The 60,948-nt window shown below is 39.8% G+C and overlaps 4 protein-coding genes and 2 long non-coding RNA genes across 6 annotated transcripts; all 6 read right to left on the reverse strand.

The window, feature by feature from the left end:
• Positions 1 to 27,125: 27,125 nt before the first annotated feature.
• LOC120288696 (callose synthase 3-like) lies at positions 27,126 to 28,492 on the reverse strand. The gene is made up of 3 exons (XM_039302785.1): positions 27,872 to 28,492; positions 27,626 to 27,676; positions 27,126 to 27,248 (listed from the first exon to the last, which is right to left on the reverse strand). The coding sequence occupies exons 1-3, from the start codon at positions 28,490 to 28,492 to the stop codon at positions 27,126 to 27,128; spliced, it is 795 nt and encodes a 264-aa protein (XP_039158719.1).
• Positions 28,344 to 32,791, reverse strand: LOC120288934 (callose synthase 3-like). Its single transcript, XM_039303225.1, has 10 exons — positions 32,747 to 32,791; positions 32,539 to 32,664; positions 31,515 to 31,903; positions 31,292 to 31,436; positions 30,411 to 30,530; positions 30,209 to 30,327; positions 30,036 to 30,119; positions 29,067 to 29,179; positions 28,760 to 28,989; positions 28,344 to 28,665 (listed from the first exon to the last, which is right to left on the reverse strand). The coding sequence occupies exons 3-10, from the start codon at positions 31,817 to 31,819 to the stop codon at positions 28,492 to 28,494; spliced, it is 1,290 nt and encodes a 429-aa protein (XP_039159159.1). The 5' UTR covers positions 31,820 to 31,903; positions 32,539 to 32,664; positions 32,747 to 32,791; the 3' UTR covers positions 28,344 to 28,491.
• A 915-nt stretch (positions 32,792 to 33,706) lies between these two features.
• LOC120288935 lies at positions 33,707 to 34,805 on the reverse strand. Its single transcript, XR_005546844.1, has 3 exons — positions 34,607 to 34,805; positions 34,365 to 34,515; positions 33,707 to 33,776 (listed from the first exon to the last, which is right to left on the reverse strand). It is a non-coding gene; the product is annotated as an uncharacterized LOC120288935 (long non-coding RNA).
• An 803-nt stretch (positions 34,806 to 35,608) lies between these two features.
• LOC104435454 (fibroin heavy chain-like) lies at positions 35,609 to 44,376 on the reverse strand. Its single transcript, XM_039302786.1, has 3 exons — positions 44,373 to 44,376; positions 43,346 to 43,879; positions 35,609 to 36,147 (listed from the first exon to the last, which is right to left on the reverse strand). Exons 1-3 carry the CDS (start codon positions 44,374 to 44,376, stop codon positions 35,609 to 35,611), a joined length of 1,077 nt encoding a protein of 358 aa, XP_039158720.1.
• Positions 44,377 to 45,359: 983 nt separating this feature from the next.
• Positions 45,360 to 46,380, reverse strand: LOC120288936. Its single transcript, XR_005546845.1, has 3 exons — positions 46,293 to 46,380; positions 45,569 to 45,656; positions 45,360 to 45,500 (listed from the first exon to the last, which is right to left on the reverse strand). It is a non-coding gene; the product is annotated as an uncharacterized LOC120288936 (long non-coding RNA).
• A 125-nt stretch (positions 46,381 to 46,505) lies between these two features.
• LOC104423498 (callose synthase 3) lies at positions 46,506 to 60,584 on the reverse strand. Its single transcript, XM_039302787.1, has 21 exons — positions 59,364 to 60,584; positions 56,850 to 56,950; positions 56,334 to 56,458; positions 56,151 to 56,244; positions 55,836 to 55,946; positions 55,622 to 55,738; positions 55,448 to 55,528; positions 54,272 to 54,363; positions 53,508 to 53,628; positions 52,923 to 53,054; positions 52,758 to 52,834; positions 52,608 to 52,680; positions 50,133 to 50,255; positions 49,928 to 50,045; positions 48,391 to 48,725; positions 48,233 to 48,285; positions 48,082 to 48,142; positions 47,708 to 47,789; positions 47,572 to 47,621; positions 47,387 to 47,473; positions 46,506 to 46,589 (listed from the first exon to the last, which is right to left on the reverse strand). The coding sequence occupies exons 1-21, from the start codon at positions 59,500 to 59,502 to the stop codon at positions 46,506 to 46,508; spliced, it is 2,256 nt and encodes a 751-aa protein (XP_039158721.1). The 5' UTR covers positions 59,503 to 60,584.
• Between the last annotated feature and the right edge of the window lie 364 nt (positions 60,585 to 60,948).

Here is a 60,948-nt window from a genome sequence, read left to right on the forward strand (position 1 = left end):
CACATGGCTATCATCAAGCGTATTCAAACTGTAAGACTACAAGCTGAGTATTTTCAATTTGTGGAACCTGCTTGAGGTGAAACATACTCAGACTTTACATTGAAGATAAACTTCAAACTCTAGAAACTTCTTATGATCCCATTTAGATGCAAATCAAATACTCATACTACAACAGCTAGTAACCTTGCTTGGATTTCCATCGTAAGATAATTTGATTTACTCTTATTCTCAAATATTGTTTTGCAACGAATCAATATGCAAAACATCTTAATTGATTGGCAATCAATCTGGAGACAAGTTACTTTTGAAACTTGAAGATCTCTACTCACGGAAACCAAGACTTTGGTTGTATATACGACCAAAATCATCGGAGATTCAAATTTTGTCCCTAAATGGCTACTTAATCTTTTCATACAGTTATGCTCAACGGGTAGATTAGAAGACTATTCTTTGAAGCCTTTCCAATGGGTAGATTGAAAGTGAATTAGTATAAAAGAAGACCAAGGTGCCAAGAAGATTAAGTCACAAGATCCAGAATTGAAAATTTCAAAGCAAGAGAATTTTATACTTGTCCTTCATGAGCTGAAACTGTAATTTTTGAGAGGTTGTGTTAGAGTGAGTTAGAGAGATCTATCACACACTTGAGAAGTGAACACTCAGACTCTATAACCTCTCATTAATTGATTAGTGAAATCTAGCTAGTAGATTGTCACGTGAGAAAGTGGACGTAAGCTTGCTATAAACCATAACACTATAAATTCTATATGCAATTTCCTTTATCTCTGAACTCTTGTTCACTTTTTTTTATAAACCTTTGCATACTGGTGAATATCATCATTTCACTGTTAATATTCAGACTCTACTTTTTGTGCTTTGGTGAAAATCTATATTTAGACTCAGATTTTACTTGAGCACGATCTTATTCTACTTGACCATTTTTGCTTCTACATCAAATTGTCAAGTTTCTTTTTTTTTTTCAAAATCATCCATTCACCTCTCCTCTATACTGCTAGCTACATCACTTCGTCACTGCTTTGGATGATCTAATTTGCCATGTCAAAAACTACAACCACCAAAGGCATCTATTCACTACTGGAGTTGATACTAAATGTATCTTTTAACTAGAATTAGACAAAAACAGGCATTGCACCCTTATCACTCAAAAATCTTCAGATACCTCGTAAGATTGGACATAAAATTTGTAGTGTGATCTTTTATTCAAAATTAGATTTGAGTGCATATTTCACTTTTCAGCTCATTGATACCACGAAACCTTCTCAACCATGAAACTATTAGCAATCAAATAAAAGCATAGAGAAAAAACTGCAAAGGCAGCCTCATCGCTCAAACAAACATCCACTGTAATCAGGGGGAAAAAAGAAAGAAGGAATTTACACTCGCATGAAATCCCAGCTATCTAAAGTCAAAAAGTAAGAAATATGGAAACGAGACTAGTTAAACCAAAATTTCTTCTGCAACATATCCAGTTCTTAAATCGCATTTAGCGAGCTAGCGTTCACACGGGACAGCCAAACATATGAAGAAACTCTTATATCTCCCGATACAGTTGAAAACTCACTTTCATTGCAAACTAAAGGAGGACAAGATAAAGGATCAAATCAGAAAGTGTCATTCCTTCTTGAAGATCATCAAGATGGAGCAAGCCACAGCTATTGCCAAATAATTACGTAGAAAGAATATGATCATCACTACAAATGCCGAAGCTTTGGTGACATAAACTGGCGGAGTCGACACATTGCCAAATAATTACGTAAATAGCTCCCACCAAGGTCGGGATCCTATTCCATCGACACACAAGGAAGCTTCCCCTTTACCTTCGAATGGAGAATAAGTGTCATTAGTGTAAGACATAAAAATCAAATGCAGAAATCAGGATCAATTATAGACAAACCTCCAGCCATTATTCGTATTCACATTTGTCAGAAAATCCTGAAAAAATAAAGAAATATTGGGCATACACTACTAACCCAATTCCCTCACGTACTGATGGTGTATTCCAAAATAAGAGGGTTTGTGTTAGACCTTGTAATTACCCCATTAGAATGAACGATCGTTCATTTTATATACCGTCTCCCATCAAGGCGATTACCAAATGGGCGGTTGTCACGAAAATGTACAAAATATGGAAAAACTTTATGTCGAATAACCGCCACTTTAAAGAAAAAATGTGAGTCCAAAAATGTGGGATCACAAAAATAAATAACATTCTCCCACTTGATCCCATCATTTTCATCATATGGATTATTTAACTAATTCCATGAAAAACTTTATGCTTAAAGAAAAGAAACAAAACACATGGATCATGGCAACATGTCCTCTAAGAGCGAGTAATATCTTCCATGGATCACAATGCATCTTATTTCTTTAATGTCAGCATATATGTGATAACACATATTAATGAATAAACTCTATGTTTATTCCAGAACCAAGGATAAATATTATTCTCATAAACAACAAAATGTGTACACCAAAGTTGAGAATCAACATTACAACAGAATAAAGTTTCATACAACAAAAAATCGTCCATATAATGACAAATTGCATGATGGGACCTATTCCTATACTAGTTACATAATCCTTATACTTCATTGGTGGCATGTCTTTAATTAAAGGATCGGCTATCATCAATTCAGTGCTAACGTGGTTTATGACCACTTTATTCTCCTTAACACGTTCCCTTATGGCTAAATACTTAATGTCGATATACTTACTTCGACTGCCACTTTTGGCATTTTTAGCCATAAAAATTGTAGCTGAATTGTCACAATATATTCTTAATGGCCTGGAAATAGAATCAACAATTCTATGCCTAGAATGAAACTCTTCAACCATACACCATGCAAGATAGCCTCAAAACAAGAAACGAACTCAGCCTCCATAGTGGAAGTAGCAGTCAGAGTCTGCTTCGCACTTCTCCATGACATGGCTCCGTCAACTAACATAAAAATGTATCAAGATGTTGATTTTCGTGAATCAACGCAACCCACGAAGTCCACATCCGAATAACCGACTATTTCTAGATTGTCAGTCTGTCTATACATAAGCATGTACTCTTTGGTACCTTGAATGTATCTCATCACTTTCTTTGCAACTCTCCAGTGGTCCATACCTGGATTACTCTGATATCTTCCCAACATTCACAGCAAAAGCGATGTCAGGTTGAGTGCAAACCTGAGCATACATCAAGCTTCCGACAGCAGAATCATATGAAATGTTATTCATTTGTTCCCTTTCTAGATCGTTCTTCAGGCATTGGTTCAAACTGAACCTGTCACCCTTCACAATGGGTGCTATACTTTGTGAACAATCTTTCATCCGAAATCTCTCTAGGACCTTATTGATATAGGTTTCTTGAGACAGTCCTAAAATTTCTTAAGATCTATCTCTATTGATCTTAATGCCAATGACACAAGATGCCTCACCCATATCCTTCACGTCAAAACTCTTAAAGAGAAATTGTTTCACCTCATGTAGCAACCCCTTATCATTGGTTGCAAGTAGTATATCATCCACATACAGCACAAGGAAACAAATTTTGCTCCCACTGACTTTTTGGTATATACATTGATCCTTGACATTCTCTACAAAACCGAATACAGAGATGACATCATGGAACCTTAAGTACCATTGGCGGGATGTTTGTTTTAAGTCATATATAGATTTCTTAAGCTTGCACATCAAATGCTCACATTTACTAGAGGAGAATCCTTTAGGTTGTTTCATGTAAACCTCCTCCTCTAGTTCTCCATTGAGGAACATTATTTTCACATCCATCTGATGTAATTCCATATCAAAATGGGCAACCAATGCCAGAACAATACAAATAGAATCTTTCTTAGATACAGGAAAAAAAAGTCTCCGTGTGATTGATTCCTTCCTTTTAAGTGAATCATTTGGCAACGAGTCTAGCTTTATATCTTTCAATGTTACCCAATGAATTTATTTATTTTTAGTTTTGAAGACCCATTTACAACCAATGGCATTTGCACCATCAGGTAACTCAACCAAATCCCATATTTTGTTAGATGCCATAGAGCTCATCTCTTCCTTCATGGTATTGTACCACAAAGTGGATTTATCACTGTCCATGACTTGTGAAAACGTTTCAGGATCATTCTCAGCTCCAATATTATAGTTAGACTCTTGTAAATACACAATATAATCACTAGGAGTAGCCGATTTCCTTATTCTAGTAGATTTTCTCAATGTTGCATCAACATTCTCTTGAGGAGCGTGTTGCTTAATTGGTTGTTCAACAGTTTCTAGTAATTGCTGATTAACTAGATCTACTATATCAATATCAATTGGTTGTGGAACTTCAACAATTGGTCGTTCAATAGCTGGTTGAACTGAAAGGGTATTATGAGCAACAACCAATCTTAAACTTGATATGGAAGGTTGAGTGTCTGAATGATCTTTCTTAGGAACAAAGTCCTTCGATCGATCACTTCCACTAATCAAGTCATTTTCAAGAAATTTAGCATTTCTTGATTCCACAATCCTAGTAATGTGAGATGGACAATAAAACTTATATCCCTTGGACCTTTCGGTATATCCAATGAAATACCCACTTATGGTCCTTGGGTCCAACTTCTTTTCTTGTGGATTGTAAACTCTTACTTCAGACGGGCATCCCCAAACGCGTACATGTTGCAAACTCGGTTTCCAACCCTTAAATAGCCCAAAAGGTGTTTTTGGAACAGTCTTGGTCGAAAATCGGTTTAAAATGTATACAGCCGTCTTAAGTGTTTCAGTCCACAAGGACTTAGGAAGTTTGGAGCCAATAAGCATATTCCGCACCATATCTAATAAAGTTCGGTTTCTTCTTTCTGCTACACCATTTTGGTCCGGAGAACCAGGCATAGTATACTAGGCAACTATCCCATGCTCTTGAAAATTTTTTGCAAATGGACTATGTGCTTGTCCATCTTTAGTGTATCTACCATAGAATTCTTCACCTCTATCTGTGTCACGCCCCGATCCTCAAGCGCGTGCCCATCCCTCTGTGGTCGATAAAATTTTGTGACTTTCCAGAATGAATCACCGACCCTTTCATTTTATTGCACATGCGGAAGCGAATAACAAATCCCCTAACAGTAATCATCTTGGGATAGAAAAGCAGGACAACACATTCACCAACAAACATGATTTTATAAACATACCGAGTCATGTACAAAAGCTTATACTCAAAAGATTTCAAAAGACTGACTCTCAAAAAGATGCTGTCCTATCTGACCGACGCTTCAGGTCACCTCAACTCAGCTCCAAGTTCTCCCTCTACGGTCCTGAAAATTTAAGCCCACGACGGGATGAGATATAAATCTCAGCGAGTTCACACTCTAAGCTCCGATTAGGAGGGAAATACGCCTAGAAGCGTCATAAGCACACAATCACACAATCACAGAGACTTATCTCGTCTCAGATCCTCCCTGCAAGTCAGTGCAATTCACATCATAGATATACACACCATTCATGCTCAAACAATTGGAATGCCAACAGCTTTATCTCAACAAAACAAGGAGTCTCGATTATAGAACCAAATCGTTATGACACATCCCATACCGTGCCACACAATTTTGTCTCATAATCTGGTGCATCTATCTCAATCAATCATGCGTTCCAATTGATAATTGCACCCCTCAAGGGTACGGCCGACTCCCAAGTTCGGCAGTCTACTGGCGTAGCCAGGCATCATCTCTTCCCCATTAAGCATGACTTCATCTCTCAAAGACGGCATTCCCGAAGGAGCATAGGTTCAGAATCTACTGCGACCTGCCCTAATGCATGGGTAACCCAAAAAGGGATTTAGTAACATCCGGCTTAATCGCTTGAGACAGATTCTCTTAACCAACACACGACCAATCAATCTCAGCCCAAGACACCATGCATTGCACTCAAATGCCTCAATTAAAATAGTAATCATAGCCTATTTTCTTCGTATTAAAAATACACGGTAAAATAGTCGCGTGTGAGTACACGATTAGATTGGACCCAGAAAATTCATAACCTCCAATTTAAAACCCACCATTTTATATAGTGTATAAAACCATTTTCGGTGTTAAAATCTAACACCCGGGATTTTCTGAATAAATATCGAAATTCACAAGTTTTGAAATTAAATACTTAAAATTCCAATCAGCACTCAATTTGCACAAATTAACACTCAATTGTAGAAATTAACCACACCATTGCAATTAGCACGAAATTCCGGTCCTTTGGCGATCCTGGTCTAATTTCCGGAAAATAATTAATAATTACTGGAAATTAAATAAATTACAAAATAAATAAATTAAAGTACTCAATTAAATTGACCTAAATTAACCGGGCTAAATAATCGAACTAACAATTTAATCTAACCATTCTACCTAATTCAATCTAATTACACTAATTATATAAACTAACTTATTCCTAACTAAATCCACCTAACTAATCTAATTGAACTAACTAAATAACTAACTGTATACTTAATCTAACTAAATTACCCTAAGCTTAATTAACTTAACTAATCCATCAATTAGCTAACTAATCTACCTCTAAGTGTCATTAGCCTACTAATTAGAGATTAGAACGCAACTCACCGGTTTAACGCGAAAACCGGCTCACGGCGATGGCGGCGCGACGGTGGCCGAGACTTGAGCTCACGGCGAGGCCGAGGGAAGCTCGGACCGGCTGAAATCAGCCCGAGACGGCTTAGCTAAGGCCGAGCTTCGGCTCGAGTTGGGCTGGTCTTGGCGGGGACTGCGTGAGTTGCACGGCCAAGTGGAGCAAAGGACGAGGTGAAGGGAACTCGGTTTGTTGCTTTGGATGAAAGAGGAGGCGGTCGGGGCTGCTTTGGTGGATGGAGAGGCACACAAAGGGGCTGGGCCGAACAAGGAAACGAAGGGTTGACGATCAACAAGTGAAATCGGTCGGGGAAATTTGACTCTTGGGGGAACAAAACTTAGTGGAGAGGGGCGGCTTGTTGCTGCGAGAGGGATGAAGAATTCGGTGGAAGGCGTTGGCAGAAACGGCCGAAGGAGAGACTGAAGGAGTGAGGGGTTGAACGTTGACTCGACGTGCGAAGGGGAAGAGAAACGGTGCTTCGGTAGCAGAGAGAACTCGGTGGAGCTGCAGGCGGCAGCAAAATTCGAAGGGGTCGAGCTCGTGAGTGGAAGCTGTCGCGAACGTGGCGGGGGGATGAAGAGCAACGGATGGTTGTTCGAAGGAAAATGAGAGAAGCAAAAACAAAAGGGGGTCGGGGGAGTTAAACACTCGAAGAAGATGAAGATCGGCAGGGGGCGTGCTCGAGAAGATTGGAGGGAATGGATGAGGGAGAGAGAGAGGGTAGAAAGTCAAAGAATTATCCAACCACTTAATTGCTTGTCCCCTGTTACTTTCTAGCATAATTTCCACCAATTAATCCAATTTTGATGCAAATGTTGCACCCCCATGCCTAGCTCCGAATTTGCCCAATTTGGACTTCAATTTCATCCTCAAATTCTCCTCTTGATGTCCAATTTTGATGAAGAATAAGGCCCATAAAATTTCTACAAGTTCCCATCACCAAATAGCTCGGCTTGGAAGCCCAAATTCCCTTCGACTTGGCCCATATGAATTTCCATTCGTTTTCCGAAACGTCCGAATTGATTTTAGCGCGTCCTAATCTACCAGGTAGCTTTTAGGAATTTTTAATGCAATTGACCCGTGGTCGATTATTTTCGAGCCACAACGTACATATTCGATGTGACATCCTAAATTTCTCAACCTGTTTTCTACTGAATTAATCGGGCATTTCGTTGATGCGTTTATAGAACTATTCTCAGAGCCAATCACTCTTAAGATAACTAGACTGTCTGGGTAAGTAATTAAGAAAATTTAAGGCAATAAACTTAAGAGTTCGATCAAGAATCGGCTTCTCGACCGTGCTCATCTTTAGAGGCCATTGCGGCACAGTTAAAAATCGATTTAAGATCAGAGATAGGTCTATTCGACTGAGATGTATGGCCAATCATGAGTGACTCCACTAAATTGGAAAATTCTCGTCAACCGACACTAATTTGATTTTACTGTTGTTTTGGTACCCTGTGTCCGTAATTGAATCCTCAAGATTTTTACGATAATCGAGAGTCGCCATTGAGTCGAATGGGTTAATAGTGGTTCGAAGAAAATCGACCACGGGTTATTTGCCTTAAAAAGTTATGAAAACCACCCGGTAGCTAGGTTACGCTAAAAACGTGTCAAATGGAAATTAACCGTCGATTCAAGTCCGATTTCAGAAATTGAAGATTCTGTCATGTCACAATAAATTCTAGGATCCACGACTCGGTCTCGAAGAAGATTTTCTGTCAATCGAGGCTTTTTGGGAAAAAGTCGGATTATGGCCGTTTCGTTCGGTTGAAGCCGGGGATTAATTTTGATGGTGAAATCGAGAAGCATGGGGGATTCTTGGATAATGAAATTAATCAATTTGATAATGAAAATATCAATTGATTTTTGGGAGAGTTATTTGAGAGAAAATCAAGAGGAAAATTGGATGCAAATGCAAGTGAGGATCAAGTACTCTAAGTTGAATTTTCTTTGGAAATCATAGAGCTTATTAAAAAGAAATTGGGATGAGAATTTTCTATTTTAAGAAATTCTCTTAGCTTTCTTCCCATTTCCCATTTATTTTCCCTTTTAGCCAAACACCCCTTTTCTCTTTTCTCTCTCTCTCTTCTTTCTTTCTTTCTTTTCTTTTTCTCTCTCTCTCCCCCTCTCTCCTCCCCTCCGTGCGAAGCCTCCACCGAATGCTCCCTTGCTGCCTTCCACCTTACTTCTCCATTCTTCTTTTTACTTTTTGACTAGTCAGACTTTTATCTTCTTCTTCTCTCTCATCTCTTGTTCGAACGAAGACCAAAACAGAAACAGAGGCAGCCTCGCCGAGGGAAGAAAACCGAAGAAGCTCGCCGTTGCCGCCGCGCTCCATTGCCCGCACACCACCCGCGCGTCCCGCCGCTCGTCCCTCGCGTCCTCGCCTCCGCCTCTCCCGCACCCCCTTTCAGCCGCCGTTGAAGCTCTCCTTCTCCCCCTCTCTCGTTCGTGTGAAGCCCCGGACGGAAGCGAAAATGCGCGGCCCACCGCTGCCTAGAGCCGGAGCTGCCATCATTGCCGGTCGCTCTTCCTCGCGCGCGCACGCGTGCAGCCGCGCGATCGCCTGCACTCTCCACCGTCCAGGCGTCCTCACCAAGCGACCCCAACTCCTGTTCCGCCCCTGTCCAGCTCAATTCAGCCACCACAGGCCACGATCCGACCACCTCCGGCCACCGTGGACCACCGCTCGGCCTCGCCAAGCCACTGCCTACCTTCCCGACCCTTACCGCCCCCAACGAACTCTCTTTCTCTCTGTTTTGCAGCCAACCAGCAACCCCGTCGTGTGGGTATCCAGCCGGCTCGTGGTTGGTTTTGGGCCGTTTCCAGGCCCCGAACCCGAGTCGTGCTTTGGGAAGTATCAACCCTCGCGCCGTCCCCGTCGGATTGATACGTTTTGCGCGCGTTTCCGGTGAGTAATCTCACTAATCCTTGCTTAGTGGGCTAATTATACTTAATGGTTGTTTAGATTTATTTAATTAGGTTTAGGTGGTTAGATTAGTGTTTATTAGTTAATTGTGATGCAAATTAGACAAGTTGAATGTGTATTTAGCAAGTAGACATGGTCTACTATTTATTAAGGGTAGCTCGGGATTTTTCCGACCCTTTATCAGGCTTCAATTTGGCAATTCGGGCCTAAGTTGAATTTTTGGTATTTAAATATTATTTTTGGAATTAAATTAATTATTTATTTATTTTCCGAAAATTCAACTGGGATGGCCAGTGACCGAAATATTATGCTGATGACCGTGGTGAAGTCCGTTTATTTAATCGGGCTTTATTTTGAGCTAAATTAATTTTTAATATTAATTATTTAATTTTCGAAATTAATTATTTATTTATTTATTTTTCGGAAATTAAGATTGAGATGGCCGACGACCGAAATCTCGTGCTGATTGTCATGGCACAGTCCGTTTATTTATTTGAGCTTTGATTGTGCCAAATTGATTTAATTATGGATTTTTAGGATATGTTCCTAAATTGATTATTTGGGTAAATTGAGTACGAATTAAAGTGGTGGATAATTACTTTAGAAATGGGATGAATCATCATGAAAGGTACGTGGCTCGGTGAATAGTACATCATCTCGGAGAATGCACGTGGCTCGGTGATTTGGTATATCGCTTCGGAGAATGCACGTGGCTCGATGATTAGTATGTCGCATTGGAGAATGCACGGGGCTTGATGATTAGATATGTCACCTCGGAGAATGCACATGGCTCGGTGACGAAGTATGTCGCCTTGGAGAATGCATGTGGCTCGGTGACTAGATGTATATATCACATTAGAGAATGCACATGGCTTGGTGACGAAGTATGTCGCCTTGGAGAATGCATGTGGCTCGGTGACTAGATGTATATATCTCACCTTGGAGAATGCACGTGGCTCGGTGACAAAGTATGTCGCCTCGGAGAATGCACGTGGCTCGGTGATTGGTTCTATCAGTTAGGACTAAATAGCAATAGCTTGAATGACCGGGAAATGGTCAGGCTGATATGTAATCGACTAGGTCGATTGATCATTGCTTTGATTTGATGTCATGAATTGATTGACTAATTGGAAATGACCGTGAGTGGTCTTGTTGGCATGTAATCGACTAGGTCGATTTGATCGATACTTCGATCTATGATGTGATTATTTGGGTGTTTATTTAACCTGTGCTAACATGCAAGTGGGATCTGAGGCCAATGTAAGTCCTCTGACTCGTGCTGTGCTTAGGCAACCATGTGGTGTATTGGTTTACTAATCGGGCCTTAGTGGGGTAGAACTCGCTGAGACGTAGTCTCATCCCGATTTTGGGAAAAACATTTCAGGACCCCGTTGAGGAGCTGAGGAGGAGGAATCTGAGAAGGAGAACTCTGAGGTGAAACCTGAGGAGAAGGACTTTTGGAAGAAGAAAATCATACCGAGAGGGATCTTGAGTACAATCCGGATGTACTGAGATTCCATCTTCTTTTGAGAACTCCATTTTGATGTGAATAGAGTTAGAGTAAAAAGTTGTGAATAGTTGTGAAGTACTCTGGTTTGTGTTTTGTATTAAAGTTCGGTTATAAATTTCAATATGAAAAATATGGCCCTGCTTTTCTATCCCATCGATTTATTGTCTGGGGATTTATAACTGCTTCCGCATGTGCTTAATAAATAAAAGGGTTGGCGATACATAGTCCTGGGATATCGCATTGTAAAATCGACCAAATGAGAAGGATGTGTGCGTGCCCGAGGATCGAGGCGTGACATTCGACACATTGGTGACTCTCGATTGTCGTGAAAATCTCGAGATTTCAAATTCGAACACAGAATACGAAAATGACAGAAAAATCGGTCTAGTGTTGTTCAACAGAAACTTTGCAATTAGGTGGAATCACCCACGCACTAATCACATACCTCTATCGAATCGACCTATCTCCGGTCTCTGATCGATTTTGACGGTGCCATAATGACCCTTGCAAATTAGCACGATCGAGCAGTCGATTCCTAGTCGAATTCTCAAGTCTATTGCATTTAGATTCCTTAACGGCTTCACTAGATAGGCTAGTTAACTCGTGAGTGGCCAACTTAGAGAAAAATGTTAAAGGCACGTCGATGAAAAGCTCATTTCATCACATCGAAATTAGACTCGAAAATCAGGATGTCACAATCTGATCTCACGATCTTAATTTGTTTACCACATTGTTTCTCTACTTCCGCCTTAAATACCTTAAAGGCATCTAACGCTTCATGCTTATTATAAAGCAAGTAGAGATACATGTAACATGAGTAATCATCTATGAAAGAGATGAAGTATTTCTAACCACACGAGTCCATATCCGGACTATAAATATCTGTATGTATAATTTATAATATTTATGTACTCCTCTTGGCACCTTTCTTCGTCTTGATGATCTGCTTTCTCTTTATACAATCCACACAAGTATCACAATTAGTAAAATCTAAAGTACTGGGTACTCCATCATTTATCAATCGCTTAATTCTTTCTATGGAGATATGTCCCAATCTCCGGTGCCATAACATAGAGGAATGTTCTTTTACAACACATCGTGTCATACTAGCGTTATCATGAACATGCATCACATTATAATAGAAGTTTGAATATGAAAAGTGAAAAGAGTAACCCAAAGGTACAAGTCTTGAAACTGAAATTAAATTTCTAGAGAAACTAGGAACATAAAAGGTCATTTCCAAATTCAAAACAAAGTCACTATTGAGAACTAGTCTACATGTCCCAATAGCTTCTACATGCGAACGCATCTTGTTTCCTGAATAGATGTTTTGTTTACTTCCCACTGGCTTCATGTGGTTTTGAAAACCCTACAAGGAATTCGAAATGTGGATTGTAGATGTCACACCCCAAACCCCGAGCACGCAAACATCCCACCATGGTCATGCAGATGCGAGAACCAAACTCATATACAACCAAACATACTTTCATATATATATATATATATATATATATATATATATATCCACCAGAGTTACATACACCAAAAAGGGTCAGTCTACAAAAAGATCAATCCACCAAAAAGAAGGAACGGTCCTAAGACTACTAGTCGGACTTGCTTGTTGATCCCACATCTGACTCAATAGCCTCTGGGGACACCGGGTCCTCATCCATGGCCACCAAGGGCTCCGGATCTATCACGACACCATTAAGGGTGTCCAGGTCCATAGGATATGCAGCCTCCCACTCCCCAGTCCCGACAGGAGGTGCGTCAAAACCTCGCAATGGACCCTCCCGACCCCCTTGTCGGAAGCCAATGAACCATTCCTTGAATCGGTGAGGGACCAACTCAGGTAGTCCCTCATCGACCCAAACCATGGACTCGACTGATTCTCGAGTCAAGGTGGTCCCAGGAATAGGGATATAGGTAAACTCAAAATCCATCGTCTGCGAGACCTCGTACCACACATGATGTTCCTCCATCTAGGGACCTGTAAATAATTGGCCCACAATGGGGTAAGACATTATCTCAGCAAGTTCACCCCCTAAACCCCTATTAGAAAGGAAATATACCCAAAGATGGCCTAGCCACACCATCACAACAATGAGACTCACCTTTGCCTCAATTTCCTCCCTACAGGTTAGCACAGTTCTTATTACTCAATCACACACAGTAATAAGAATTTGAAACAACCGGAACGCAGTCACTTTCATATAAACAACAACCACAGGGGTCTTGATTATAAGACCGAACCGTTATGACACGTCTCATACCATGCCACACAATTCCGTCCCATAATCTGGCGCGTCAATCAACACCCAACATGTGTTCCAATTGTCATTCACTGCCACTCAAGGGCACAGCCTACTCGCAGTTTGGTTATCTACTGACATTAATACCAGGCATCGCCTCCCCCCATGAAGCACGGCTTCGTCACTACGTCGACGGCGTTCCCAAAGGAGTATAGGCCCAGAATCAACTGCAACCCAAGCCCGTTGCGTGAGGCCTCCCATATAGGGGCAGGTCCAACTCAACAGCTCAGGACAATTCCTCTTAACCAACACACGACAATTCATACTCAGCCCAAGACACTTTGTATTTCACTCAAGGCTTCCATTAAAAATAGTAATCCTTAAAATCCAATTTCGGTGTCAAACCCGACATCCGGGATTTTTCTGAATAAAATCCATATTTTTCACAATCAACATTCAATTTGCAATATCCAACCATCAAATTAATAATCCGAATGCACAACAGCGATCGGCGCAAATTCGACAATTTATGATCCCGGAAAAATTTCCGGAAAATAATAAATAATTAAATTTATTCCGAAATTAATTAAATAATAATATTTTAATAATTTTATTATATTAAATAATTTCTAATTCATTATTTAATCAAAAATAATCAATTAAGGTCAAATCAAGATTATTCTAATCTAAAAATCTACTTAGCCTTAATTAATTATACCATAAACTAATCACAACCCTTAATCTAATCCACACCTAACTAAACTAAATTAACCACAAAATCTTACTTAACTTAAACTAAGCAAACCTAAAGCATCATTAACCCTCTAATCAAAGTTTAGATGCTAAACTCACCGAAATCGCTTTCCGATGAGCTCACGGCGAAGACAACGGAAAGGCGGTCAACAAACCTCCACGCGGCGACACTAAGCGAGGACTGGAAGGCACCCAAAACGGGCCTTGAAGATCCAGAGCTTGTTGGAAATTCCAACTACTGATCTTGGTCGGAGGAGGATGCGCCGGTGGCTGGTTGGGCGCGGAAACGGCGGGGATGGACGGCGGCAGCTTAGGCGATGATTGGCGGAGGTTCACGACGGCATTGGCGACAGTGAGCAGCTGCTGGAGGCGCCAGACAATGACTTGGACGCACGGGTTGCAAAGGACAACGGCCAGGGAGCTCGAACCAGCAGCAAACACGGGCTGGCTTGCAGTGGCTCTCCGGCGAGCTGGACGACCACCACGACGGCTCAGGCGACGGTAGAGAGGCTAAGACGCAGCCTGGACGAACGAACGACGACGCTGGATAGCGAATGGAACAACAATGGAAGGAGCAGAGCAGCGAGCAAGCGAGCGGAGCAGCGTGTGCGCGAGTGAGCGGCGACGGCGAGCGCGGACGAGCGGCGACAGCGAGGCCTCCGGTGGCGTGCGGGTGTGCGTCGAGCGAAGGGGAGGCCGATCACTAGTCTACTCAGCTTCTCTCTCTCCTCTCCAACTCCCAAGGAAGAAGATGAAGATTGAAGTGAAATCCCCACTTTTTGAGAGCCAATGAGCCACTTCCACTTGTCAACACCCCCTCCAACTTGGCCCCACCATGACCTCACGTGACATCACCTTCCAGTCACCTCCAATCTTCCCTCACAAGCTTCTAATGGGTCCAATTTGTCTCACCCACCATGGCATACGAATTTCCAATATTTGTACACCAAATTTCTTTCAATTTCATTCAATCCTCCCAATTGAGCCAAATTGAAGTCCATAAATTTATCCAATGTCACCACACTTCAATTCACATTCTTCCTCGGCCATAGAACCATCTTGGATCTCAAAAGTGCGACCAAAAGCGGACCTACCAATTTTCCCGAACCAAAATAACCATACTTTGATTTTTTCACCAAAAAACTCGGTTTGTATAAAAATCTTCTGAAGATGAGTCAACGTTCCTAAAATGATTTGTGACACGACAGGACTTCTAATTTCTAAATTCGATTTCATTTTACGGTTAATTTCATTCTAGCGCGATTCTAGTGCATCCTAATCTGCCAGGTAGCTTTTAGGAATTTTCGTGCATTTGACCTGTGGTTGATCATTTTCAAGCCACAATGTACATCTTCGACACATTGACGACTCTCGGTTGTCGTGAGAATCTCAAGGTTTCAAATACGGACATAAGGTACCAAAACAACAGAAAAATCGATCCAGTGCCGATCTACAAGAATTGTGCAATCTGGTGGAATCACCCTCACTTGATCACATGCCTTTGTTGAGTCGACCTATCTCCGATCTCTAATCGATTTTTAACTGTGCCATAATGATCCTTGTAGATTATCTCGGTCGAGAAGTTTTCCTAGTCAAATTCTCGAGTCTGATGCGTTAGAATCCCTTAACGCCTTCACCTGATAGACTAATTTTCTCGTGAGTGGCCAACTAAGAGAAAAGAACTATATACGCGTAGATGAAATGTCCGACTCATTCTATTGAAAACAGAATTGGAAAATCAAGATGTTACAGTAGACCTAGAATCAATCCACCAAGTGTTGTGACTCACATCAGCTATATTATATTCATAACAAACACAAGAGATTTGATTACATTTCTTCTTAAGCCATGCCTTAAATCTAACGCAATCCTTCCTTATATGCCTCTTCTTTTTACAAAAGAAACATTTTGATTCTTTCTTAATGTCAGCTTGGGGAAATATTTTACCTTTTCCCTTATGCTTACGATGGCCCTTATTATTTCCTTGTGTTACCAAATGAGCACTTTCTCCCAATTCCATAATCAATCTTTCTTCCTCTTGAACACCATGGTCATGAGTTCATTAATTGACCATTTATTCTTATGTGTGTTGTAAGAGATCTTGAAAGGTGCATACTGTTGCGGGAGAGTGTTCAAAGTATAATACACAAGAAAGGATTCAGATATCTCAACCTCAAGGTTCTCAAGCTGAGCCACAATATCCCTAATTTGCATGATGTGCTCACGCACACCTCTAACACTAGTGAGCTTCAATGATGAAAACTTCATAATTAGGGTCATTGTGACATCCTGATTTTTTAGTCTGATTTCAATGAGATGAAATGGGCTTTTCATCGACGTGCCTATAGCCTTTTTCTCTGAGTTGGCCACTTACGAGTTAACTAGCCTATTAGGTGAAGCCGTTAAGGAATCTAAATGCAATAACCTTGAGAATTCAATCAGGAATCGATTTCTTAATCGTGCTAATCTACAAGGATCATTACGGCACTGCCAAAATCGATCAGAGACTGGAGATAGGTCAATTCAATAGAGATATGTGATTAGTGCATGGGTGATTCCATTTAATTGCAAAATTTCTGTCGAACGGCACTAGATCGATTTTTCTGTCATTTTTGTACCCAGTGTCCGTATTTGAAATCTCAAAATTTTCACGACAATCGAGAGTCGCTAATGTGTCGAAGACGTACAATGTAGCTCGAAAATAATCAATCATGGGTCGATTGCATTAAAAATTCTTAAAAGCTACCCGGTAGATTGGGACGTGCTAAAATCACATCGATTGAAATTAACCGCGAAATTGAACTCGATTTCCGAAATTGAAAATTTATCGTGTCACAATTCATTTTAGGAACGTTGACTCACTTTTTGAAAAAATTTCGAAGATTTCGGGATTTTTTCGGAAAATCGATTCGGACGATTCGGAAAATGAACGGAAATTCGGTTTAGTTTATTTAAAGGAAATTTTGACTTCAAAGCCGGGCTATGTGCTAATGGGAACTTATAGAAATTTTGTGGAAATGTGTGGGATTTTTCTTCAACGAAAGTTGACGTTGATTTGTGAAATTTCATGAAGAAATTGAAGCCAAAATTAAGAAATTCGGATCAAGAGAGGAGGGCTGCATTTTGGCACCAAAATTGGATTATTTATGGATTTTTAAGCAAGAAAGAAATAAGGGACATTGAGATATGCTTGATGACCAAAGGGGGACCAAACATTTAATTAAATGGCTAAGCATGTGGACTTTTGGCCTCTCTCTCATCATCCAGCTTGTTGAGCAAGCCTCGGTCGATCTTCATCTTCGCATACCGCTCCTTCATCTCTCTCTTCACGGCTTCAGCTCATTCATGTTTACTTTTTCCTTCGTTTGCTCTTCGACCAAAGCCATCACCTGCAGCTCCACCACTTCTCTTCTCTGCAGCCCACACCCATCCTCCACTAAACTTTGTTTCCTGCCAAGTCTGTTGGAATTCAAGTCGACGGAAGACGACTTACCTCTTTCGATGCACGATCAAACAATTTGCCCCGGAACGAACATTGAATTTGCGAATAAATCACGAACAATATTACCTCACGTTGGTCTGAATGCAATCACGAGGAAAACGTCTGATTTCCACGGCATAAATGCAAACTGCTCTTGTAAAGAAGAAATGAAACGCCTTCTCTTTGATGGAAATGGGACAAGAAAAGGAAAACTTTCTTTTCTGTATGTACGTTCTTCCAACCTTGCCAACGGTTGTCTTCTGGAGTCTTTATATGACTTCACCACACCTCTTCAAATGGTGTCTTTCCATCGTAGCGTATCAAGGTGAAATGATACGTTCTCATCGCACCCCATCATGGACGTACTAATTCAGTACAACATCTCCCACTCAAACATGATGGGCTTGATAGCGCTCAATCAATAATATAAAGCATTCAACATTCATCAACTTTACAAAACAATTCATACTAGCAAGTAAACCGTGCGACCAGTGGGTAAACCTGCACTTGGGAGCTCAAATTATGCACCTGTTAGAGATGACATAATAGCTACAACACCAAAAAGAAATAAACAATCGATGTCTCACAGTGCCCAAGACATATTTTGTTACATCAGTCCAAGTATACCTATCCCTTAAAGGCTATACTTGACTATTATCAAAATACCATGTATTTACAATTATATCCGCAATCACATAAGGCAATATAATTGGTCGACCAGTAAATACATGCGATAGATATAAAACAACAATAGTCTTCTTTCGCACTTATGTCTCTCTCTATTTCAGAACAACTGCTTTCCTAGACACGTCCCATAAGGCCATATCTATTCATGACCGCCAATAACATGCTAAAGTAGCAACATTGATCTTTTACTTCAAGAACATAGTCAGAAGTAACATGGGGCACAAAATGAGGTAAATCATAAATTACCTTAAGGGCTCACACGATGAATAAATAGGGATAACTTTACTCGCATTCCCTTGTCGGTCGTGCAATGCATATGTAGTATGAATTATATGCTATAGTGGATTTCTCTTTCTATAAGAGCATATGTCATTTATTGAATATATCCACTATACAGATCTTAGCCTAAACATAGTCATGTGCTTCTCACTTACTCACGTTTAGCTCGAGTGCTATATCAGCTCGTTTTCTATAGCACCCAATTAAGTACTCGCATCCGGCATCTTTCGGGCATACATGATTGTGAGACTATAATATTCGGTCTTATTATAAACAAATCACAGACCTCATCTTGACTCCAATCAATGCGACATATTATCTTATGTACCAAACTTGCTCTTCAGCATTTATTTGTACATAATGTCTCATCTCAACGTGCTAATTATAGCACTTGAGATGATTGCTCGTGTGAGTGAGCCAATCATTGCCTGCTGACATACTTTTCAATAATATAAGTATATATGTGCTAGTCTCATAATGGATTTATACTTATTGATAAAATGTCAAGTCATCAATAAACAAACAAGTACAATACATATGTTCACATATACATAAACCAATGATCCTCTACAATAATACATATCACATTCTACGCAATCATAGTGATATCTTGTGGGTCAAGAATATGTCTCTAGGAATAGCCTTCGTAAATGGATCAGCAACCATTCTATTGGTTGAAATGTATTGTAGGATCACTTCTTTCTGCGTTGTTATATCTCTTATGAAGTTATTCTTTATGTCAATGTGCTTCGTCCTTCCATGATACTTGGGATCCTTTACATAGGTAATGGCTGCTTGACTATCGCAATAAACTATCACCGGTTTTGGAACCTCAGTGACAGTGGCTAAATTTTCCAAGAAATGTCTTAGCCATACTGCTTCTTGCACTACAACAGAACATGCAATAAATTATGCCTCCATCGTAGACAAGGCTGTGCATGTCTGTTTCTTGCTATTCCAAGAAATTGCACCTCTATTGAGCAAGAATGCATATCCGTAAGTCAATTTATGCTCATCGAGGTCTCTAACCCAATCAACATCTGAATAGCCCAATAGTCGTAAATCATTCCCTTGGTAACAAAGTTGATAGTCCATGGTGCCCTTCAAGTATCTTAGGATCCTCCACTGCTTTCCAGTGTGCTTGACCAGGATTTGATTGATATCGGCTCACCAATCCCATGGCATAACATATGTTGGGTTGAGTACACATCATAGCATACATCAAACTTCCGACCGCACTAGCGTAAGGAACAGTTTTCATTATTTTAATTTCTTCTAGATTCTTAGGACACATCTCAATACTTAGGCTTTCACCTTGCATGACAGGGGTATCAATGGGATTACAGTGCTGCATATTGAAGCGTTCAAAAATCTTCAATATATAAAACTCTTGTGATAAAGCAAGGAGTTTCCTTGATCGATCTCTTTCAATCTTAACTCATTCGATCTTAACTCCTAATATATAAACAGCTTCTCTCATGTCCTTCATTTCAAAATTGGAGGACAACCATTCTTTTATAGTGATAACCAAAACCTTGTCATTTCCAACCAACAGAATATCATCCATATAAAGTGATAAAATCACAAATTTATCTTTGCACCGCTTGACATATACACAGTGATCTTCTTCGATTATTGTGAAACCAAAAATTGTTATGGCTTGATGAAAACGAAGATATCACTGTCTAGATGATTGCTTAAAGCCATATATTGAGCGATGAAACTTGCAAACTTTATGCTCTTGACCTTTAGCTATGAAACATATTGGCTACTTCATATAGATTTCCTCATCTAGTTCTCCATTGAGAAATGTCGTCTTTACATCCATTTGATGTAATTCAAGGTCCAAATGTGCAATGATGGCTAGAATAAGGCATATTGAGGCAAAACTTACAACTGGTGAAAAGGTTTCCTCATAGTCTATACCCTCTTGTTGAGTATAACCTTTCGCCACAAGACAAGTCTTATACTTTTCAATGGATCCATCCTCCCTTCGCTTTAATTTTAAAGACCCATTTGTTTCCAATGGCCTTGCAATTGGATGGTAGATCAACCAAGTCCCAGACATGATTTGCCCACATTGACTTCATTTCATCTTCCAAAACTCTTCTCCATTCTTCCTTATCAGAGGATGAGATAACCTCTTAAACAATCTTAGGCTCAGCATCGTCTTTCTAAGCAATCATAAATACTTCCCCTTCAATCTCAAAACGACGACGATAAATACTTTTACAATTACTTTTACGCAACTGAATTTCTCTTGAATTCAGTTCACCACGCGATGCAACACACCCACTAGGTCTAGTGTGTTGAGGTAAATCTTCATTTCCCCCTACAACATTAGTGGGTGTGTTATTAGGATCTTCCATTTCATATAATAGGAAGTCCTCATCAATCTCACCTCTATTAGGAAAATCATTCTCCAAGAACGTGACATCTCGTGACTCAATTTTGGTCACACTTCCACCAACTTGTTCACCTATGAACACGTACCCTTTGAAGTGTTCAGAATATCTTATAAAGATACATTTCTTCCCTCTAGAACCTAATTTGTCATATTTATGGGAAGAATCATGAACATAAGCTACACATCCCCATGGACATAGACTACTTAATTATGGTTTCCTACCAGTTCACAATTCATAAGGGGTGAAAGTGACCGATTTTGAGGGCACTTGGTTAAGTATATAGACAGCAGTCAATAACGCATATCCCCAATAGGAGATAGGTAAATTTACTTACACCATCATAGACCTAACCATTTCCAAATATGGTTCTATTCCTTCTCTCAGTTACCCCATTTTGTTATGGAGTACCAAGAATAGTCAATTGTCGTACAATCCACTTTTCATCGCAAAGAGCCTTGAATCGCTCAGATAGATACTCACGTCCACAATCGGTTCTCAATGCCTTTATTGTTTTGTTCAATTGATTCTCTACCATTGCTATATATCGTCTAAAGCAATATAATACTTCTGACTTATGGGAGATCATAAAAACATAACCGAAACGCATGAAGTCATCTATGAAAGTGATGAAATATGAGACCCCATGCCTCGCCCTCACATTCAAAGGACTACAAATGTCAGAATGTATGAGTTGCAATGGAAATTCGGCTCTAGTCCCTTTACCGAATGGTTTTCTAGTTGCTTTTCTCGCTAGACAATGTTCACATACGGGTAGATCAACATTAGTGAGTGACCCTAAAAGGTCTTCTCTAGCTAATATTTGCATTCTTTGTAACCCAATATGACATAATCTAGCATGTCAAGTACTTGCATCAATGTCAACATTACTAGAAGATGCAATTAAAGAAAAACAACTATCGACATTAATATTGTATTGATCATAGTCAATGTCTAACACCATAAAACCATTCGATACATGACCTGAACTATAATAAACTGTTTCATACAAAATGTCAACACAATCACCATGGAAATTCAATACATAACCTAAGCTAAGAAGAACAACTACAGAGACCAAGTTTCGTCGAATATCTGGAGCATAAAGGATATCATGTAGGAATAGGTTTCAACCACCACGTAAAATTAATTTACATGTGTTGATACCATTCACTTCAATTCTTGAGTTATTCCCAACATATATCCATCTTCTTCCAGGCTGAATCCGACGATACTCCACAAATACTTCTCGGTCTCTAGCTACGTGGTCTATTGCTCCTGAGTCTACAGTCCACATTGGATGAGATTCATCAAGCATTACAGTGCTAGAAACAAAAGCATTACTTAAAGTAATGGAGTAATAGGGTACATCTTTTGGCTCAGTGCATTCACGAGCAAAGTAACCCATCTTGCCATAATTGTAGCACTTCATCTTGACCTTGTCATTCTTCCCACCACGCTTTTTGCTTTGGAAGGTCTTAGCCCTCTTAGGTGCATGATCAGTCTTTTTCCCTTTGTTGTTGAATTGATGATTCCTTTTGCGCTTGAAGCCCGAAGCTTTGCGCGAACTCGATTTAGCAACATAAGCATGAGTAGAGGATCTCGCGGCCTCTAGGTGCTCATCCTCTAATTCCAAATGACGCGCAATATCATCAAAAGTGACAATATTCTCATTATGCGTCATATTGATCTTTATATGCTCCCAATTGTCAGGAAAAGACCTTATAACAGCCTAAACTTGTTGTTCATCAGTAAGAAAGTGATTTGCCGACTTCAGCTCACGAATCATGTTTGACATCTCCCGAAGATGTTACCTCATCGTTACATTTAGGCACTTTCGGTATGTGTCAAACTTGATGGTGAGTTTTCTTAGCTTAGTGGCAGATGTACTCCCAAACTTATCTTTCAAGTCAACCCACATAACTTGAGCTTTATCATAACTTTCAAACTCACACATGAAATCATCTTGCATACAGCTCAGCAACGTGATACGAGCAATGCTATTTTTCTTTTTCCAAGCTTGATAAGCTTCTTGATCTCTCTTGTGTTGAGCTGAAGTTCTATGCTCAGGTTCATCCATGGTGTGACTAAGGGTTTCCAAAACCTCTTACTCCTCAAGGATGTACTGAACCTTTCGGTACCAAATATCATAATTATCACCGTTTAGCTTCTCACCCTTATTGAGGTCAGCCACAATAGTCTTGGATGCCGAAGTCATAATCAATTGCTATAACACATTGACATAATAAACGCAAAATCAATACTAGCACATTTTTCAGAATAACACACATATTTAATTTGCAGCAAAGACAAACTAAATTAATGATAATTCAACAAAAGACACAGAAACGAAAGTTCATTATGTTCCCAATTAGCTCCTATGTACGATTGTTCTATTATCATTAATTAGTTTAATTTGCACAAATTTTAAAGTTCTAGGTGAGAACTCCTTCAAATTCTACCAACCTACGAACTCCCATTAGGAAAAATAATTACATGACCTCATGTAATTTCTACATTTTTCCACTAACACAAAAACATAGCATGATGTGAAGCAACATACAAAAAACAATCATGCTACAACTACAATCAAAACCGCAATTCAACATGTAACGGAAAAACAATGATTTTCTACCATTGTTCGAATTTTCTTTGAACTAGAAAACTGCAAGTATATTAAACTATATACATGCTACCATCGAACCAAGCTCTACTCAGCATATATAACATCATTTTCATATAGGCTGGCTGCTGTAATTCCTAAAACATAAGAAAATACAAACTACAAATGAATAAACTATGCATTTATACCCTAAAAATACGCGTACTTCGGGTTCCATACACAATTTCATACATTTATAAAATTCAAACATGCAAAATAACTATACCACAATGTAGAGAACATCCATACGAACCAAACGCCGCCGACCACACTCCAATTGGAGCTTCCACGTGCCCTCACGCGCCGCCTGAGTGTGCGGTGCGTGTGTCGCACGCGCCAACGAGCCTAAATGGCTCCTGGCCAGTCCGACCGGTCCCGCCGGTGATCGGACCGACCAGTCCAACCAGTGACCGATCTGATCAGTTTGATCGCCGAACCGATTGACCAGTCCGACCCGTTGACCGGTCAATAGTCAGGTCGGGTCCGGGTCAGCCTCGGGTCGGGTTGCGGGTCAGCCTCGGGTTAGGTCGGGTTGGGTCGGGCCACCGCCGGCGGTGACGTCATCGATGACGTCATCCGGCACCAACCCGTTGGATGACGTCACAGTGACGTCATCACGTGCCGGTTCGCCAACCAGCACGTGTTGCGCACGTGCTGGCGTTTCCAGCACTTCAGGTGCGTGACGCCCACACGCAGCAGCTTTTGGCCACACGTGTGGGCACGTCCGGCGTCCTCCGGCGGCGATCTACCCATCGTCGAACTCGTCTCGACGAGTACTTTCATCCTGTATATTTGAAAATGGATTTTGGTCGAAAAAATGTTTCGAAAAATGGCCAGAACCGTACGGCTGTACACGACCCCAAACCCGTTCTTCGCTTCGGTTCGATTTCGACTATTTGGATTAGCAATTCCGTGCAATGAACATCCAAGCAGTGCAAATTTCATACTCTTGATCTCGATATCAAATGGTAAAAGAGAAAATTCGATAAAAAACAAGGCAGAAATCACGACCTGGCTCCGATACCAATCTTGGAATTCAAGTCAGCGGAAGACGACTTACCTCTTTTGATGCGAGATCAAACAATTTGCCCCAGAACGAACGTTGAATTTGCGGATGAATCACGAACAATATTACCTCACGTTGGTCTGAACGCAATCACGAGGAAAACGTCCGATTTCCACGGCGTAAATGCAAATTGTTCTTGTAAAGAAGAAATGAAACGCCTTCTCTTTGATGGAAAGGGGACAAGAAAAGGAAAACTTTCTTTTCTGTATGTACGTTCTTCCAACCGTGCCAACGGTTGTCTTCTAGAGTCTTTTATATGACTCCATCACACCCCTTCAAATGGTGTCTTTCCATTATAGCATATCAAGGTGAAATGGTGCATTCTCATCGCACCCCATCATGGACATACTAATTCAGTACAACAGAGTCAACCAGCAAGTGAGCTCCCTCAGCCACGTTGACTCCTCCTCTGTATTTATCTTCCTCGAGCAGGCCATCTCCACCGAAATCTTCATGCCACGTCCATGTCCCCAACTCCTTGGTCAACCAAAGAAACCCCTTCCCAACTTGTTGACCGTGAAACCTTCAGCATCTTGAGCCCACACGTCTTCATCGAGCAGCCCATTTTTCCCTCACCGAAGCCCACGCTTTTCACGTCCAGCCACGCTCGAAGATTTTTCCCCTGTAGTCCACGGAAGACCGAAGACTGAAGTTGCTTTGCCGCGAGTCGTCCACGCATTGCAGCCTCCACCGAAACTTTCCTCAGTTTTTGCCGCGGCCCGCTTCAACCCCTCACAATTCAAGACCGAAACCAGCAGTTTTTGTGCCGGTTTTCTCAGCCCGAACAGCAAGTTCGTTGGCCGTTTTCAGCCAGTCCAAGCATCCCTCGACCTCACCGTGAGTTCAAGCTCTGGCCGCCATCGCGCCGCCATCGTCGTGAGCCGATTTTCGTGCTAACCAGTAAGTTGCATTCTAATCCTTAATTAGTGGGCTAATGAAACTTAGAGGTGTGTTAGTTAGCTAATTAGTGGATTAATTAGGTTAATTAGGCTTAGGATGGCTTAGTTAGATTAAGTGTATAGTTAGTATTTAGTTAGTTTAGTTAGTTTAGTTAGGTGGATTAGTTAGGAATTAGTTAGTTTATTTAAATTAGTGTACTTAGATTAAATTAAATAGAATGGTTAGATTTAATTGTTAGTTAGATTATTTAGCTTAGTTAGTTTAGATTAATTCAATTAAATGCTTTAAATTTATTTATTTTGTAATTTATTTAATTTCCGGTAATTTATTTAATTATTAATTATTTTCCGAAAATTAGACCGAGATAGCCGATGACTAGAATTGCGTGTTGATTGCAATGGTGTGGTTAATTTCTATGATTAAATGTTAATTTGTGAAAATTGAGTGCTGATTAGAATTTTGAGTATTTAATTCCAAAATTTGTGAATTTCAATAATTATTCGAGAAAATCCCGGTGTCGGATTTTAACACCAAAATAGTTTTATATACTATATAAAAATAGTGGGATTTTAAATTGGAGGTTATGAATTTTCGGGGTCCAATCTAATCGTGTACCCACACACACACGACTATTTTCACTGGGTGCTTTCAATGTGAAGAAAATAGGCTAGGATCACTATTTTAATTGAGGCATTTAAGTGCAATGCATGGTATCTTGGGCCAAGATTGATTGTCGTGTGTTGGATAAGAGAAACCGTCTCGAGCTTTTAAGCCGAACGTTATTAAATCCCTTTTCGGGTTGCCCATGCATTAGGGTATCGGGTCGCTGTAGATTCCAAACCTATGCTCCTTCGGGAATGCTGTCCATGAGGGACGAAGCCGTGCTCAGTGGGGAAGAGACGATTCCTGGCTCCGCCAGTAGACAGCCGAACATGGGAGTCGGTTGTGCCTTGAGTGGCTTAATTAACAATTGGAATGCATGATTGTTTGAATTTAATGTGCCTAATTATGAGACAAAATTGTGTGGCATGATATGGGACGTGTCATAATAGTTTGGCCTTATAATCAGGACTTTTGTGATTAATTGAGTTGATGAGATGTTCCAATTGTTATATGCATTGATTATATGCATTGTAATATGAACTATGCTGACGTGCAGGAAGGAATGGAGGCAAGGTATGTTCTCTGTTCTGATTGTGTGATCGTGTGATTGTGTGGTTAGAACAATTCTAGGTGTATTTCCCTCCTAATCGGGGCTTAGAGCGTAAACTCGCTGAGATTTATATCTCACCCCGTTGTGGGCTCAATTTTCAAGGCCGTAGAGTGGAGGACCTGGAGCCGAACTAAGGGGACCTGAAGAGTAGGTCAGATAGGATAGCCTCTTTTTGAGAAGTAGTTTTTTTGGTTGTTGTCTTTTGTAAATGACTCAATGTGTTATAAAAGCACGTTTGTTTATGAATGTGTTATCCTGTTTTTTTATCCCGAGATGGTTACTGTCAGGGGGTTTGTTTTTGCTTCTGCATGTGCAATAAAATGAAAGAGTCGGTGACTCGTCTTGGGAAGTTGCATAAATTTTATCGACCATAGAGGGATGAGTACGCGCTCGAGGATCGGGGCATGACAGTCATGGCATGCGCTTTCTCAAAACTCTCAAACTGCACATCTATGGCCTCCAATAAAGCCTTAGCATTGCTATGCTGAGCAACCAAACCACTAATACTATGAGATATCTTAGCCCTTATAGATATAGCACAAACGCGGTTAGACCGCTCCCATTGGTTATAAAGGGTTATCTCAGTTGTAGTGCTCAAATCTGTAGAAACAGGTGGTTTGTCTTTCCTTATAACATAGTCAATGTCCATCCACCCCAATTGAAGAAGAACTGACTCCTTCCAAACTTTATAGTTCTCACCATTCAGTATGAGAACATCAAACTTAAATTCAGAGAAATTCACAGGTTGCAAAACTGCATATCAAATAATCATGCTTATGTCACATAATCATATATAACTAGTTGTACTAGCGCATTGATAAGAAATTTTGGAAGATTTTAGAACGGAACATGTATCCTCACCTTGATCACAAACAATATAAGGAAGATCACTAGCCATGATATGCCATAGACCTGCAATTATGCCAAAGAGAAAGATGAACACCTTGATACTGCCACTGTCATGGATCTCTGTTATTCTTGTTTATTTACCATTTGATATAGAAATAAATGAGATCAAAGGAATTATATTGTGGATATAAGAAGAAATAGTAAGCCAAAATATAAACAAAAGATATAGGATGAGTTAGGGACAAAGGAATTATATACCAGAAAACTTTTGTTATGCTTCACGATGTTCAAGTGATACACAAGACCATACTGATATATGAAAAACCGCAGTGCCAATATAGTCTCAGCTATGATACACCACATTCCAGAATGACACAGATGCTCATGTTCCTCTTCCCACCATGTTTCCCAACTTTTTTCTGGAGGTACAATTCCACCTTGGTTGCTAATCCATTTTTTCCATTCTCTCCAATCATCAACAATCTTTTGCCACTCGAAACCAGAAGGATTAAATAGGAAAGGGGCAAAAAGCCAACTCCCAACCATGAACCACATGTACACTGTGATCAAGATATTAGCAATGGCACCCGTATGAGATTCACCAAAGATTTGGTACACAAGCAGCAAAATCATTAATTCAAATCCTTTAACGAAGTGACTACGGGAGTACATTCTATAATTGTCTGCAAACTTGGCATAGAACACACCAAAACTGCGACTAGTACCCCTGTATTTTGCACCTCCGTGAAGTATAGTTCTTCCATAATAGTGCGTCTTTATTCCAAGAGAGAATGTGAAGAAAATGGAGGCAAGTTGCAATTGCATCATCACAAAATCACTGAGTGCATTTAGAAATCCCCTTTCCAAGCCTATTTCCATCAACATAGGCAGTACCATTGAAATCCAAATTGTACAAATGATTGCGAGGCAAGGGCCACCTGGAGAGGCCTATTGTCCCTAATCATTGGCTGAGTACTCAATTCCTTTTCAAACCCACTAAGAACTAAATAAAGACGGCCATAAAGGAAGATATATACCGTAAGCACACAAATCTGCCGGGAAAAAAAAATAATAATAAGACAACTGTTAGAATTAGGACATACATAAGAAGAAAAATACAACGATATGAAGAAAACGTCGACTTACCAGAGTATTGAAGTAAAAGCCGATGGTGGTGAAATAACATGACAGCATTCTGAAGAAATCAAAACGATGTCCAAGACGATATATATCTCTACTCAAAGTCTGTTCCCCATTTCCATTGGCTATTTTAGCCTCAAACATGGATATCTGGTTTAGACTCACATCCCTCCCTTTTCCAACTTGTATATACTCATGATGAGTTACATTGCCTTCACGAAGTGTAGAATTGAAGCCTGCAAGAGAGAAAATTTAAATACATGTAAAGCTAAAGCCAACAAGTTATAATAGACAAATCCAAAGACCCACGTACCAACAAATATGTCTTCACTCAAATTAATAACTTTGGAAGCCTTACTGACACCACCTCTAGTAAGATGAAACAGTCGATCAAAGACATCGGGATGACCATAATGGAAACGAACCCTTCATGACAAGTAACAAATGGAGCAAAGAAAATTCAACAGTTATTCATGATCATACGATAAGATACATAGAGCAATCATAAGGTTACAAGAATTGATGTACTTATAAAGTCAAAGTCTAGATGGATTTATATTTGAGCGCTACTTGAAACATCCAACAAGAGTTTGCTATATCATTTTACAAATCATGTACGTTCCTTGGCATCCTTATTTAGATACTTACAAATTATAAAAATAAAAAGTCGCCTCATTAAATGGGCAAGCGTTTGTCTCTTTTCCAAAACTCTATATAGGACTAATGAACTCATTGAACCTGGTTTGCTTTTGCATTCATCTCAATGAGAATGGGCTAAAAGTCTTAATTCTTAGACTCGCTAAACAATATCATTAACTGCTCATTGAATGTAAGCCGTTCGATGGAATTTCCAGTTTACTTAAACAGAACTCAAATTTCACCTTATGACCCATCTTTCATTGACTCGAATGGGAGTCCGATTTCTGTTTGTACAACAAGTGTGAATCAAATAATTAAAAGTCGCACAACTTTGGCGTCTTCGGGTTCATGTACATACATCCACACATTGTCAATGCCCTGCAGTTCTAATCTTTCCCTTCCCTATTCAAAATCCCCAACAGAACTATCAATGAAGCACAGAAATACCCACCCCCTCGGAAAATAAAAAGTAAAAACAACCAACCCCCATGACTTTTTGTTTGGCCTTGGCCTTTTACACTTTGCAGGACTCATCATGTACAAGGGGTACAACTCTTCCATTACAACAGCAATAACAGACTCCAAATTTATCGGGCACACTATACATTCAAATCTTTGAAAAGTTACAGATAGAATAACTTACTTCAAGGGGTTGGCCAATAGTCTTTGGCCGATAGTCACAAAACTAGCTTCCTGATTCGACATGAACCAAGCAAGAGATGAAACACTGCAGTGATTGTAAACAACATTCAGCATTGCATAATAGTATTTATCAACAACGGTCGAATAAGACATTGCAATTTCCGCAAAACTCACCTTCCAGTGAAAATGTGCTCCCGAAGTCCAAGAATTGTTGGAAACCTCACACCATCATGCTTTTCGCGAAATTCTTCTAGCAAATTCCTCATTTTTAGTGCTTCTTCCATGTAGTTATCCTAATAAAAAAGGAGGATATAAAGTGAACACAAACAATGGGAGCATTCCTCAATGTGTTTTTGAAGGATAAAATGTATTATACCTGGTTCATGTCAATTGTTTGCAAGCATTCTCCACGAGTAAATATAATGGCATGATTCTGATTTTCGGGTTTTCCTTCACCCAAAATAGCGGGTCCTGGAAGCTTTATCCTATATATAACCTAATCCAAACGTAACTGTCAAGTTATTTTTATTTTTTCTTTTTTGGCCAAAAATGTGAGCAACATAACGGATGGTCAATCATCCAGAAGCAACACTGACAAACTAATGATGTTTCTAGAAGCAAGCATAAGAAGTACACGATAGGAAGAATCCAACTACACTCACTCTTACAACTAGTGGAGGTCAAACCACAGAAATGGGAATGGATCCCTGGGCTAATTTCCTCCCCCTTACCATTTTTTCCCTAGCTGACTTCATTTTCATTTTTTTCTTCATTTCTTTGTTGTCGCTATTCATTTTCTTTTCTTTGTTTATTTTAGAGTCCTTTTTATTATATTTGAATTTTTTTTCCTTGTGAGCCCTTTCTTTTTTCTAAGGCCCCTTGCTCAATATGACAAGCACTTTCATCTCTCAATTAGGAAAAAAATGACATAAAAATTATACAAAATAAAAGATATGTTCAAGTTGTGAATCTATCTAGATCAAAATCATCTCACTTGAAACTTTATTTAGAAAGTTTAATACATTAATAGCTGAGTTTAAATTGGTCCTTCCCATTGCATTAAATCTAAAAGTTTCAGCTGTTTTCAATTTCTGTGAGACACTAATCAATCTCTAATAGGCATAAGCAATGCTACTTGGAAAGCATTGCAGACTACAAGTTTCTAAAAATAGCATGGAAACAAAATGGAAGCAGGATTAATCTCAAGATTGTGTCTGCAATTTTTCTTATTCCTGCTTAGTCGAAAGCAAGCTTCACCTGAACCAACTTTTCAACTGAATTAGAAGAGCCAATTGGATTCGGGAAAGTAGCCTTCATTAGAGTTGAATAGTAAGTCTGGTTGATCCCATCCTTGCTACGTTCTTCAACCTCATCAATATAAGCCACACGGAGTGATGGGTACCTGCAAAATGAGCACAAATCAAAATTGTTAAAATACAGCAACTAACAGATGATGATTTAGGCGAGAATGAACACATACTCTTTCATAAGCCTCTCAATATCCTGTGCACGGTGATCCCCAGATCTTTTGTGTATACCATATTGCTGACACGAGACCACATAAGTGAACTTCATGTCGACTTCTTCTTGACATTTGGCTCGATCTATGTATTGCTCTACAGCCTTATGGCCTCTCTCTAAAGCTGCATGTTGCAACATCGAGGACATCCAAACATCATAATAAGCATTAGCTATACGAGTGTAGACACTGTGGAGAAGACTGAAAAGCCAGCTAAATACTGCATAAGTCTCAAGCAACTCAAAAACTTCCATATAGCTAATCATGAAAAGAGCATGCACCTTTAATATCGGCCTTCTCAAGAAAAGCCTGAAGCTCCAAAGCTTTCCGATAATACATCATACCTCTTACTGTCATCAGTAGCATATTTAATCAATTGAATGACAAGAGAAACATGCGGAGAGGATATAACAAATGAACGAGTGAATCTTCCCTCTTCTTTTTTTTTTTTTGGTTTGGTTGCGAGGACTTGAACTCTCCATTTATAAAGGTTATGACCTTTCTAAATAGTTGTAAGTGTCAACAGAATGGTCTTACACAAAGACGTCCAGAAGAACCCTTAAAGCTGTTGGATTCTTTTTTTCTTTTTTCTTTTTCCTTCCTTATAAAAATAGGACTATTCTAACAATTTAAGCTCATAAACTTATAGTCAATTGGTCACAGGCTGGAGAGTCATCCTTCAGTTGGGTTCAAAAGAAGAAAAGAGGTGAAAAAAAAGACACTTATAGTCATTCTAGTTGATTGGTAGAAAATGCATAAAGCAGGTGATGCAACCTGTAATTCTTAAAGTTGAGTATGCGAAGTATAAATGTTCTGATACCACAAGACACATACAAACCACAAGTTTCGTGGCTTTTATTATTTCTTTCCAGGGACAATTAGGTCAATTTCCAATTTTTTTTATCAGGTTCCATTTTTTTTGGGGTGTGTGTGTGTCTGTGTGTGTGTGTTTGAGAGAGAGAGAGAGAGAGAGAGAGAGAGAGACCAGTTCTAGCTAAGGTCTGGCCTCTATATGATGCCCAAAGACAAAGCTGTTCTATCAGTTCAACAGATTTTTTGACTTGCTCTTCACTTTTACATTTCACCCGCTCAAGAAAATTGGTCCATTCATCTGTAAAAGTTAGTGACAGATATCAGAAAAAGAAGAAAACATGCCAAAAGAAAAATGCAAATAGGGTCAGCCCAGAACGAACCTGGAAAAATTTTCTGCAAGTAAAAGAGGATTGAAACACCATCTTGAAATAGCTAGTACGAGTACCTAGAGGGGGGGTGAATAGGTATACAAAAAATTTCTCGAAGCTTGCACGATATTTAAACAATTAGAGAATTTGCAACAGTTAAAAATTCAATCGCAAGACTGAGTAAGGAAAAGAGAGAATTGAACACTCGGTTTATAGTGGTTCGGCTTGATTCAAGCCTACGTCCACTCTTACGCACCGACAGCCGATTGGCTGGATTCCACTATGATCAAAGAGTTGTTACAGTGTTGATCTTCCTTGATTTCTAGGTGTAGATGATCTACCACACTCACTCAAGGCGTCACCAAGTATAAACACTCTCTGTATACAATTTCGCTCAGTCTCAACTAACAATCAAGGATATTCAGACTCTGGAATTTTTCTATCGATCACATGCTTAAGACAACTAGAACGTCTTCCTTTTATACTCCTTCATGCCATCATAGCCGTTGGCACTTACCAAAGGAATTCCTCCAATCTACCCGTTGGACGGAATCAATCAAGAAGATCATCCGAGCTATTTAAGGAATCGATGATAGCCCATCAATCTCGTTCGCCCATACAATCAGGATCTCGGTTTCCAAGAATAGAATAATCCAAGATTATTTCGTCGACCATCGGATCTTCAATCGATCTTAGATAAGAATTAAAGAATCCGAAATGATTATCCAACCAAAGAATCTATTCCGTAGGATAGGATCGAATCCTCAACCATAAACCTCGGCTTTGGATTTCCTTCAACACTTTGGATTAGAAAGACTGTCGTGAGAATAATTTTGAGTCTTGAGTCTTGAGTCTTGAGATTACAAAGTCTTGAGACTATAAAGTCTTGAGACTTTAACTATCGATATCCAGACTTAGACTGATAGAAATGTTTTGTCAGCTTCAAAATATTCTGGAAAGATTTCTCCAACACATCTTCGTTTTCCCTCTCAATTTTTGCAACGAGAAGAGGACATCCTCATTGTAGTAAGGAGTCAAAACGCTGACATTGATTATCGCATTAGAAACCATAAGAAAGCTACATGCACTTTAAGGGCTACATTGCAGGTGACTTTTTATCTAAATTCAACCATGTTTGTCTCTGACTGGTATTTGATCTTTGGATGAGTCATGTACTCACGAATAGCTTGTAGTCTCCTATAAATATGAAAGAAATTATACGGGATGTACCCCATCCCATCTGTACGTTGTGCGGATTTCTCCATATTATCCACGGGTTTTAGATTTTTCTTATCCAATTAAAAAAATTTATAATCTCAAAGCAAATAACCAAAAAAGAAGAAGAAGAGAAAAAAGAGTTCACTATTGGAAGCCTTCACAATTCAAGTAGGAAACATATGGAAAAAAATAAAATAATATTACCAAAACCCGAAAAATTCATCTAAGGAAACTAGGACTAAGAATATGTAGATGAAGAATTGTGGAGTGGGGCGGGGTCATTGGATATTCATATAGGAACAACAAATGCTAACTCCTACAGAAAGGTTAATCTCAAATTAGAACCACTTCAAATACAACGCTCTATTCACTGAAAACTCATAAAATTTGTAACTATGGAAAAAGGCCTTACGAAAAGGAAAGCATATTGCAAACTTTAGGAGCAGCTGGCATTTTCATAAACAAGAATTGGTGAAGAAGCAAATGCGCCTTCTGGCCTCCAAGTTGGAAGGTACATCCATGGCAGAATCCTTTGTGGTAAGCAACAAATGAAGCCGCTTAATCTGCAAATTGAATAAGTAATGATACAGGTTATAGCAAGCTAGGAAATCCACAAATACACACCATTTCCTGCAAAAACAAAACAAGCGGTACCTTCTTCCAATTTTCTTGTGCTGTTCTTTCGTCAATAGGAAAACTAATAGCCCCAGCAGATGCAAATAGGGGCCCTTTTCCTGCTCAAGTCGAGTAATTTCCTTTTGCCTGGACAACAAATAAATAAATTTGCGTTGTAAGGGTATCGCCGGATGAAATAAATTCAAGATTGCACCAAGATGCCAGACCCGTATATGATCTTTCATCATTATGTCTCGTGTGACTAATTCAAACATATCTTGGAAAAGATGAACGACTTTGTTGACACCTAAATTTTGGCGACCCATTTAGACATTTAAAAATTAGGGGTTAATTTTATCCCTGAAAAATAAAATCACATGGCATATAGTTTAGGAACATTTTTGTTTATTTTATTGGACCGACGGCGAGTGCAAAATTTTTCACATATTCCGTTCGATTCTTCACACATTTATGGATTTTCGAACAAAAAGGAAAATTTTGGATATAATATGTGAAAATACAAAAGGGGAATATTGCACAAGGTGGATATATTTCAATGATATATTTAGGGGTATCATGCGCGAACAAAAAAAAAGGAAAAATATATACCGTAGAGATACATTTTTTAGACCTATATAATACCTCGCGTGCAATTTGTTTGGAAAGGCCACACATATCAATCCACATGGCCATACAAACGGGGGCTTCTCTAAAAAAAAAAATTGAGAGAAAAAGGGAGAAGGAGAAGAAAATTTCTTCTGCAGAAAGTGCAAAAGGAAAAACTGCAAAAAAAAAAAAAGAAAAAGTCAGAACGTGAGAGAAAGAGTAGGAGAGAAAAGAGAAAGTAAAAACAGTAAAGGTTGATTTGACCTTTACTGTTCATCATCTTCCCAAATCCACTCCTCACCCGCGCGCTGCAACTCGCGGAGACCCGACGCCGGAGCTCCGACGAAGCCCGCCGCTCCTGACGATCGCCGAGCGCCACCCACCACTGCACCACCGCCGCTCCTGACCTCGCACCGCGCCCCGACGACCGCGCTCTCACCTTCGCCGACGCCGCGCCGCTGCAACACCCCTGCTCTGCCCGCGACGCCGCCCATTGATCTCCAAGCTCCGCCGCGCCTCCGCCAGACGCCGTCGCTGCCCCGCCTGACGCCAAGTGTCGCCCAGCCCGCGCATCTGCTCGGAGCCCGACGCCCCGCGTCTCTGCAACCCGCGACCAGCGCCGAGCACGGCCCAGCCAACGCCTGCAACTCCGGATCCGCTGCCCGACGTCGCCGGAGCCAGCACCGTCGCTGCTCGCCTCAGCCCAACGCACCCCAGCCGGAGCCGCGCCACGGCGACACCAGCCACCTCCGCGACCCGAGCGCCCCAACTCCACCTCAGCCCGTGCCGATCTGCTCGACGCCGCTGGTCGCCGCGCCAAGCACCTGCAACGTCGGCACCATCCCTGCTGCTGCACCACCAGAGCCCGACGCCTCCGCCTTGCCTCGCGCGACCCGCAAGCCCCTCGCCGCCGACGTGCCGCTCCCGGTGCCTCGCCGGACCTCCGGTCAGCCATCCTTGGCTGGACCCCACGGCTGCCAAGCCCAAAAAAAACAAGAGAAAACACATTAGGTAGTTTTCTTTAGTTTATTTTATTTAATTTATTTTACTTTTATCTTGTTTTTTTAGTATAATTAGTCTTTAGTATATGATTGGAAATTCAACATATTACCGGATTCGTGACCGCGCCATGATTTTTTATTTCATCTATAAGGCCTTAGATGAAATAATTAATTAAATGCGAATAAAATTGATATTTTGATCTTTAAGGCTTAAGATCAATTTATTGATTTTATTAGCGAAATATTGTCTCTTGATCCGAACGATGTGCGATATTTCGATGATTTTGAATGAATTGTCTCGTCTTAATTGCCTAGTTTATCTCGAGATATGTTTGAATTAGAATATTGCATGTCTTAGGGTTTACATGTTTAGAATAGGAATTTTATTTAAAAAATAAAAAAAAAAAATCAATTTAGGGTTAGCTTCATTTAGATGCATGTCATTTAGGATTGTTATTAGACCCATTTAATTAGAAATTGCATGACATTAGAATTAGGTCATTTTGTTAATATTGCATTGCATATTGCATGATTCTTATTAATTAAGTGAAAAATAAAAAAGAAATTGCGTGGTAATTAGAAATCATATCTAGGGTTGTTGATGTGGTTTTTAACTTAACATTGCGTATGCTTTCGTTGTTTTGAGGTAAGTTTTTGCAATTTATTTATTGTTTATCTCGGGTGTTAAATTAGTGGATTGCGCACTCGCATGATCACCTCACATGTTAGGAAAATAGATTTAAAATCAATTTAAGCCGCCCGCAAAAACATTTTTTGAAAATAAAATAATGGTACCGAAAGGGCAAGTTAGAGAAATCCCATTACTTTACTTGGGTTTCTAGTGATTAAAAAAATCAATTGCATGCTAAAGTCAAGTCCCCGTACCCATTAGTCTCGCGGTTCGTAGGAGTAAAGTGAAACTCCCATTACTTTACTTGGGTTTCTAATCGACCCACCAAAAAATAGATTAGTGGCGACTCCGATTAAAAATCAATTGCATGCTAAAAACATGAACCTAAGTCGCGACTGGTATGGGCTTGGGAGAGCCCGAGTTAAGTTTAGGCTTAACAATCCATTAGCCAAACCCTAGGTGGTTCAAACCCGAAAAAATTGGTCGCGACAGCTTGGCGACTCCACTGGGGACTTGTGTTAAAACGCTTAGTGGACTTAGGCCAATTTTCTTCTTTTTGAAAAATGTTTTTGTTTGGCAGCAAGGATTCCAGGTATGTCCCTAACATTTAGGTGTTAAATGTTTTTGCAGATTGGGAGGTATAAGGGGAGTAGTGATTGCTAACATTTGTCTTGCAGTGTTGGAGTTGGGGATGAATGTTTTAAATTCAAGTTATTGAAGTGATGGTTGATCTAAATTGTTGTGCATGCTTTGCATTTTTCACTACACTTTTGCACACACAACCCGCCGCTGGACCTGGGCCGCACTAGGACACTTAGGATGGTATTGAGTTGGATACGACTTCGACTACGAGGCCGCATAGTAGAGGTTGCTCAACTCAATTCCAAAAGCTTTTTCTTGGTGTCAAAAATGTTTACCTCTGCTCGTGGGGCTGCGTTGCATTGGGGTATCATTTTTTACTAAGCCGAAGTTAGGAGGACTTGACATAGAATGCGAGGCTGCAACTAGTCATCCCACCCTGCTAACTTCACTTTGCTAAGCTTGTCTAGAGTAGAAATCGAACCTCACATCTCATGCGCATGTTTATGTGATTGCCATTGATTCTCCTTGGTGAAGTAAGTGTTCTTTCCCTATAGCATGCAATTTATTTTCTTGGGTCGGTCCATGACAATCTAGGTCAATCATTGATTTGATTCATTTGTCAATTAGAAATGAAATGAGAAATTGCTAGGGAATGATGCATTTAAAAAAAAAAACATTGGAGAATTTGTTTTTACATCATGTCTAGAAAATTTGGTTTTACTAGGATATCCATTTTTAGGAAATTCCCTTCTTGCATAGACTTTTCATGAATAAATGAAAAAACAAATGAAAAAAATAGAAAAATCGATTAGATCATTGTCATGGATTGACTCTCCATTTACACCTCATGCTTACATGTTCCCGTTTATTCCTTTAGGTAATTATGGGGCACTCCCGCTCACCCATCCGTACACGGTTGAAAGCTAAAATGGCAGATCGAAACGATGTACCGGACCGTATCATTGACAATATGAACAAGCGAATTGCACACCACCAAAGTCAAGTCGATGAATTGTCTGCTACCGTGACTTTTCTCATCAAACAAAAGGGCTGCGATGACATAGGTACTCTATCTTCAATGAGAAACTGCGACTCGAAGAAGAAAGTCAAAAAAACTTTTGAATCGTCTCATTTTCCCGAGGTAGTTGAATTTGATGCCACCATGAAGAGACTAGTGACTTATCTCTAACCTGGAGGGTTCGCATCACAAGATCAAGGAGGGTGAAGAACTCAAGCACACATGATTCATGATCCTAAGTAGTTTGCTTTCCTTATTTAGGGGCATGTTCAATTGCACCTTCCCCGTGTGGGAATTCTTATTGCTTTTTAAGGATTGATAAAAATTTCTTCTGTTTTGCTTTAGTGCTTAAATATCACATTTTTCATTCAAATAAATGTAATTTGATTGACGAATATCAATAAAATTACAAGTTTTGTTTTGAGGACATGATGGGGTATGCCAAACCAGCCCGATGACGATATCCAACAATGAAAAGAAAATATCATCCAAGGAGAAATTCTGAGGACTGGGCTTCTTCATGCTTCCTCATCCAAAAAAGAATAAATAAAAAAATCATTTTTCAAACCATTTCCAAAAACATGCCTTAGATTAGCCCTATTTAATTTTCTGACTCATTTACTTCATGTTTTCAGAGCATTACTTTCTTGACCCGATAAGAAAGCATCTGAAAAAGGCACATTAGGCCAAACAAAGTCTATTCCATTTCCATGCTTGACGGAATTTTCATTCTCGCCCATTAAATGAGGGGCAAGTTAAAAGAGGATCATCCATCTTTGGTGAAAGAGGTACATCTCGTCTTTGAACATAAATAATTTTGGGAGATGATGCTTTGTTCTTTTCCTTGTAGATGACGAATTGGGGGCACTACAGATTCTAGTAGTGACATGACCGAGACAAAATCTCGATCCGAGCCAAAATGGTTGTGCAATTTGAATTTACTTTGAGTTGCATAGTATCCTATTCATGCACGTTCTCTTGTGCAGGGGCAAAAGCAAGAATGGAGCATTCATCAAATTAAAAAGCGGATTTTCAATCCCGGACATCCATTGCCGAGACAATCCCTTCATGGGACAATTCCTTGAATGAATGCTTAAAACCATGTTTTGAGTGCAATAAATTGTTTGTTTTGAAGTCACAAACACTTTTCATGCTTAAAGTTGCTGGACTCTTTTGAAAAGAAAATTTTCATATTGATTTAGCTCGCCAATTTCATGTGGAGATTTGTCAAGATAGACAATTTAATGGAGTGACATCAATGCTTAAGAATGCCGAATGAGACGTGTCAAGTATGATGAAAGGCAAGCCTTATCCTATACACAGTCCCCTACTTATACACTTGTGAGATGAGTGTAAAAAGTTCCATATCCGCAAGGTAAAGAGTTCTCTCGCAAAGGTACGATGACCGAAGTGATGAGAGGCATTATTTCTCTATCTCAAACACAACAGGTGATCCATTGCTTAACTTCTTTGAGCCCCATACACTTGTGGAGATTTTTTTCAAATTATCCCTGTCAAGAACCACCCCACACTAGGGCAAATTGGAGGTAAGACGATACCATAAGGTGAAGAAAATGGATTGAAATTTTCTTGCTCTCACTTGCATCAATCTTCTAGTCATGCTATTACATTGAATTCATATGGTAATTTAAGTGCCTTAGGATGACAAAGAGTATTTCTTTCTCTATCTTACACACTTATATCCTTTGCATAGCCCATTTGAGCCTATGAATTCATTTCACATTAAACCCAATTGGTGATCATCCCCACACCGGGGCAAGGCAAAAAGGCAGATGAAGACTCTTGAAACGTTCGAGTGTCATTCAAAGTGCAATTGCTTGACGCATGCATTGTACGCAAGAATTGAATTCAAAATAGAACTAAGGGGCATGAAAAAGCAGGGTGCCTGGTAAAAGCAAGGCCGATGCCCATGAAAAAAATGTAAAAAATGAATAAGAACTAGGGGCATGAAAAAGCGGTGTGCCTGGTAAAAGCAAGGCCAATGCCCATAGATGAAAAAGAGAGTCAAGATAAGGTGACCACTGTCAATTGCAAGAATTGAATCCCGATGGAGCAATACTCAAAGAACTCAAAAGTTGAGTTTTTACAATCAATGGGGCATTTCATGAAGACAATCCCAATATTGAAAAAAGAAAACCGTGGCAATGCCAAGATGATCACCAACTCTCACCATTCACACACATTTTGAGCCTAATGATCCTTTCATTTCTCAACCCATGAACCCAGCCTACGTTACGTCCCTCACAAAGTCTCTTCAGATTATGGCACTTAAATTAACGTAGGAGTTCATATGTTTATAAGCATCGCTCGAAGAAGTGCGAGCAATATTATTTCTTTTTCATTTTGCAGGGTTCTTGACTTGTAAACCCGGAGATGATTACAAAATTGTTCTTTCAATTGCCTTGACTCAAAGAGTCCCTTTGCTAAGCCATTGACCAAGCCCATATTATGGTCCCTATTAAAGACCTCTCAGATTGGTAAGATCGTACCACTTGCGAGAATACTTGGATCCTTGTCAATATGATGATGAGATTGAGTGATTCTCACAAAATAGCTATTCTAAACGAGAGTGAGTGAAAGTCCTTTTTAACTAAAAGTCTCTCATTTAGCATTTTTAAGAAATCCATGTCGTTGTCTTGAATGATAATTCTCTCTAGTGGAAATTTGGGTGATGCAAAGGTCATTATGCATGAACCCCGATTGAGTTGATGAAAACCTCACTAAATTTTGAAATGTGCATTTTAGAGTAGCTCAAATTGTCTATCTCTTTGATAAATGCATATCAGTTTTTGCTTTAAATCATGTCTAACAAGTAATTCAAGTTCCTTTCAGAATGTTTCATGATATTAGGAGATGAGAAACCTCCACCATGAGGTGAAAGACCTCCACAGGGATATCCAAATTCCAAAAGACATATCCCCAAGAATCGAGATATCATCGAGTAAGTATATCTCTACCATACTCTAAAATACTTGTCATTGTGCAGGTATTCTCTCTCAAGTACATCGACACTTGACTTGGTCAAGCTGTCCAGTTATATCGACCTGGCGTGCTTTTGTAGCCCAGAGTCCATTTTATCGAACCGGCATGCTTCCATAGCCCGGATTTCTCTTATCAACCTGGCGTGCTTTCGTAGCCTGAGTCCATTTTATCGAACCGGCGTGCTTCCGTAACCCGGATTTCTTTATTGACATGGCGTGCTTTCATAGCCCAGAGTCTCTTTTTATTGACCCGGCGTGCTTTTGTAGCCCGGTGTTCATTTTATCAACCTGGCGTGCTTTTGTAGCCCAGAGTCCTTTTCACCGACACTCAATGGAGTTGTCCCCCCAAAGATTTTTCCTCCAGATTCAATCTGATTAAGGCGACCGAAGAATGGTTCGGGTCCTGGTCGGATGATTTCGTAGCAAGGCAAGGCGACCGAAGAATGGTTCGGGTCCTAGCCAAGCAAAACCTCGCCTAGGCGACCGTAGAATGGTACGGGTCCTAGACAACATTTATTGCTCTAACAAAGCGACCGTAGAATGGTACGGGTCTTGGAAAAGCAATTTCCTCATTCATGCGACCGTAGAATGGTACGGGTCCTGGAAAAATAATTTTCTTCGTTGAGGCGACCGTAGAATGGTTCGGGTCCTTGACAACACCTATTCTTTATTCAGGCGACCGTAGAATGGTACGGGTCCTGGAAAATGAATCCTCGTTTAGGCGACCGTAGAATGGTACGGGTCCTAGACAAAACCTTTCTGTCATACTGGGCGACCGTAGAATGGTACGGGTCCTAGGAAAGCAGTTCCTTACAAAACCTTTCTGCCGTATTGGGCGACCGTAGAATGGTACGGGTCCTGAGAAAGCAACTCCTTTCTGCCATACTAGGCGACCGTAGAATGGTACGGGTCCTAGGAAAGCAGCATCTTCACAAAGTCATGTTACTATTCTAGGCGACCGTAGAATGGTACGAGTCCTGGACGGGTAACATTCACTACCTCGAATTACTTTATCCTCCTTGAAGGTAAGTTATTCCAAGTAGGTTCCTTTATCATTTGCATTAGCATTTCCGTGCATCATATGAATTGCATTTAAAAAAAAAAAAATCACTCAGTGAATGAGCGCATGGTCAAAATTTAGGTCTCAATTTGTATTTGAAAGCAACCTCTACGAGCTCACCTTCAAAGAGGGGCAATTGTGACACCTAAATTTTGGCGACCCATTTAGACATTTAAAAATTATGGGTTAATTTTATCCCTGAAAAATAAAATCACATGGCATATAGTTTAGGAACATTTTTGTTTATTTTATTGGACCGACGGCGAGTGCAAAATTTTTCACATATTCCGTTCGATTCTTCACACATTTATGGATTTTCGAACAAAAAGGAAAATTTTGGATATAATATGTGAAAAATACAAAAGGGAATATTGCACAAGGTGGATATATTTCAATGATATATTTAGGGGTATCATGCGCGAACAAAAAAGGAAAAAATATATGCCGTAGAGATACATTTTTTAGACCTATATAATACCTCGCGTGCAATTTGTTTGGAGAGGCCACACATATCAATCCACATGGCCATACAAACGGGGGCTTCTCTAAAAAAAATTGAGAGAAAAAAGGGAGAAGGAGAAGAAAATTTCTTCTGCAGAAAGTGCAAAAGGAAAAACTGCAAAAAAAACAAAAGAAAAAGTCAGAACGTGAGAGAAAGAGTAGGAGAGAAAAGAGAAAAGTAAAAACAGTAAAGGTTGATTTGACCTTTACTGTTCATCATCTTCCCAAATCCACTCCTCACCCGCGCGCTGCAACTCGCGGAGACCCGACGCCGGAGCTCCGACGAAGCCCGCCGCTCCTGACGATCGCCGAGCGCCACCCACCACTGCACCACCGCCGCTCCTGACCTCGCACCGCGCCCCGACGACCGCGCTCACCTTCGCCGACGCCGCGCCGCTGCAACACCCCTGCTCTGCCCGCGACGCCGCCCATTGATCTCCAAGCTCCGTCGCGCCTCCGCCAGACGCCGTCGCTGCCCGCCTGACGCCAAGTGTCGCCCAGCCCGCGCATCTGCTCGGAGCCCGACGCCCCGCGTCTCTGCAACCCGCGACCAGCGCCGAGCACGGCCCAGCCAACGCCTGCAACTCCGGATCCGCTGCCCGACGTCGCCGGAGCCAGCACCGTCGCTGCTCGCCTCAGCCCAACGCACCCCAGCCGGAGCCGCGCCACGGCGACACCAGCCACCTCCGCGACCCGAGCGCCCCAACTCCACCTCAGCCCGTGCCGATCTGCTCGACGCCGCTGGTCGCCGCGCCAAGCACCTGCAACGTCGGCACCATCCCTGCTGCTGCACCACCAGAGCCCGACGCCTCCGCCTTGCCTCGCGCGACCCGCAAGCCCCTCGCCGCCGACGTGCCGCTCCCGGTGCCTCGCCGGACCTCCGGTCAGCCATCCTTGGCTGGACCCCACGGCTGCCAAGCCCAATAAAAAAAAAACAAGAGAAAACACATTAGGTAGTTTTCTTTAGTTTATTTTATTTAATTTATTTTACTTTTATCTTGTTTTTTTAGTATAATTAGTCTTTAGTATATGATTGGAAATTCAACATATTACCGGATTCGTGACCGCGCCATGATTTTTTATTTCATCTATAAGGCCTTAGATGAAATAATTAATTAAGCGGGAATAAAATTGATATTTTGATCTTTAAGGCTTAAGATCAATTTATTGATTTTATTAGCGAAATATTGTCTCTTGATCCGAACGATGTGCGATATTTCGATGATTTTGAATGAATTGTCTCGTCTTAATTGCCTAGTTTATCTCGAGATATGTTTGAATTAGAATATTGCATGTCTTAGGGTTTACATGTTTAGAATAGGAATTTTATTTAAAAAATAAAAAAAAAATCAATTTAGGGTTAGCTTCATTTAGATGCATGTCATTTAGGGATTGTTATTAGACCCATTTAATTAGAAATTGCATGACATTAGAATTAGGTCATTTTGTTAATATTGCATTGCATATTGCATGATTCTTATTAATTAAGTGAAAAATAAAAAAAAAAATTGCGTGGTAATTAGAAATCATATCTAGGGTTGTTGATGTGGTTTTTAACTTAACATTGCGATGCTTTCGTTGTTTTGAGGTAAGTTTTTGCAATTTATTTATTGTTTATCCGGGTGTTAAATTAGTGGATTGCGCACTCGCATGATCACCTCACATGTTAGGAAAATAGATTTAAAATCAATTTAAGCTGCCCGCAAAACATTTTTTGAAAATAAAATAATGGTACCGAAAGGGCATTAGAGAAATCTAGTGGCGTCCCCGCACTAGTCTCTGATTCGTAGGAGTAAAGTGAAACTCCCATTACTTTACTTGGGTTTCTAATCGACCCACCAAAAATAGATTAGTGGCGACTCCGATTAAAAAATCAATTGCATGCTAAAAACATGAACCTAAGTCGCGAATTGGTATGGGCTTGGGAGAGCCCGAGTTAAGTTTAGGCTTAACAATCCATTAGCCAAACCCTAGGTGGTTCAAACCCGAAAAATTGGTCGCGATGCTGCTTCATCGCTATCCCGTGCATTATTGCCTGACTGCAAATAAGCAAAATAAAAACAAAAAAATGATTATCAAATAGTCAACCCTAAATTAACCAAAAGTATTGAAAATATACAAAGAGAATATAATCATTACCAATAATTTGATGAGCTGAACAAAGAGATCATGCAGGCTTGGAAGAGCACTCATCTTCAATGTACTAGTCAGATCGTGCCTTTCTACATGTCTTTCAACTTGCTCGAAGATCTTGTCAATAAGCCTGGGACGCAGCAATGGAGATCCAGACAGGGCAAATTAGAACCACTAGGTTTTGGTCGTCCTACAAAGGTTTATAGAACAGGTGACAAGAAATGTTGCAAATCAGACTTACTTTTTCTCACGTCCTTGAACCAAAATGTTAATGATGCTTCTAAACTGAGCATAGCATTCACGAATAGCACTAGACATGTAGTTATCGGTCTCTATTCTCTTCCTGAGTTCCTGGTCCTTACTATTGCTGTCTTTGGCCATGTCTAGTGCCATAGGTATCTGGATAATATGTAAAGCAGATGTTAGGAGGAGAACTCGAATGCATAATTAGATATCGGTGAACCAACCTTGCTGGCTAGTAAAAATGGAGGCCATTGGATAATGTCTTTAAGTTCTCTGTCAGCCTGATACGGCATAAGCAGAAGGTCCTTCTCCCTGGAAAAAGCAACAGAGAAGCAATTAAATTTCAATTACTAATTAAAGTAAATGTTGAATTGTTGATCCAATTTCTAGAAACTTCAAGATTGATATTAGCTAGAAAAGACAAGAAAAATCCTTAAAAAAGAACATCTAGCTTAGGCGGCAAAGAAAAGTTTAGAAACACAAATGTAGAAGTCTCTAGAAGAAGAGTGGCTAAACTACAATATATAATTTCCTAGATGAAGCTTACGTGGACAGTATTCTACAGAAATCTAGAATGTTGTACTTAGTTGGTGGAGCACCCTATAAATAGGAGGGGGAGCGTAGTATACCAACAAAAGGTAATCAAGCTCCTCCCCATCCATTTGTACTACAATAAATAAAAGTTCATTTTTGTTCCCTTGTACTTCTCTTCCACTCTCTTTTACACATTCCTATTATTACTTTGCCCTTGCCCACTTTGTTCTTAGTTCTTTTGCTCTCTTGATAATTCACATACAAAACACCCCTTGCACACACATTAACACACGATTCCGCAAACACCAACAGAGTGTTTTAGGCGAATGATCTGTTACTAGAAGAGATGGCAACAGAGTCCAGCAAAAAAATTATTGAAGATGATAATAATAAGATATTCTAAGAACCAAAGACCTGTCGCTAATAAGATCTTCTTCTCTGAAGCTGATAATTATTGTATTCCATAATCGAGCAAATTTTGCTTTGCCCTCTTCGTTTGATTGGGCCTGTCAACAAAGCCAGATAAACGACATAAATACTGCTGCTGAATTCTCTCAACGACTATTGAGGTCAATCATTTTGAATGAAAAAAAAAAAAAAAAAAAACCATCCGGAAGTGCAGAAACCTCAACCTCCTTTTGCGATTAAATGGACATTGAAAGCATCCGGCAAAGATTGGAAACGAGATCTAAGCATTCCCAATGTCCGTACCTAGGGATTTCAAGTAACAAGGAAATGAAAGACGGAAGAAAATTAGTAAAACCCAACTAAGGATTTCTCTGCAATGTTACCTACAGCAACTTGAGGAGTAAAAAACAAATGATAATGCTGTTAAAAGGGACTCATGTTTAAGTCTTAGCCGACTATATTTGCATGTATGTGCAGAGGGTAACCAGACGTATGCATATAAACGGTTACCAGGTAATCAAGAAACATGCAGATCCAGAAATGTCAAATGAAGACAGAAAATGCAATTCAAAAGGACAAAAACACATCAATCCACTATTTGGGGTGCGTTATCAGAAAGATATCCACTATCCAAGTTCACAACAGTGCACTCCATACAATGTACAGATTAAGCAGCATACCACCAGATGTAGAAGACATCTCTATATATACTTGGTAGAGATTGAAACTAACTTGACACGAGCTAAGAAGCCTGTTGTGAAGCTAGCAAATATTGTTAGTAATAAAGTAACTGAATTAAGGAGAACGTTGCCCTAATTCCTGCTGGTGACATCTAGATTTCGGCTTTCACGATAGACAATATTGTTCTTTCTGTTGTCCTCGGTCATACCAGGGAGGATGCACTCTCATAGAAAATGCACGAATCCAAGCCATTGAAAAGTAAAGATCATTGCTAGTAGGTTCTACGAAAACTGTTAGAGGTCAAAGAACCAGCTTGAAACTTCTCATAATGACTTTAGTGTAATTCCCACGAAAAAAAAAAATACATAATACAAGCGGAACAAACCCATAAGAACCACTATTTGACATTTTCCAGTTACCTCTCCGAGCCCACGAATGACACCACAAAATCCTCCACATAACGTGGAGAATATTGCATACCATATTTGAGTATCCATAAAGTAGACCTAAAGAGAAAATAACTATATCAAAAAGCGGTAGACACATAAGCTTAAGCAAGAGTTACAACAGTATGCCCAAAGGAAAGACCTAGTATAGCATGTACCAGGATAACCGGAGCCCATAGGGCAATCACGACACCAATATTGTTTTCTGCTGCAAAGTTAAAGTATGTATAAAGACAGATTCTTGATTCGAGTTAACAAGTATTTACCCAACATGGTAATATTCAGCTTCATTACCTCGTGGAAAGAATTCGTGCCACTGGAAATTTGTTACCCGAACACTCATTATAGCTTTTGTAAGACCCACCAAAGGCTTTATCTGTGACTCATTTGAAAGGGCAACAACATGCTTTGTCAGGAATTTATACTAGTAGCAGCCATTAAAATTAGTTGCAAATATTATCTTGAGTCCTCAGGCCACAAAAAGAAGAAAATGTCAAGAGTTTGCATTACAGCGTGTGCAGACTCCATTTAGTGCTGTCAAAGATTTTACCACGGGGCTTTAATTGCAAGAAAAGATTTCCTGATTTTTTTTTTTTTTTTTTTTTGCCCTAGATGTGCTTGCTAAGTACCCCAGAAAAAGTTTAACGACGGAACACTACTTAACATACCTCTATGTAATAGCTGAATGCCAACTTTGTAATCATCAGAAGAACCCAGAATAACGTGTACCTAGCACAAAGGTGCCACTCCGTAAAAGTCAGACTTTGGCCAAGAAAAAAGTAGGTAGCAAGTGTACGTCTTTCAAGAAAGAATTCTTACTTGAAGAGACAGAACGTGCTTTCATGCATTCCCCTCCCAACATAGAGCCGAGGCTGCCATTCATGAGGTTACCATTAGAGCCAGACACACAACAAACTGTGAATAGGATTATCCGGCATTTGCACAAGCAACTAAATTCTTGTTTCAGCATGTAATACCTGTGACCACCACATCATGAGCATCACAATCTTATAATTCGACCTCTCCAGGGATCGACGGATCAAAGGGAAGAGAAACAACAGTGCAGCGAGCATATTTGGAGAGAGGTAAATCACAACAGCTAAGACAAACAAGGAAGGTGAATTTGAACCATTGCCAAACCAGCTTTTAATGGTTTGAGCCAAACCAGGAGCATTTGCCCATGTATAAGCATATGTTACTGGCAGAATGATAACCCAAACAGCAGCCAAAACAACCTTCAAGATATATCTCAGCTTTACAAACGAAGTCATGCTCCATTGTGCTTTCCAGCTGAGAATTACATCAAGCACAGCTGCACCAAAAAAAAAAAAAAATGCAATAAGATTATTCTTCCATGTTAATATCCTGTAGGAATTTTGAATATAACAAAACTGCGTCCTAAAAGCACTTAAACACATTTATAGCAGGTGTACCGTTAATTCCACATGAGCAACAAAATTTTATACGCTAATTGGTACTTATCTTAATTATCAAAAAAAAAAATCCGATAAGCTCTTAAACACAATTACAGCAGGTGTACCATTAATTCCATATGAGCAACAATTTTATACACTAATTGCTACTTATCTAAACAAAAAAAATTATCGAAAAACCAGGTGTACTTTTAAATGGCTATACATTTGATCTTCACATGAGTAGCTGTTAAAAAATGATCCATTTTTGGAAAGATCTAGACTACACCAGACTTAATGGAGAAAGAAAAAATGGCGGCAACAATTTGTCCAAGACAAAGTTGAAGATTCTCGTACGTTGGAGAAATTTCTAGTACATGTGCATGCAAGAAAAAGGCAAGAAAACTCTCAAATGTTAAAGAACTTTCTGGTACGTGGGCAGCAAATAGACAAAAGAAAAAGTAAACAAGTCAACAAAAGCTGTAAAGCTGAGAATAGAAAAATACAGAAAAATGGAGAAGCAACTAGAAGTCCTCAAAGTCGGTTGTGTAAGGTGGTGACACGCCTATAAATAGGGGTTGGGGTGTCTGTTTTAAGTTGTAAAAAAAAAAAAAAAAATACACACATTCCTTCCTTTGTAATAAAAACTTTCATAATAAAAGCTCTGTTTTTTTACCCATTCTCCCTTTGCCATTGTAGTCCTTTTTTATTCACACATAACACTTGCACACACACACGCTTCCACAATAACATCCAACAGCAGCAAAGCATTGGTTAATAAAACACTGGTGATTGCTTCAGTATTCAGTATCAATTTGAGCGTGTATGCACTCTAGAGCATCTCGAGATCTAAATTCATTTATTTGAAATCGTAGAAAGCTTAAATGCACTTAATACACTGAAAAGATTACTGCTAAGAACATGGTTTCAAATGTTTTTATGTTGGGTAATGCTTGCCAGATGCAAAACATCGCTAGTCTTTGCTGTAGAATTGCAAGGACAATGAATAAGATACAGATCATTGTGTGCAAACCAAGTTCAAGGAGCCTAGGAAAGATAAAACCAAAGGAATTTACGCCGGCGGAAGGTTAATCTCTAGTACCTTGCACTAGCTTCAGTATCGGAGCAGTTATAAAGATAGACAACACTTTCTTAAAAACATCAGGAGTAAAGAGAGCATTTGGATCCCCAGAGCCATTCCAAGCAACAATTATCATTGCCTAAAATAAGATCAAAGTCAAATTCAGTCAAATTTTGCGTAGACAAAATCCTAGTGTCCCAAGCACCAAGAAAGCGTAAACGTGAACCTGTAAGCATAGAATAAAGAAGCTCCACATCCGATCAAAGCTTCTGAAAATGTGCCAGAAAGACCGAATCTCAACAAAATTTACTTTCCCAACCCATCGATCTTGACTGGCAGGTATAGAATCCTACATTGTACAAACACAAGAAAATCAAGATTAGCGCATTTAAATTCAACCTGATCTTCATAGCTTCATGAAATGAGAAAACCAGCAATCCTCACTCCCTTACTAATCAAGGAGATCGAAAAGAAAGATTAAGCATACAGTTACGCTAGCACAGAGAAAAGTGAGGCGGCAGGATGCAACCCAACCCCCCTTTTCCCAAACACAATAAATAAATAAAGATAAGTTAATAAACAAGGCCTTCACAACAAGACTTAAATATATAAGCTATTAAAGTACATGTGATTACTTGATTATGGGAAAAAATGCAGGATTTTATCATAGCTTTAGACCGTCAATCTTAATGTTCCTTAAGTACTACATTTATCATAGTTCTTGAAGGAAGTGCTGATTGTTATATTGGGTGCGTCCATGAAGGATGGATCACTCTGTTAAATAGGGGAGCGTGGGGGTAGGGATATAAAGTGCAGAACGCAAGGGTGGGATGATTTCAAAGAAATTTCCAGTTAGTGTGGGCAACGGCCACAAATTTTGCCAAAGACTGATAGATGTTGTGGATATGCTGCCTTAAAAGGTATGTTGGTTCACTTGTTAAACGTAGAAACTAGCAAGCACGCTAAGTGGCTGATGGCAGGAAGGCCGGGAATGGAAAAATGGTTTAACAGATTGACTTCATACGTCAGGCTCAAGACGGGGAGTTAGAAGCTTTTATATAATTTCTTTGAGCTCTACACGATGACGCTAGACGTGGGAAAGGATGACCGCCATTAAAAATCAGTTCAAGATGAACTTTGGGCTCGGAAGGCTTTCAATTCATTCTATTTACACCCAAAAAAGTTGACCTGCTCTCCATAATCGACATGAAGTCAATTTGCTTGGATATGGAGCTTGGTGATGAGACCGCTAGGGTTATCGGCAAGTCATGTGACAATCACCGAATGCTACATAATGTAGACTATAAATGATGATTATTAATGACCATGAGATATAACTATTGATGCACAATGGCGAGTGGTTGACGAATATCTCCTTTCAATGACAAAACTAAAATATAGCCAGTGTCACTGTTAATTTGGTTGAGTGTTGGACATGGGGAAAAGAAGAAAGGAGATCGAGTGAAATGTCAATTAAAGGCATGGATATCGAAATATGGTGGCGCAGTCCAATGGCACTTCAAGAATTGTAAGCGTTTGTTGATAAGATTGATGTGTGCATGTAAAGCCTAGAATCAAGTAGATGCAGTTGTAACTGCATTTAGAGTATTATCTGTCTATAAACAGTTATGTTTCATAGACTATAAAAAGGCGATAATTATTGGAGGGCTTCACTATCATCGTGAACACATATTCCTGATATACTTTTTCAGATAATTAATGTTAATATCTTTTCAATTTCCATAATGTGCAGTCTTTTACTTTTAAATTTATTGTTCTTCTTTCTTCGTTAAATCACTACTGAACCATCTCATAGAAAACCAAAAATCAACTTTCTGGTGAAAGATTTTTTACTATTTGGGTCAATTCCCAATTTTGGCGAAACACATGCGTAGGAAAGACAAAAGTTGTCAAGACGATTCCTCCCCTGTCTCTCGGTTCATTTGGAAAGCAAGAAAGAAAAAAGAGGGCACTTCGATGAGATGAATCCTAACGGGATTCTTTCAGAGATCAGTGGCTTTACACTTTCACTTAGGAAGTTGTTCTGTACGCTGGGAAAATACAATGCAATTTCAGATTTATAGCTTGTTGGAGATGATAAAAGCATTCTCTTCATAATTTTTGCAAATGCGTGGCTTCCCTTAGGAAGTTGTTCTGTACACAAGCGGAAACCCTTGGTACCTTCTTTGATAAAATTCTAGTCATCCTTCAAAATAGGGGGTCATCCTTCAAAATAGGGGCATTCTTAATTTTCGTTAATGGTGCATATGTTGGCATATATAGAATGTAGCAATATACAAACTTGGGGTGATCGGTTCCCGATCCGATTTTGTTCCACTTAGGAACCAGGAACTAGACTGGAACCGGCCACTTAGCAAAAAAAAATTAAAAAAAAAATACTAGAGTTATTATAAATTTAGGGTTTATTGCTATTTTTAAGAAATTAAAAAATATTTATATATTAAAAAAAAAAAAGTCGGTCCGGTCCAATCTGGACCGGTTCCCCTCCGGAACCGAGAACCGGACTAAAAATCACTCGGTCCATTTTTATGGAACCCAGAATCAAACCGACGCCTCCGAGAACCGGACCAAACCAGCCAGTCCGGTCCGGTCCGGGCAGGTACGATATGCTCATCCCTACAAACAGATTTTGCTTTTAAGCAACCAAAAAAACCTGCAAGGAAAGAAGTAGTATATGTACCTCAGCAGCAGGAACGTGAAAAAAATGGGCCTCCGGCTTCATCGGCCAACCCAACTGGAAACAATCAACTGACCTGTTCAAAGATAGATAGGAGGTTAATATCCCCCCTAAGATGAACGAAGCTTACTGAAAAAAAAAAATGTGAAGTACCAAAAGTATTCATTTAAATCATCATAGTTCCTCCATTGAGAATGCGCTGATCTTCCACGCTTACCCCTTTCCGCTTCCTGGTTAGCAATCAAAGTAGCATAAAAAAAGACCCAAAGCATGAAGAGATAAAGACAAACATGTGTATAAACAGATGTTGTGAAGTACCTTCGCAATCACTTGATAAAATGGAGTAACGACTTTTCTCAAGAAGGCCTCTTCTCCACCTCCATAAGCGGGCTCCATATTTCTTCGACTGACACTATTATCATGGAGCCTTCCATTCACATCGTCAGCCATCTACAAAGATGCACAAGCAAACAGATAATTAGTCAATGAAACACGTTCTCATTACCAACAACAATTTATATCTAAAGATTTTCGTAGATAATGAAAATATCTTTCATTCCTTCATTTTTTGTAAGTGATACAAGCGAGATGTTTTCCAAATCGTTCATTTTCCACAAAACAAAAAGGGCCTTGAGGAATGCCATCAGTTCAGCCACAGCCCACGACAGTTCTCTGCTTCCTTCTAATGTAGGACAATATCCTCCGCATCTGCTTTGCAGAGGAACCATGGAGTAAGTGAACCCCCCCTCTTTCTTAACTAATGATTTAAGCTTTTCTGAAATGTCGACCATTAGACGTCAACAAAATTGAGGTTTAAAAGAAAGCAGGAACAGATAAATCGACAATAACCTTCTAGAGCATGAACAGGATATTAACAGCATAATCCCAAAAAAAAAAACATACACGATGGAAAATATAGCAAAGGCATTCTGGCATGAATCTCAGATTTGCTGCTTCCCCCCAAATTAGAAGATATAGACCAATGTAGAGAAGTTTACGCTGCTGCGCTTTAGTCTCCGGTAAGCTGCATATTTAGAACCAAGGTTGCAGATGAAGAAAGGCACTCTTGATCAGGAATTGGGATTAGATGCATATGTAATCGGTGCAAGTCAAGAATAGAAAAAGACCATTTGATCAATAAAATTTATGCTAACAGGAAAAATTGAAACCATGCTTGAATGACAATTGAAAATGAGTTCTCTGTGGCCCTTTTAATATATTTTCTCTCGTCTTAATTAAACACTAGTCATCGTCATTAGTTTTGCAACTCTTTTGTTATGTTCACTGTGAAAAGGCGTTCTGATGGTGAATTCTTATTCATTACCATCACGTCGAGCTATTAGATTCTGTGGTTTTTCCCCTTTTTATTCAAATGTAAATGTTTCTCTCAACAAGTTCTCAGGTCCTTATAAATTTCCATACTGACACAGATGTGGATCAAAGAAAAGTTCTCTTCGGATCTTTTTCTGTCAAAGATAAGCATCCCAAGTAAGTCCATATTGCCCCATCAGGAGCACCATGTCCGCATACCCATGCATCAATTGATTGTCAAAATTAAGAAGTTACCCATGATTTAAAAGCAAATATGTTTGAGGATGAAATTTAAGAAACAGCACAACCAGACCAAAGTTGGACTTCGCCAGATAAAGTAGCAGAAAAAGCATTACCGAAGATTGCTCTTCTCGTCCAAAAACTTGTACCATTTTTCGTAGTTCTCAAAAAGTTTCTTCATCACTTCTGTGAGTACCTGATCCTGTGACTAATTAAGAAGATAAACAAGCATGTCAGCATAGTGAAATTCCCAAAGGCCATAATCAAGATCGTGTACATAACTACTGTTAGCCAAAACAATAAGGATGAATGAGTACTTTGTCTTAGAAGGGACAATAAATAAACGTTATTACAATCCATGATTGATGCAGCTTATGTTCAAAGTTACATATTATAGAGGTGAGTACTCTGTCTACAAAGGGAAATAGAAATGTTCTGACTACCCATGACTGATGCAGCTCAAGTTAGATATTGATTGGATATAAAGTGGAAAAAGTATGCAGAACCAGAAAAAGGAGGAAAACAGCAGCATCAAGAACCTCAGCTAGCTTTTCATGTCATATTAGACTAGATCCTTCATTCCTTTGTAGCCTATCGTATGCAGCTTATGCTTGAAATCACATATTGATAGGATAAAGTCAATATAAAAACAGCAGAACCAGAATAACAAAGAAAACATCACCAGCCTTAGCTGGCAGTACTTGTCGTGTAAGACTGAATCCTCAATCAGGTAGAATCACAAGCATTGCAATTTTTTGTAGAAAATAATTACATTGCCTAGAATATAGCAAGGAAGGAAGAGAAATGGTTGTCCCAAACTCAAGCCACGGAAAAAGGAACACAGGATGATCTCTCTCAATGCCAAAGACAGTAGAGACGTCTAAATAATGCTTGCACTCTTTTCTACTCGATAAGAAGGCTTCATCAACCATGGGATCAGGCGAAACTTTATGAGATCAATGGGTTTGCCATAGCTCAAAGCTTATCAACATAAGAAATGCTTTCTCATTGTCAAAAGAGAAAAGAATAGAACCAAGCGTAACGGGTGACAGCGAAGCCCACGAGAGCTGACTGGGTGGGGTCACCTTATAATAGGCAGTTAGCCGGTATTCGGTTGAATTAGTTGCATCACTTTATTCTCCAGACAACATAATAGCAGATATCCAAATGATGGAAACCTCCCTCAAACCAATACGAAAACAAATCCAGCAAAAAGACATCGCATGCTGTAGTAATTTACTTGCAAAAGGACCAACAGATGCATTTTCTAGGATGAATATAGCACAAGGCACCTCGGATCTCGGAGATCTCCGAATGTGCACGTTTGCAAGCAATAAAATCAAGTGTTCCCTTTGGTTTGCCACATTATCCTCCTGTAAATAGACAGTCCAATGAACCATAATTAGATGAGAAATGAAAGAAAACTGATAGCAAAGTAAATGGCGTGAGTTGGTTAGTCCACATACCTGAAATCCAAAAATTGCCTGGAGCCAATCTAGAACATCTCCATGCTTCTTCTTTTCATGGCCGTTTGGCCATGGAAGGTCCTCAGTTTTGTGAAGAGCCTTTACAGCAGATTGGATCTACAAAGCAAGAATATTACATACAACAATAGTTTCAGGTACTGCTGAAAAGTAAGGCCGTAGCACCGCATTTCAATGTTTGGAAGGGGATGCAAACCTCAGGATATTTACTAATTGCCTGATTTGCACCAACAGGAACCAGAGGGAGAATGTTGTAAGGAGCATAAATTTGCATATTTTCTTCTACTTTATTCCGTGCCTTCAAAATCTGTACCCACATAAATGTGGACCGATATTACCCGCTGACATATTCTATGGAAAAGAAAGAAGAACCTTTTTGCTAAGTGGAATCAGCGATACAGCTCATTGCACATGCTGTCAGCTAAGAGAAGATTCAGATAATACGACAGAGGTCTCATTCGAATCAGCCTACCGATCATGTAATAAGTTCAAGAAATGTGCGAAGGTTTACCTCCTTTTCAATTTTAATGGATAGCGTGGTATAAACAGCTTCCAACACTTCAAAGAGTACAACACCAGTTATGCAAGCCTTGGAAAGCTGTGCACTGTATTTGAGACCATGTTAACAGCTGAAAACTAGGAAGGTAATAGCATATTTTCCAACACATTATGTAAAGTAACTCTATGAACATACCGATGAGCTTTATCAGCAGCATTTTGCAAAGGTTTAATTTTTCCTCTATAGTAATCCTGATAAAAACTCTTCATTTCACTTGCATCACTTTTTTTAGCCAATACCTTCAAGGTTGGATCGTTGGCCTGGAAATGAATAGAAACTTTTCAGAAATTCATGGGAAAAGAAGGTACCTTCAAATGGACCGAGCATGGAAAGAGAAAAACAGAAAAGATCAAAAAGAAGTTTTAACTCTGAAGACTTAAGATACCTACATAGTTTCACCGTATGTTTTTTCTTAAAGAAAACAAGAAGCACGAAGCAAGTGGGGACTGGAAATAGTCCTCACTTGCAAGTATCCATCTGTATAACACTGTAGACTCAAAATGCTAATTGAAAGCAATTGAAAGGAATAAGATAACTTCAAAAAATTATATCCGTAGTTACAGCAACGAGCCTGTGTCTTTCCAAACAGAACATCGCTTAAAAAGGGGTGAAAAAAGAGTAATTGCTCCCAATGGAGAAACGGTGCTTTACCTTGCCAATACGCTTAAGGAGAGCAGTCTTAAATTGACGAACATTACGTCCTCTAGAAGTGGGATCCAACTCTTGAGCCTTCTCGAAAGCATAAATTCGACCTACATCATAACAGCCAGCAAACTTAAATACGTATGGAAGCAATAATGAAACAAATTGGCGGAAGTACTCAAAAGACTTTCTCCAATACGAGGTTGCACCTATACGCAAGTAAGCTTGGTTATGCTTAGAGCTCCAAATGAAAATATTCATACGTTTCGAGGTGTTCAATGTAAACGCTCCTCACCGGAAGACATAGTCAGCGATGCTATAAAAGTCAGATCCCAAATGCCGAAAGCCTTACTAAAGTCAACAGTTAGAGCAACAGCTAAAAAGCACTACTTCGAACTCATTGATCGACCAGAAAAAACAGGAACATCTTGGACGTGTATAAACTTAGCATCTTACATGCGTTGGACTAACTAGAAATAGCTGGACATACTCGGAAAGTTCTGAATAATCTGCACATTGATAGCATTACAAACGGAACGTTATAGTTCTTTATGGTGCAAAGTAGTCAGCAGGATGCCGAATTAATTTTTTGGTTCTCCGCACTTAAAGAAGGTTAAACAAACCACTAGTCAAGTTTTGAGTTCCCCATAAAACCATTTAAATAGTCCTCCATAATAAAGAAACGACGGAAACAATTCATCCTTTCTTTGTTTGAAAACAATATATCTTCAGGCTATTTCCCCACAAGACATATAGTAACAGCAACAAAACCACGATGTCACCAAAATGTAATCAGAATAATCATGAACATATTTACCAACTCAGCATCTTAAGTCAGTTAAGAAGGTTAATGTGCGATCAATTTTTTTATAGTACAAAACATTTATACGGTTCCCTATAATAACATTTATACGGTTCCCTATATCTTCAGGTTATTTCCCCACAAGACATAGTAACAGCAACAAAACCACGATGTCACCAAAATGTAATCAGAATAATCATGAACATATTTACCAACTCAGCATCTTAAGTCAGTTAAGAAGGTTAATGTGCGATCAATTTTTTTATAGTACAAAACATTTATACGGTTCCCTATAATAAAGAAACAACGGAAATGTCTATCCACATAATTGACATCTAAATTTTTCACCCAAAATGTCTCATCCGCATTCATGAAAATTGGGGAATTGTGTCCAGTAAAAAAACAATGCATCTTTCCGCATTAGAGCTTTTCATTGCGTTTTCTCACCTTAGTAATCAGAGCCATGGTAGGTCATGATCATTGACCATACATGGAAAACGACTGCCATCGAAGTGGTCGGAGCACGTGAACCCTTTATTTCATATCGAAATTGGACCTTTCTCACTTTCGATCATATTCCGGGCCCTAATTAATCTAATTAAGGCCTAGCTAAAGCCCATTTTGGAACGTAAAAGGCACAGCCATGGGCTACCCATGTGCGAGGCTTGGCCCATGGTTGAACCAGGGAGGGCTCATTGGACACTATATATATATATGTCCAATCATTCTCGTGCTTGGCCGTGCATTACAAGGGCGACAAGTCGTTCCCGACATTCTTTAGACGATCCTAACGTCTATTAATATATATATAGTTTCCATTATTTGGATTCAACATTTTTCATATTTAGAACATGTCATCTCCTAAAATATAAATAATTTCATTTAGGACTTTCCTGCATCTCTTTTACTAGTTTTGTCATATAGCGTTTCAGTCTCATCTGGCATTAGAAGCCTAGGTGATTTCATAGTTGACCTTGCATCCTTTTGTTTTAAGGTTGTCCATCTTTATATAATTATTTTAATTATATGCATAATAAGAAGACTTTGTATTAATTTCATCCTTGCCCAGAGACGGCGAGATCGATACCTCACCAAGGGCGGATGAGGGTCACCCTCGCCGGCTCTTGACTTTGGCTAGTTGCCAAGGCCCGGTGAATGGTTAGAGTAGGAAGAAGAGAAGAAAAAAATAAATTAATTAAATTAAATAATAAAAATAAAAACTAAAATATTAATAAAATTTATCTACGTTAGCATTGGTCATGCGACATAGGACGCTCGCGTTCCATGTTAGTAATTTTCAACCAAAATTACTAAATAGACTCAATTAGCAAAACTAAAAATATTTAGAATTCAATTAGTAAAATCAAAAGATTTATGATTCAATTTGTAAAAATGTAATAGGTTAGGACTTTTTCTAACAATTTTCCCTTCATTCGTGAGAAGCAGCCGGTGTGAACATCAATCATTGGTTCTCCATTTATATTTCGGACAGGTCACCATAACAACAAAATGTAGCTACCCAATCCATGCATAAATAATGAAAATAGGCATGTCTAGTTCCGCAGTTGGAGAAGAAAGAAAAACCCAGCCCGTAAAAATCCAGGAATATGGGAGCTAATTCACATAATAAAAAAACTGTCGAGCTAGAAAAGCCGAACAAGGTGCGAACAGTATAAAAGTTTAAAAAATATATATTAAAGTTAAAGGCGGTATCCACTCACAGAGATAAGCCACTCTAGGTTTGTTGCTCTCGATTTCATCAGCCACACGGAGAATTGGCGCGATCTCCTTAAGCGAAGATGGCACGATCTCACTGCCGACGATGGACTCTCTATGGCTACTGGCAGACGAAGTCGGCATGTTTTGCCACTGCCGCGGTGGCGGCTGGTTGCCTTCTTCTCTAGAGGTCGAAATTTTCTCCCATTGAACCCGAAAAGCTCCTCTTTTCCATGAAAAAGAATTCGAGCATGCTCAGGCATTAAATAACATACTTGAGAGAAAATATTAGGTGCTTGAACAGTGCCAGGTATGGTTTACATAATCCCATTAATCAGTTGCCACGAGTAGACAATTGGGCCACACTCTAATCACCATTCTGTTCTTCTCTTCTTCCTAAAGCCATGAAAGCTCTCTCTTTCCTCGTACTCTCGTAGAGACCCTTTACCACCAGCACAACGCCAGAAGAAACACGCGATGAAGAAGACGACTCCTCTTCGAGCTGGAGCTCACGCATGACATCACCGAAAGCAACTCTGAAGACGAATGGTTAAACGAGAAGAGAAAAACAGACCCGCGGTCTTTCGCGTGGTAAAATGACAGAGAGCTTGTGGTCTGATGGTTCTAGTTCGAAGCGGCTTTTGAAGGACGTGTTGCAGAAGTACTTGAATCTGGGGAAGCCCATGTACGGGGGCGTCTCCAAGAGATACAGTGACCTCGTGAAGTTCCCCTCGGTCGAGTCGCCCCGGCATCGCCAGCACCGTCTCTGGCAATGGCGGGCTCTTTGCCGAGGATGGGGAAGGGACTTCGAGTGAGGCCGAAGCACCCGTCGGGAAGAAGCAAGTTGGCGGCTTTGGCCGCTGTGGATGATGTCGGGCGTGAAGCTCCAGCTCAAAGAAGGAGGCCGAAGCAACTGCTTTGGAGTCGCTGTCAGTGATGTCGCGCGAGATCTCCAGCTCGAAGTAGTCTTCTTCATCCAACCTATGTCCGTTTCGCAGTGCCTTTTGTCAGGCAGTGTGTTGGTCGTCCATTTTCGCGGTGGAGTTGTGGTGGCGGCAATGGTTCTCCACGAGTCTGAGGAAAGAAAGAGCTTCCATGGCATTTGGAAGAAAAATAACAAAACGGTATCCCGCTCTTGATGAAGTCGGAGTAAAGCCCAGTTGTGTACTATTTGGTAAATGCACTTAAGTAAATTCTACGTAGCACTCACTATACAAGCAATCAATATCTTCTCCTACCCTCGAGCATGAGAGAAGAGAGAGAGAGAGAGAGAGAGAGAGAGCACCAGCAAAGAGGAGAGAAATGGCGATTCTGAAGCTGAAAGCCGGATCATGCGAGACGAAGCTTGATCACTGAGCTCCACAGAACAAACTTCAGTTGCTTCTCCAGCTACCAGGAATCCCACAGACCTACTACAAATTGGGTAGTGATTCGCCAAAATCAACTGCGAAAAACCCTTCTGTGCATGAGCAAGAGCAAGAGAGAGCCATGCTGCCTAACGCTACTTAAAGGAGAAGAAAGTAGAGTGCGTGACAAAGACGTCAATAAGACCGTGGTCTTCAGCGTAATTTTCTCCCTCTGTAGCTCCAC

Source organism: Eucalyptus grandis, chromosome 10, assembly GCF_016545825.1.
Source record: "Eucalyptus grandis isolate ANBG69807.140 chromosome 10, ASM1654582v1, whole genome shotgun sequence".
NCBI lineage: Eukaryota > Viridiplantae > Streptophyta > Magnoliopsida > Myrtales > Myrtaceae > Eucalyptus > Eucalyptus grandis.

Coding starts and splice junctions, on each gene's coding strand:
- LOC120288696 (XM_039302785.1), bottom strand. CDS start 28,492: ATGGAAATAGGCTTGGAAAGGGGATTTCTAAATGCACTCAGTGATTTT. Junction 27,677..27,871: donor AGCATAACAAAAGTTTTCTG/GTATATAATTCC, acceptor GCATAATTGCAG/GTCTATGGCATATCATGGCT. Junction 27,249..27,625: donor TTATATTGTTTGTGATCAAG/GTGAGGATACAT, acceptor TTGGTTGCTCAG/CATAGCAATGCTAAGGCTTT.
- LOC120288934 (XM_039303225.1), bottom strand. CDS start 31,819: ATGATTAGCTATATGGAAGTTTTTGAGTTGCTTGAGACTTATGCAGTA. Junction 31,437..31,514: donor ATTGAGAGGCTTATGAAAGA/GTATGTGTTCAT, acceptor CTCATTTTGCAG/GTACCCATCACTCCGTGTGG. Junction 30,328..30,410: donor AAACAATTGACATGAACCAG/GTATAATACATT, acceptor CTTTTTTATTAG/GATAACTACATGGAAGAAGC.
- LOC104435454 (XM_039302786.1), bottom strand. Junction 36,148..43,345: donor GCGGCGCGGCGTCGGCGAAG/GTGAGCGCGGTC, acceptor TGGGCTTGGCAG/CCGTGGGGTCCAGCCAAGGA.
- LOC104423498 (XM_039302787.1), bottom strand. CDS start 59,502: ATGCCGACTTCGTCTGCCAGTAGCCATAGAGAGTCCATCGTCGGCAGT. Junction 48,726..49,927: donor GATACTGAAGCTAGTGCAAG/GTACTAGAGATT, acceptor TTTTTGGTGCAG/CTGTGCTTGATGTAATTCTC. Junction 47,474..47,571: donor TATGGGCTCCGGTTATCCTG/GTACATGCTATA, acceptor TTTTCTCTTTAG/GTCTACTTTATGGATACTCA.